We start from the raw sequence: 72,089 nt of genomic DNA, 5'->3' as shown, positions 1-72,089 counted from the left end.
CTTAGACATACACACAGCACCAAAACACTTCGAGTTAAAACGTGTTGTTTAGGGAATAACAAGAGAATTTCGCACTATGTGGGATTTTTTCTCTTCCAGTTTAAGTATTTGTAATAAGTTCGTATTTGTATTTACTCTGCAACACGGTATTTCCTTAAAACGTGGTAGTCTTGCATATTCTTCTGAGAGAAAATTCTCCTGTGCATTTCTTATGGAAGATACAAGCTTAGATATACACGCAGCACCAAAGCACTTCAAGTTACAATTTGTTGTTTAGGAAAAACAAGAGAATTTCGCAGGATGTGGGATTTCTCTTCGTCCAGTTCTTCTAATATGTTCGTATTTTTCTTTTATCTGCAACACTGTATTTCCTTAAAATGTGGTATTCTTACATATTCTTCCAAGAGAAAACTCTCCTGTGCATTCCCTGTGGAAGATACATGCTTAGAAATACACGCAGCACCAAAGCACTTCGAGTTACAACGTGTTGTTCAGGGAAAAACAAGAGAATTTCACAGGATGCGGGATTACTTCTTGTCCAGTTTAAGTATTTCTAATACGTTCATATTTGTCTTTACTCTGCAACACTGTATTTCCTTAAAACGTGGTATTCTTACATATTCTTCTGAGAGAAAACTCTCCTGTGCATTCTTGGTGGGAGATACATGCTTAGACATACACGCAGCACCAAAGCACGTCGAGTTACAACATGTTGTTTAGGGAAAAACATGAGAATTTCGCACAATGAGCTATTTCTTCTCATCCAGTTTAAGAATTCCTAATACGTTCGTGTTTGTCTTTACTCTGCAACACTGTATTTCCTTAAAACGTGGTATTCTTACATATTCTTCCGAGAGAAAACTCTCCTGTGCATTCCCTGTGGAAGATACACGCTTATACACACACGCAGCACCAAAGCACTTCGAGTTACAAGGTGTTGTTTAGGGAAAAAGAAGAGAATTTCACACGATGTGGGATTTCTTCTCATCCAGTTTAAGTATTTCTACTGTGTTCGTATTTGTCTTTACTCTGCAACACTGTATTTCCTTAAAATGTGGTATTCTTACATATTCTTCTGAGAGAAAACTCTCCTGTGCATTCCCTGTGGAGGGTACATGTTTAGAACTACACACAGCACCAAAGCACTTCGAGTTACAACATGTTGTTTAGGGGAAAACAAGAGAATTTCACACTATGCAGGATTTCTTCTCATCCAGTGTAAGTATTTCTAATACGTTCGTATTTGTCTTTACTCTGCAACACTGTATTTCCTTAAAACTTGGTATTCTTACATATTCTTCTGAGAGAAAATTCTCCTGTGCATTCCTTGTGGAAGAAACACGCTTAGACATACACGCAGCAGCAAAGCACTTCAAGTTACAACGTGTTGTTTAGGGAAAAACAAGAGAATTTCGCACAATGAGGGATTTCTTCTCATCCAGTTTAAGAATTACTAATAAGTTCGTATTTGTCTTGACTCTGCATCACTCTATTTCCTTAAAACGTGAAATTCTTACATATTCTTCTGAGAGAAAACTCTCCTGTGCATTCCCTGTGGAAGATACACGCTTAGACATACATGCAGCACCAAAGCACTTCGAGTTACAAGGTGTTGTTTAGGGAAAAACAAGAGAATTTCGCACGATGCGGGATTTCTTCTCGTCCAGTTTAAGTATTTCTAATAAGTTCATATTTGTCTTAACTCTGCAACACTGTATTTCCTTAAAACGTGGTATTCTTACATATTCTTCCAAGAGAAAATTCTCCTGTGCATTCCTTGTGGAAGATACAAGCTTAGACATACACACAGCACCAAAGCACTTCGAGTTACAATGTGTTGTTTAGAAAAAACAAGAGAATTTCGCAGGATGCGGGATTTCTCTTCGTCCAGTTCTTCTAATATGTTCGTATTTTTCTTTTATCTGCAACACTGTATTTCCTTAAAAAGTGTTATTCTTACATATTCTTCCAAGAGAAAACTCTCCTGTGCATTCCCTGTGGAAGATACACGCTTAGAAATACACGCAGCACCAAAGCACTTCGAGTTACAACGTGTTGTTTAGGGAAAAACAAGAGAATTTCGCATGATGCGGGATGTCTTCTCATCCAGTTTAAGTATTTTTAATATGTTCATATTTGTCTTTACTCTGCAACACTGTATTTCCTTTAAACGTGGTATTCTTACATATTCTTCTGAGAGAAAACTCTCCTGTGCCTTCTTGGTGGAAGATACACGCTTAGACATACGTGCAACACCAAAGCACTTCGAGTTACAACGTGTTGTTTAGGGAAAAACAAGAGAATTTGGCAGGATGCGGGATTTCTTCTCGTCCAGTTTTTCTAATATGTTCGTATTTGTCCTTACTCTGCAACATTGTATTTCCTTAAAACGTGGTATTCTTACATATTCTTCTGAGAGAAAACTCTCCTGTGCATTCCCTGTGGAAGATACACGCTTAGACATACACACAGCACCAAAGCACTTCGAGTTACAACATGTTGTTTAGGGAAAAGCAAGAGAAATTTGCAAGTAGCAGGATTTCTTGTTGTGCAGTTTAAGTGTTACTAATATGTTCGTATTTGTCTTTACTCTGCAACACTGTATTTCCTTAAAACTTGGTATTCTTACATATTCTTCCGAGAGAAAATTCTCCTGTGCATTTCTTGTGGAAGATACAAGCTTAGACATACATGCAGCACAAAAGCACTTCGATTTACAATTTGTTTTTTAGGAAAAACAAGAGAATTTCACAGGATGCGTGATTTCTCTTCGTCCAATTCTTCTAATATGTTCGTATTTTTCTTTTATCTGCAACACTGTATTTCCTTAAAATGTGGTATTCTTACATATTCTTCCAAGAGAAAACTCTCCTGTGCATTCCCTGTGGAAGATACATGCTTAGAAATACACGCAGCACCAAAGCACTTCGAGTTACAACGTGTTGTTTAGGGAAAAACAAGAGAATTTCGCAGGATGCGGGATTTCTTCTCGTCCAGTTTAAGTATTTCTAATACGTTCATATTTGTCTTTACTCTGCAACACTGTATTTCCTTAAAACTTGGTATTCTTACATATTCTTCCGAGAGAAAATTCTCCTGTGCATTTCTTGTGGAAGTACAAGCTTAGACATACACGCAGCACCAAAGCACTTCAAGTTACAATTTGTTGTTTAGGAAAAACAAGAGAATTTCGCAGGATGCGGGATTTCTCTTCGTCCAGTTCTTCTAATATGTTCATATTTTTCTTTTATCTGCAACACTGTATTTCCTTAAAACGTGGTATTCTTACATATTCTTCCGAGAGAAAACTCTCCTGTGCATTCCATGTGGAAGATACATGCTTAGAAATACACGCAGCACCAAAGCACTTCGAGTTACAACGTGTTGTTTAGGGAAAAACAAGAGAATTTCGCAGGATGCGGGATTTCTTCTCGTCCAGTTTAAGTATTTCTAATACGTTCATATTTGTCTTTACTCTGCAACACTGTATTTCCTTAAAACATGGTATTCTTACATGTTCTTCTGAGAGAAAACTCTCCTGTGCATTCTTGGTGGGAGATACACGCTTAGACATACGCGCAGCACCAAAGCACTTCGAGTTACAACGTGTTGTTTAGGGAAAATCAAGAGAATTTCGCACATAGTGGGATTTCTTCTCATCCAGTTTCAGTATTTCTAATATGTCCGTATTTGTATTTACTCTGCAACACTGTATTTCCTTAAAAAGTGGTATTCTTACATATTCTTCCGAGAGAAAATTCTCCTGTGCATTCCCTGTGGAAGATACAAGCTTAGACATACACACAAAACCAAAGCACTTTGAGTTACAATGTGTTGTTTAGGAAAAACAAGAGAATTTTGCAGGATGCGGGGTTTCTCTTCGTCCAGTTTTTCTAATAAGTTCATATTTTTCTTTTATCTGCAACACTGTATTTCCTTAAAACGTGGTATTCTTACATATTCTTCCGAGTGAAAACTCTCCTGTGCATTCCCTGTGGCAGATACATGCTTAGAAATACATGGAGCACCAAAGCACTTCGAGTTACAATGTGTTGTTTAGGGAAAAACAAGAGAATTTCGCACGTAGCAGGATTTCTTCTCATCCAGTTTCAGTATTTCTAATATGTCCGTATTTGTCTTTACTCTGCAACACTGTATTTCCTTAAAAAATGGTATTCTTACATATTCTTCCGAGAGAAAATTCTCCTGTGCATTCCCTGTGGAAGATACAAACTTAGACATACACGCAAAACCAAAGCACTTTGAGTTACAATGTGTTGTTTAGGAAAAACAAGAGAATTTCGAAGGATCGGGATTTCTCTTCGTCCAGTTTTTCTAATATGTTCGTATTTTTCTTTTATCTGCAACACTGTATTTCCTTAAAACTTGGTATTCTTACATATTCTTCCAAGTGAAAACTCTCCTGTGCATTCCCTGTGGAAGATACATGCTTAGAAATACACGCAGCACCAAAGCACTTCGAGTTACAAGGTGTTGTTTAGGGAAAAACAAGAGAATTTCGCACAATGAGGGATTTCTTCTCATACAGTTTAAGAATTCCTAATACGTTCGTATTTGTCTTTACTCTGCAACACTGTATTTCCTTAAAACGTGGTATTCTTACATATTCTTCTGAGAGAAAACTCTCCTGTGCATTCCCTGTGGACGATATACGCTTAGACACACACGCAGCACCAAAGCACTTCGAGTTACAAGGTGTTGTTTAGGGAAAAACAAGAGAATTTCGCACGATGTGGGATTTCTTCTCGTCCAGTTTCAGTATTTCTACTATGTTCGTATTTGTCTTTACTCTGCAACACTGTATTTCCTTAAAATGTGGTATTCTTACATATTCTTCTGAGAGAAAACTCTCCTGTGCATTCCCTGTGGAGGATACATGTTTAGAACTACACACAGCACCAAATCACTTCGAGTTACAACATGTTGTTTAGGGGAAAACAAGAGAATTTCGCACTATGCGGGATTTCTTCTCGTCCAGTTTAAGTATTTCTAATACGTTCGTATTTGTCTTTACTCTGCAACACTGTATTTCCTTAAAACTTGTTATTCTTACATATTCTTTTGAGAGAAAACTCTCCTGTGCATTCCTTGTGGAAGAAACACGCTTAGACATACACCCAGCAGCAAAGCATTTTTAGTTACAACGTGTTGTTTAAGGAAAAACAAGAGAATTTCACATGATGCAGGATTTCTTCTCGTACAGTTTAAGTCTTTCTAATACTTTCGTATTTGTCTTTACTCTGCAACACTGTATTTCCTTTAAAAGTGTTATTCTTACATATTCTTCCGAGAGAAAACCCTCCTGGACATTTCCTGTGGAAGATACACGCTTAGACATACATGCAGCACCAAAGCACTTCAAGTTACAATGTGTTGTTTAGGGAAAAACAAGAGAATTTCCCATGATGTGGGATTTCTACCCGTCCAATTTAGGTATTTCGAATACGTTCGTATTTGTCTTTACTCTGCAATACTGTATTTCCTTAAAACGTGGTATTCTTACATATTCTTCCAAGAGAAAACTCTACTGTGTATTCTCTGTGGAAGATACACACTTCGACATACACGCAGCACCAAACACTTCAAGTTACAATGTGTTGTTTTGGGAAAAACAAGAGAATTTCGCAGGATGTGGGATTTCTTCTCGTCCAGTTTAAGTATTTCTACTACGTTCTTATTTGTCTTTACTCTGCAACACTGTATTTCCTTAAAACGTGGTATTCTTACATATTCTTCTGAGAGAAATTCTCCTGTGCATTCCCTGTGGAGGATACATGCTTAGAAATACACACAGCACCAAAGCACTTCGAGTTACAACATGTTGTTTAAGGAAAAACAAGAGAATTTTGCACGATGCGGGATTTCTTCTCGTCCAGTTTTAGTATTTCTAATACGTTCGTATTTGTCTTTACTCTGCAACACTGTATTTCCTTAAAACGTGGTATTCTTACATATTCTTCTGAGAGAAAACTCTCCTGTGCATTTCCTGTGGAAGATACATGCTTAGACACACACACAGCACCAAAGCACTTCGAGTGACAACATGTTGTTTAGGGAAAAACAGGAGAATTTCACACGATGTGGGATTTCTTCTCGTCCAGTTTAAGTATTTCTAATCTGTTCGTATTTGTCTTTACTCTGTAACACTTAAAACGTGTTATTCTTACATATTCTTCCGAGAGAAAACTCTCCTGGGCATACCCTGTGGAAGATACACGCTTAGACATACATGCAGCACCAAAGCACTTCAAGTTACAGTGTGTTGTTTAGGGAAAAGCACAAGAATTTCACACGATGCCAGATTTCTTCTCGTCCAGTTTAAGTATTTCTAATATGTTCGTATTTGTCTTTACTCTGCAACACTGTATTTCCTTAAAACGTGGTATTCTTACATATTCTTCCGAGAGAAAACTCTCCTGGGCATACCCTGTGCAAGATACATGCTTACACATAATGCAGCACCAAAGCACTTCGAATTACAACGTGTTGTTTTTGGAAAAACAAGAGAATTTCGCACGATGAGGGATTTCTTCTCATCCAGTTTACGAATTTCTAATACATTTGTATTTTTCTTTACTCTGCAACACTGTATTTCCTTAAAACGTGGTATTCTTACATATTCTTCTGAGAGAAAACTCTCCTGTGCATTTCCTGTGGAAGATACACGCTTAGACACACACGCAGCACCAAAGCACTTCGAGGGACAACATGTTGTTTAGGGAAAAAACAAGAGAATTTCGCATGATGCAGGATTTCTTCTCGTCCAGTTTAAGTATTTCTAATCTGTTCGTATTTGTCTTTACTCTGCAACACTGTATTTCCTTAAAACGTGTTATTCTTACATACATATTCTTCCGAGAGAAAACTCTCCTGGGCATACCCTGTGGAACATACACGCTTAGACATACATGCAGCACCAAACCACTTCAAGTTACAATGTGTTGTTTAGGGAAAAACACGAGAATTTCGCACGATGCCAGATTTCTTCTCGTCGAGTTTAAGTATTTCTAGTATGTTCGTATTTGTCTTTACTCTGCAACACTGTATTTCCTTAAAACGTGGTATTCTTACATATTCTTCCGAGAGAAAACTCTCCTGTGCATACCCTGTGCAAGATACACACTTACACATAAGCGCAGCACCAAAGCACTTCGAATTACAATGTGTTGTTTTGGGAAAAACAAGAGAATTTCGCACGATGAGGGATTTCTTCTCATCCAGTTTACGAATTTCTAATACATTAGTATTTGTCTTTACTCTGCAACACTGTATTTCCTTAAAACGTGGTATTCTTACATATTCTTCTGAGAGAATACTCTCCTGTGCATTTCCTGTGGAAGATACACGCTTAGACATACATGCAGCACCAAATCACGTTGAGTTACAACGTGTTGTTTAGGGAAAAACAAGAGAATTTCGCACGATGCGGGATTTCTTCTCGTCCAGTTTAAGTGTTTCTAATATGTTCGTATTTGTCTTTATTCTGTAACACTGTATTTCCTTAAAATATGGTATTCTTACATATTCTTCCGAGAGAAAACTCTCCTGTGCATTCCCTGTGGATGATACACGCTTAGACATATGCGCAGCACCAAAGTACTTTGAGTTACAACTTGTTGTTTACGGAAAAATAAGAGAATTTCGCACATAGTGGGATTTCTTCTCGTCCAGTTAAGTATTTCTAGTACGTTCGTATTTGTCTTTACTCTGCAACACTGTATTTCCTTAAAAAGTGTTATTCTTACATATTCTTCCGAGAGAAAACTCTCCTGGGCATTTCCTGTGGAAGATACACGCTTAGACATACATGAAGCACCAAAGCACTTCAAGTTACAATGTGTTGTTTAGGGAAAAACAAGAGAATTTCGCACGATGCGGGATTTCTTCTCGTCCAATTTAAGTATTTCGTATACGTTCGTATTTGTCTTTACTCTGCAATACTGTATTTCCTTAAAACGTGGTATTCTTACATATTGTTCCAAGAGAAAACTCTACTGTGTATTCTCTGTGGAAGATACACGCTTAGACATACACGCAGCACCAAAGCACTTCGAGTTACAATGTGTTGTTTTGGGAAAAACAAGAGAATTTCGCACGATGCTGGATTTCTTGTCCAGTTTAAGTATTTCGAATAAGTTCGTATTTGTCTTTACTCTGTAACACTGTATTTCCTTAAAACGTGGTATTCTTTCATATTCTTCAGAGAGAAAACTCTCCTGTTCATTCACTGTGGAAGATACATGCTTAGACATACACGCAGCACCAAAGCACATAGAGTTACAACGTGTTGTTTAGGAAAAACAAGATAATTTTGCACGATGCGGGATTTCTTCTCGTCCAGTTTAAGTATTTCTAATACGTTCATATTTGTCTTTACTCTGCAACACTGTATTTCCTTACATTGTGTTACTCGCAGATATAGTTGTGCATTAGTGGGAAGAGATCCCCTTGGTCCTGTGAGGGTTAATAGATTCCCAAGTGTAGTGATGTTGGTGGGTGGGTGTGGTTGTATGTAGCTCATGTGGAGGGAATCATCTTGGAGCCAGGACATGGGAGCAGGCTTTGCGGGTTTTCGGAGGAGGTTTTACTGGAAAAGGTTTTGCATTTGAAATGTATATGAAGACTATATTCAATAAAAATATTTACTAAAAAACACTCCCCATGGCTGAGTCAACAATTTATTAATACAATAAAATCAAACTCGCTCTTGTTCCTTGTAGCAACACTTTTTAACAAATAATTCACAGTACCTTGAATTTTGCCTAATTTCAAATAGTCTATCTTTGATTTTCTGGCGCTGTGTTATAGACTGTTGTCGGGGAGGCCACCATCTTGAAGTACATTGTCACATTAGTAGCAGATGTGCAAGGTAATTTTTGTGTGCGATCTGATGCAAATTTGCCTCCATTGAAAAGCAAGAGTGTAAAATAAAAGTCCTTTAAGTGCAGCTCTAATTATAATATTTTGAGAAAACCATGTATTGTGAGATCTGATATCCGGTGTGTGTGTCCATCTGATATGTGGGTCCCTTAGAGCTCTGCTGTGCACCTGGCAATCTGTGTAGTCTCACAGTACTGAGAAATTGTATATTGAATAGAGAAAATTTTATATCCAAAACATCCTAATAAGCAAATGGTCCATAGTACGATTATAGGGATATTGAAGGAAGCAACACAATTTTTTGTTCTAGAATGAGAAGATATTAGTACTCTGCCTTTGATAGACATTAGGAATGTGATGTACATTTGCAGCTTAGTGGTTTTATAATTTTACGGGCAATATCCCCAGACTCACAGTGTGGGAAATCTTTGTAGGAACTGGGAATTCGGACATTTTTCTGTGTGTCCTGGTTCACACTCAGGTGTGTTGTAATTCACTCTTTAGGGGAAATTATGAATGTGATCAGCGTTGCAAAGATGAGAGTTGTTCAAACTTTCTTCAGATCGCTGAGTCGTAAGTGATGAAGAGAAAGCCGGTGGGCAGGGCACCCGCTCCCACCTCTCTTGTTCCTGGCACAGTGATATTCCGGATTTCCTCTCTGCGACACCGTCAGTGTCCGCCTTCTCCTGGGTTGTGGGAAGTGTTACACAATGCTGTTGCTTCTGTCTGGAGAAGCCTCCTGCTTCCCGCTGTTTTCCATCCCGTTTCTGTGCTGCCTCCGTAGTCCAGTTCCTTTACACCGTGATTGTCTTGAGTGTGCTCTATTTGGACTTTTATTAATTTTATACTGTTATCATGAGAGACAACAAATGTTCAGATGCTTAAACCACACAAATCTATTATTTTAACACCTTCAAACCGTAAGTGCTGCATTGCGCCATGGCGACACCAGGGGGCGCCGTTGCCCACTTTTGAGAAGAAGTTGTTCTGGATCCCAGGCAGCTGCTGTGTCCCTGGCTTGGAGAAGCAGGAGCAGTGGCTGAACTCACCAGGTTGTCCGGCGCCATCTTCACCCATCGTGTGTCTTTGCCGTGCTTTTCCGTCTCCTGTATCCACAAAACCCAAGATGATCTGTCCACCCCACGGCCCTCACACTGCTGATGTTTCCTCATGTGCATCCTCCTGCTGCTCTGTTACACGTCTGGGTTGTCGTCTCCAGCTGCACTGCGCAGATCTCACATGGATGCTGATCCTGGACCACACCCAGCCCAACGCCTTCCCCAGGCTCCTGGCACATGTGTGTGTCCGTGTGCTGACGTGCCCTGCCCATCTGGGTGCTCGTAGACTATGTAACTCTCAAGGGCTGAGCCAAGCTCCCGACTTTTAAAACACAGTCTCTGAAAGTCACTTTTCACAGAGACCCCTCATATCTCCCGCCATATGCAGTTTTCAAATTATGTTCAGTAAGAGTACTGATCTTTCAGCTCATTTTGGGTTTAAAAACGTTGAGGTCCACATACTGACCTCTCAGGGTCACATGATCTCCTGCTTCTGCTGCATCTGTCACAACTGCTGGTGCGTCATCACTGACATTGGTTCTGATCGACTAATGGCTGAAGACAGGAAGTGCGTTTAGTTTCACACTTTGTCCAATCACAGATGTTTTGGACATATTGTGAGTTCTGTTTTGTTAACATCCTGAACCCTTTTCTGGTGGTCACGACTGCTTGCATCTCCGGCCCCAGGGCGTCTGATTCCCTGTTCTGGCTTCTGTGGCCCCTTCACTCAAGCACACGACGCGCCCCCCATATTAGTTTCAGTTTAATCTGGAAACATTTCTTCAGCTCCTAGAATCGTTTAAAATTCAGAGTCTTCTGCTGAGAATCACAGTCGGAGAAGAAGAAAAAAAATATGCACTGAAAACATGAGCAAAGAACTGAAGCAACACACTGCGACCTGGCTGTCTTTAAGTGTGCAGTTCAGAGGGTTTGTGTGTGTGTGTGTGTGTGTGTGTGTGTGTGTGTGTTTTATATACTCTGAGTATCATCGTCTAATTTTAGAACACTGTTTATTATTTCAGGATGCACCCCTGCACCAGTTAGCATTCATTTCTCTTTCTGTTCGTCCCTTGGAAGCCACAGTTGTGTGTTGCATCCCTGGTGACGGATCATCGTACATGTGGGGCTCTGTGACTGCTTTTTACCCGTTTGACATGGTGTTTCTATTTCCATCAGTGTTGTTGCATTTTCATTCATTTTTCCCTATCGCGGTGCAGACATGGGATCCCAGGTCCTGCACATGTAAGGCAGGTGCTGTGCTGCTTCGTTCTCAGACATGTTTATTTGAGGGAGGACCTGAGTGTGTAGTGCAGGCTGGCCCTGAGCGTGTAAGGTGGGCCAGGTCACTCTCGAGCTCACTCGCACCTCCTGAGTGCTGGGACTGCGGGCACACAGCGTTCATCTCTTCACATCACTGAATTGTGTTTCACATTACAGAAAACTCTATTTTATTTACGCACTGGTAAGTTCGTGAGCAGCTCAGTTGTCTCCATTTTGTACTGTCTTTAACAATTCTGGTAAATGTGTGCCAGTCCTCGGCGCCTTTCATTGCTTTTACGCAGATTTTACATATGTTTCTTATTATAGAAACCTACACTTTTTTTCTAAAATATGTTCTGTAGACTATTGAAATTAATGTTTATATTTTTCTTTCCCTCTTTGGTTTTAGAAACTCTGGAGATAGCGTCGGTAAACGTAGCTCATTCTGTTAAAAACAACTTCTCATCTCGGTGTATTCCCCAGGGAAGAACAAGTCTTTGCATTTATTCATATTTAATCTTTTGTTCTCAGCATTTTGAAGATCCTGCATTTAAGTCCCCTCTAGTAATTACTCAGTTATTATTTATCTAGTGCTTGGTTTATCAGGTGCTGTCCTGGGATAGGGGAAAAGTCGTCTATGGAAATACACAATGTGGAGCCATCTGGGAGACGCGTCTTCCTTGGGGATGACATCGCAGTGCATTTTGTAATCGATGTAGAGGCTGCGATGGATTAGGGAGAAGGGAAGGGTTTGTTGACGGAGAATAGAGGACGTGAACCTGAAGAGTTAAGGAAAGATCCATGAGGTTTTTAGGGACTGAGACGGGACAGAACTTGTTGAAGGCAGAGCATGATGGGAAAGGTGGGCCAAGGCAGTAAGGGCGGGACAACAGAGAACTCCAGCTTCCCTTCTGAGAGCTCAGCAGGCATCACGGACCCACAATGAACGTTGTACAAAGTCACACTGGGCAAAGTAGGTGCGAAGACTGAGCTTGAACTTGGGCAGGGTCGTGGGTTGTGCTTGTGGTTTTGATGAAGCATTTGTAGTGTTACACGAGGACACAAATCCATGTGGGTCCCCCCTCCCCCCAGAGCTATAAAGTCGACTGAGTCCCTGGGCAGCGATGACCTCACCCAGGAAGTGAACACTGTGAGAGAAAATGAGGGCAAAGATGGGGTCCAGCCGGGGGTCCAGGAGAAGCCTCTGTGGTGGAGACCATGGCTGGGGCGCAGGAAGAACTCGGGTTTCTGTCATCACAGTGCAGACATCGGCCTGAGGGGGAAATTGGCGTCGTTCTCTGTTTGCGGGACATGTGTGAGGCGCCCGTTGGCCCCTTGCGTTGCTCTGAGCACAGCGTCTTTGCTGCAGTATGAATATGAGGTCGGCAATAGCGACATCTTGGAGGTGCAGCTACTTAGAACAACAGACCTTAAACAACACAAAATGAGCAGACATGGCACACCTGAGGACGTCACCGTGGGATCTGAAAGAGGGAATCACTATTGTTCACGTGTCCATCAGTGATGAATTCCTGTCAATCTCGCAGCTCGTTTCTCTCCGTGGGTATCAGGGGCACGGTCAGATTCTCCTTTTAATTTTCCTGCTTCTTGACAACAGTTGTTGGTGGGAGGGAGTGTGCGGCATCCCCCAGCCTCCGTAGCTGGAGGAACGCATGCAAACTTCCACAATGAGAAGGCATCGAGTGTGGACAGATCAGGCTGAGGCCCAGACGCACAGAGAGTTGGTGTGGGATCCAGGGAGACACGGAAGACCCTGGCACAGGCTTGCGATGCCCGCTCCATGGGTTCAGGCCTCGAGCGATCCTGCAGTGTGTTTAGAAACTATTAAAGAGCTAGGAATGTAGGTGAATGTCAGAGTGCTTACCTGGTAGTCACAGAGCCCTAAAGAGCAGAAAGGAGAGGCAAGATACTGGGGCCCATAAGTGGATTTGGTTTGAGACATTGAGAAATGTTCAGATTTTGGACTATTTGGACACACACACACACACACACACACACACACACACACACATTTGTGGCATTATAGCATCCCCAAAATTTCAGCATGGCATATTTAGTGTTTTCAGATTGGGGTGTTCAATCCTGTGACAGTCACAATAGCAGAGAACATCTGTGAGCAGAGAGAGGAGCTATGTTCTTTCCTAGCAAGTTATTTTTTGCTGATCACACAGATGTATCTCTTTTGGGTAACTAGTCTCAAACTCTGTTGCAGGCTGGGAGTATGGAATCACCATTCCTCCTGATAATAAGCCCAAATCCTGGGTCGCAGCAGAGAAGATGTATCACACTCACAGGCAGCAGAGACTTGTCCGAAAACGCAAGAAAGATTTGACACAGACGGCTTCTAGTACCGCAAGGGTAAGAGGGGCGGGAGGAGGGAGCTGGACCCGGTGCTCTGCCTGCTACACTGCGCAGAGTTCTGGCAACAGGGCTGTTTTCTGCAGATCCATTTACAAATCAAGGATATGATCCTGGGTTCTGGAAATGTACCTGGGAAAGTTATAAATCCCTCATTTATTCCTATACTGAGCAACCCTGGGGATGAGAACACGGCAGCACTCTGTGTTCCCACCAGCCCTCCAGAAGATGCCGAGGCAGTCTGGAGGATGAGACTTCTAGATAGAAAAAGATTGTGCTGGCAGAGTAGGACAGAGGTGCTGTTACCTCAGAACCTGGAACAAGATGCAGAATTCAATCCCTGGGAGCAAGTCTTAGAAGAAATATGACCAGAAACAGCCTGGGCAGGAAAGGTTAATGCGTGAGCTCACTCGTCCTGATCACAGTCCATCATGAAGGACGTCTGGACAGGAACTCAAGGCAGGAACCTGGATGCAGGAGCTGGTTCAGAGGCCATGAAGGAATGCTGCTGGCTAACTTGCTCCCTGTGGCTTGCTCAGCCTACTTTCTTAAAGCCCAGAACCACCTGCCCAGAGTTGGCACCACCCACAGTAAGCAGGGCCCTCCCACACCAACCATTTCATTAAGAAAACACCCTCCAGGCTTGCCCATACGCCAACCTGGTAGAGACATTATTTCATTTGAGGTTCTCTTTTCCCAAATGACTCTAACTTGTATGTAGTTGACATAAAACCATCCATAGCCTTATTTCATTTAAAGCGTACAAGGCTTTAAACTGCGTAATAAATTAAGTGGAATAATAATATGGAATCAACAATAAACAATACATGTTATACATCATGTAGAACACTTGGCATCATTCATGAGCTGTAAGGTCTGAGTGTTGTCCATTCCACAGATGAAGTTCATAGGCATGAAATAGATTTGCCTTAGGTCCTATCTCCAGGAAGTAACAGAGATGACCTTGGAACCCAGGTTAGACTGATTCTCAACAGGAACTCTTCCTATTGCTCTAAAGGCTCAATTCTTATTGGAGCTATGAAATTTTACTTAGCAGTTAACTTCCAGAGAGCAAAAATAGAGCGACATCATTTTGGTGTCCCCCATATCATGTTACTAGGACAGTGTGGTAGAATCAATGAATCTTAAACACTACATTGTCTCATCCTGATTGGATGAGACTTTCTAGACTTGCTTTCATTTCTCCTTATACATGAGCACCAACATGACTCTAGAAGAACACAGGGCTACCAGTCGGAAACCCCAGTTCCACCATGAGCCTGGCCGGGACTTCAACCATATTCTCTAGCCTGCTTCATTCTCAGTCACACAAAATATGTCATCATCACTATCCAGACTATCACAAAGGAAGATAGAAGATCACATGAAATGTGTACTTTATGTTTATTTGAAGTGGGAAAAGTTAAAGATCATACATGAATAGCAACTCTACACAAGTCTCTTGTTTCTAGATTAATCAATAGTCGTCAGTATTATTTTCCATTTATTCCATCTGGTTAACTTGTAAGACACTTAGATAAATTTTTGGCCAGTTAAATGTCTAACACATGAAGGCAAAAGCCACACTACCTTTTTGTCCAGCTATACCTCAGCCTCGAAGACAATCTCTGTCGTAAAAAAGAGCATGCGCACAGAAATCATATTTAACTTAAAAGTACTGTACTCAGTGATTAGCTATCACAGAAACAATATGCTCTGAGCTATCACATCATTGCTAATAACAGCAGGTGTTTAGCATAAGCAGAATATCTAAATCTTAGAAGATGTTATCATTTTACCCATATGTAAAATGCAGATGGTAATTCTTTCCAAAAAATGTCACAATCATGTGTTCTCAAAAGCAATCTGACAAAGAACCCACTCTCAGTCACACCTGTGTCTGAATGGTCACAGCAGTTGCCTGGTGCCTCTCTGTATTTCTGTAGTCCCTCAGTTCTGCCAAGTCAGAGATCCCCTCTAGTTCCTTTGCTGTATCCCTGGCTCCTCACCAAGAACTTGACAGAGAGTGGATTTTTGGGGACTAAATATTTGTCCATTGACCAAATGGTCTACTTTATCAATATGAGGAGTATTATTATGCATCATTAAATGGTGTACTTCTATTTTAGGCCAGGGAAGAACTTGAAGATCAGGAGGGCTGGAAATATGCTTCTCTAATAGGCTGGAAATTCCGCTGGAAACAGCGCAGTTCTGACACCTTTCGACGCAGGCGCTGGAGGAGAAAAATGGCTCCTTCTGAGACACACGGCGCGGCTGCCATCTTTAAACTTGAAGGTGCCCAGAAGCTGAAGTGTGATTGATAGTGGTGTAAAGGAAGTGTGTGAGTTAGGTAGAAAGCACAGCCAAGCCCAGAGAGGCTCTGGAACCCCAGTGCCTTCACAGCTGCAAAGAAGTTGGGGGAAAGGTATACAGCCTGAGTGTCCAGTGACTCCCATCTTAGGAAGAAACCACACGAGAGAGGTCCTCAGAACAGCAGTGCAGACACATCTCTTTCTCCCAGCATTTTTTAGTATATCTGCCAGGACCCTGGTTTCAGGAAGCATCTAGTAATTTTGCAGGAACGGATGGCTTGGTTGATTACGAAGATGATATGATGGTGATTGGTGATGATGTTGGTGGTGATGATGATGATGGTGATGATGATGATGATGATGATGATGATGATGATGATAATGGCAACAATGACAAAGACTTCCTCCTGCTTTAGGGTGCAGAAACCACAGAGGATGGAGACGAGAAGAGCCTAGAGAAACAGAAGCACAGCGCCACCACTGTGTTTGGAGCAAACACGCCCATTGTTTCCTGTAATTTTAACAGTAAGTTTTAAGCATGGCTGTGAACTCTGCGTCTGTCACTTTTATCTCTAGAAAACTCTTCAAATCTTCAAATGTTATATAATACAGCTACATAGATGAAGGTAACTTCCTATTACTTCACTTCATGAAGAGTATTCATAAAATGCATTTTAAAAACTATATCATATTTGGGATGAAGAATGACCAAATTACTGGTCTTAATTTCTATTTATAATATACTCACTGTGGCTAGAAAATGATAAATTATTATTTTAATTATGGGCAAAGGGTTAAAATTTTAAGGAAGATCTGATCTCAATGTCAGCCTTCAAGAATTTCAAAATGTTATTAATAGTGGCATATGTTTACATAGGACTTAAAATGTACTAGATATTCAAGCACTCACAGTTCTGAAATTCATGAAGTCAGTCACAATACTTTATTAACCCTCAAATAGTGTGTATCTATGTATCTGTGTATCCGTGTATACATGCATATATCTTCTGTGTACATACATGTGATACAGTGTACGTCAGTGTATGCATTAGTAAGAAGAGTTTGGACATTTTAAAAGTCAGAGAAAGTCTGAGCAGATAACTATCCCAGATATAAATCTCACATAGCACTGAGACCTTGCTCAGTGACTGCTAGAGATCAGGCTCATCTGAAAGTCTGTGATGAACAGCTGTGCACTAAACCCAGGAAGGCCAAAATGGGACTAACGTTCCTCTGATCGCCAGGCTGGCATCAGGATTGTTCTAGCAGTTATTTATTTGGTTTCATTTTCTCTTTGGAGGCGGAGTTTTTATGTGTAATCCAGGCTGCCTTTACTTCTTGCATGCTGGGATTATAGGTGTGCAAGCACCACAGTTGGAATATAGTAGTTAAAGTACACCCCCATTACACTCATCTGCCTCCTATCTGTATAAAATCTACTTTATGACTCCCTGCAAAGCCCACTTTTAAATCATCTAACAGACAGACAGGCATGCATGCATGCATGCATGCATTCATGTGTTGACGCTTAATTTATATTTTAGGCACAGTAACAAATAAAGCATGGCAACTAATGATAAATATTGAAGGTATTAAAATGCACTACAATAAAGTGGCCAGTACCATTGTTCTCGTGCTTTGGGCCTTTATTAAAATAAATCAGAGTTACTTAACACAAGCACTGCAGTGTTATTTACATCAGTCAGCTTGTGAACTGCGAGAAGAAACTACTGAGTGACTCCCAGGCAGGCAGTGATGGATACACCGGACAAACGCATGATCCACGTCCCGAATGAGGAGCAGCTTGGTGCTTGGAGACTGGTCACTCTGTAGCGCTTACAATATGAAACTTGTGCATCATGTATGTCTGGACTGTTCTGTTTGTTGTTTGTGACCTGAGACTGATTACAAGCAACTGAAACAGGAGAACAAAGCCAGGGACGTTTGGACTGTTGTCCTTTTATATGAGAGCACGGTGTGGGGATCATGTGTACTCTCTGCCATGGGGAAATGGGCCGATTGGCCGGTGTGTCTGCAACATGCATCATCCCCAAAGAGCTGAGAAAAATCCAATTAACAGTTTCTTGTTTCTCATCACCTTCCCTTCAGGAGTCTACATCTACCGCCTGTGCTGTTACATTTATCAAGCCAGGAACCTCATGGATTTGAACAAAGACAGCTTTTCAGGTGAAGGGGAAATCCCTAATACTCTCTAACACAACAGGCTAGCTTGAATCTACCGCACACCAACTGGTATCTTGTTTTGTTTTCATTTCTTTCAGTAAAACCCTTTCCATATAAAGATGACTTTGGTATGCTTGAAGAAAACCACCTAGCCATTACTAGAGGAATTACCAATTGCTTTAAGAACTGTTGCTAGGTGCTAGAGATAGCCAGGATACACATGGCCCTAAAACACTAATCATCACTGGTTGAGTGACAAAGTGCCCTGAAGAGCAGCTTCTGGCCTCCCTTTGTGTGCACGTGGAGGCTTTTTGCCTCCTCTGCTGCCTCCCCCCACCCTCCCCCAACCCCTCCCCTGGCTACCTTTCTAGCACTATGTAACTCTGAGGCTTCAACTCTGGTCCTCACATTGGTAGTTCACATGTGTTTCTGTCTATGCTCTGTTGGTGTGAATAGAATAGAGGCTATACTGAACTATTTAGGGACATTCCACTGTGGGACCTGCAAGCCAGTAACATTTCCCTGGTTCTTCTGTGGAAACAGCTCTTAAAGCACTTATCTGACAATATCATGCACAGTGTCCGTTCTTATCCACGTCCCAAGCACTCCTCTTACCCAAGTCTTTGTGAATTATTTTCTTTGCTAATAATATTAGGCCAGATTGTCTAGATCTGGTCTAAAAATTAGATCAAGATTATCCTATTCTGTAGAACAAAACTTCAAAATGTTTTTGAGGACATTTTCAAATACTATCCAACAGGGGGCACTTTCTCACTGTAGATCCAATCAGAATTCTTAGAAAAAAGTCTTCACTGAGGTTTTATACATAAAGATCTAACCATGTTTCTCCCAGTTGGATACAAGATTTATCATTGGGGAAAAAATAAAAAAATAAAAAACTACTGTTTTCATGTTACAAGCTGTTAATCCTCAGAGCAACTAAGCCTTTCTGATTTACTTACCACTATATTCTTGAAACCTGGCACTCAAAAATAAACATTCTGTATAGATAACAGTAGAAGCAAAAGCATAGAATAAACTTTATCAAAACAGAAACAAAAACATAAAAATAACTGGTGTTTATTGGTGACATTGACAATAGGCCCTGTTCTAGGCAGCTCCCCATCTTCACGTCATCCCATTTTCTACCCAATAGGAAAACAGATATTACTTTCATGGCAAAGAGGGAGGAACCAAAGCTTAGGAAGATTGAATCATTTTCTTCCAAGATCATGGGGGCACAGCACATCAGATGTGTTGCCTGGTTGCAAAGATTGCATTCTAGATGATGTATGTGAAAGTTTGTGGATGAACCTTGTTGAGGAGAAGTGCGCGCCAGAGAAGCGATCCTTTGCATATGTCAAGGCCTCCAGTTAGGCGTTTCTCACCAGGATGCCGTCCTCTGTGATGTCCCGCTTTCTGAACTCTTTGTCTTTAAGGGGTGGTGAGAACACAGGACCACTATGTCCAGAAGAAAACTCTTTGGTTGAAACGAGCTGTTGTAGGAATCAGACTTCTCTGAGACTCTACTGTTAATATTTTTTTTTTTTCTGTCCCTAGATCCATACGCTCATGTCTCCTTCCTCCATCGAAGCAAAACCACTGAGATCATCCACTCCACCCAAAATCCCACCTGGGACCAAACCATTATATTTGATGAGGTTGAAATCTTTGGGGAGCCCCCAAACAGTTCTCCAGAGCCCACCCAAAGTTATCATAGAACTTTTTGATAATGACCAAATGGTAGGTAATCTGGAATTTTAAGGTGACTTGGGGACATGACAGTAGTGTGCAGAGCTGTGTGATCAGGAATGTGAGTGTGGTCTCCTTCTCTAGGGCAAAGATGAATTTTTAGGTCGAAGCATTTGCTCTCCACTGGTGAAACTGAACTCAGAAACCGACATCACACCGAAGCTTCTCTGGCATCCCGTTATGAATGGAGACAAGTCCTGTGGGGACATCCTGGTCATGGCAGAGCTGATTCTGAGGAACAAGGTATCGCATTGTTCTTACTCATGGATTCCTTGAGGAGCTGCTTAGAGTGTCTCAGTCATTCTGGGCACTCTTTGCCTTAATGAATGGGAAGTGCTGACAGCCTGTGTTTATTTCACAGGATGGCTCAAACCTTCCCATCCTCCCCTCTTAGAGAGCACCAAACTTGTACATGGTCCCTCAGGGGATCAGACCTGTGGTTCAGCTCACTGCCATTGAGGTATGTGTTCTCTCTGAGTTCTATTTGACCAAACCAAAGGGTGTGGCTAAGAGCAAGGTCCATTAATATAGGGCATGCATCATGCTGAGTGCTTTCTTGCTGTTTCTAACTTCCTATAAAATCTGCTCCTCCCCACACCCCCATAGAAATAGTCATAGAAAATGGAAATCTTAACAAAGCAACAAGAAGCAGTTTTCCGAGATTTCTTTTGGGGGGAAATTCACCAGAGGAAAAAAAGATAACCCAAGGGAAAGTGCTGTGTGAACAAGGAGAAGGTCTGCCAAGGAGGCAGGGGTGGGGGTTGGGGGAGGGAAGCATCTGGACATTGGAGACATGGGAGGTAATTAGGGCAACACAGGCTGGTGGTGATAACCTTGTGGCTAGATAGACGGGATGCTGATAAGGAAGCATTGTTATCCTCTGTCTTGCTGGGCATTCCTGAAAACAGACCCAGGGAGCTTCAAACAGCCGCTCCAGTTTGGAATGCTTGAAGGTCACTTACCATGCAAGAGGTTTACACTTGGTCCTCCAAATTGCCTCACAGTAGATAACATGAGTCCAGTTCACAGATGAGATCTAGAGGTGCTGACTGACTCATCAGCACTGACAGCTGTGATGCTTTGTCTTTAGCTACCTGACAAAAGGGAAGGGCCAGAACCACTTTCTCTGTGTGTCCATGGGCACCTGAACATAATATGCACTGGTATTTTAGACAAATGTGCATCGCTCCATACTAAAGACTGTACTGTGCACTGTGTAACGTGATTGTGATTGGATCTTTCCATATGTGTATGTGTGTGCATGTGTGTGTACAAATGTGTGCATGTGTTTGTGTTCATGTGTGTGTGTGTGTGTGTGTGTGTGTATGTGTGTGTGTAATGTGTCAGGTTTACTTCCCTTCTTTTTAACTTGTTTCCCCAGATCCTAGCTTGGGGCTTAAGAAATATGAAAAACTACCAGATGGCTTCCATCACATCACCCACTCTCGTTGTGGAGTATGGAGGAGAGAGAGAAGAATCGGTGGTGATCAAAAGCCTCAAGAAGACACCCAACTTCCCAAGTTCTGTTCTCTTCATGAAAGTGGTACAGTATCTAGACTGTGCACGAGCCCACGTGGAAAAACCCAGCCTTACAAAAAACGTGTCAGAGACTTCTCCCTCCTTAGAAAAAGCTACAAACAGCCCCAGGGACAGGGAAGTATCTATGAGCAGTGCTTGCTTCTTTTTGGTCGCTGTTATAGGCCCTTAGTGAGCCCCTCAAGGTGAGATTGTTGACAGTACAACTGCACAGGGACCAGAACTTTCCTGCTAGGATCTGGATGTCTAGGGAAAGGGTAGTTGTGGATGACTTCAGTGCAGGCGATGGGGCATGGCTCTAGCAGTCTGTGACTGAGTCCATGCCATAGACCCTTCTTTGACCCTTTGAAGTTTACCTCCTGTTATCAGAATTGTGAGGCGTCAGGTGGGACTCACACAGCTCCACCTGTTATAACTAGAGCAAGTGGAAACCACCCAACTTGTCCATTTTGAAAAATATTAAATTCTTAACTTTCTTAGTTATCCCTGGAGGTCCTGGAATTCATTCTGTAGACCAGGCTAGCCTTAAATTCAGAGATCTGCCTGCCTCTGCTTAGTGAGTGCTACAATTAAAGGCATGCACCCCCACCACCCAGCAATCCTTACTTAACTCTTATAAGTTAAAAAGTTCATCTTTGCATTGCTATATAGAAGATTACAATATGGACATACAAAGATGGAAGACTAAAACTGTCCAATTCCTTTCTATAGCTCATTTCCCTTCATATCCCCAACACACTACCCTTGAACATTGGGGCCAATGTTTAACCTCTCATTTTGCATCTGAGGCAGTTGAGGCCTAGAGAGGAGAAATGGCTTGCCTGTTCTCAGAGCAGGTGCGCACCCTTCTGTACTTGGGGGTCATGGTCTAGTTTCATCTACAGCTCTAGCTCAGTGCTACAACTTCAGCTACAACTCCTTCCTTTGCTATGGAAGAAATGAGAAGGTTAAGTAATGTGTACAGAAGGACACATCAAGTGAGTTGCCGGAGCTTGGACTGGGGTCCTTCCACTCTGTGATTCTGCAGATGGACAACAGTCATATGGACATGTAGAAGCAGAATCCCTAATTAGTCACCACTAAAAACCTGTCCATCCTCATCCACTCTCCCCCGCCTCCCCTTCCCACTTCTAGTCTAGAACCTAGTTTTGGTCAACAGATGTGAGAGGAGGCACTGAGGGAGCACCTCATCCTCTCTCTATTCCAGTGCAAGGCCAGCGACAGACATTGATTAACCCAAACCTCAGCCAAGCTTCCAGGCTAGCCCATGTTCAGGGCAGTGTCTTCAAAGCCCCCACATCCCAGGAGCACTGAAGGCAAAATGGGCATGCCCTTGGCTGTGAGCTTCCAGCACCGAAGGAATTCCAGCTTGCTATTTCCCTTGAAGGTTCATTTATGGCTCCACCATTCCTAAATTCTACTTAAGCCCCAGCTAGTAGATGACCAAAGTTCTATCTGCTCCATGAACTTTCCTACTTGCTTTTGAAGAAGGATCCTTGAAATTGATGTGCTGTTCTCACATCAGCAACAGGGATCAGAGCATCCAGCCTCCAGCAGAGCAGATGGCTATTGAGCATTCATTGAATGGTATCAATTGGTCTAAATGTTGGGGAGATCAAGGGACCAAAATGGTCTTGTCCCTTGAAATTCCCTCTCAGGAAGAAGATTGTAGGAGGGAGATGGGCTCAGTGATAAAAATCTCATTCCACATTATGCCAAGAACAGTCTAAGCGTTTCACATATGAATTCCACAATTCTACTATTAATAATGACGTAACCAGGCACACAGGGTTAGAAAAGTTCCCTAAGGCCATGCACTCCGTGACAGCAGAGGTAGGATTTGATCTTCCAGAGCCAGGCTGAAAGAGGATTTTGTAACCTTTGAGCCAATTACCAAGCACCTCAGTCTGAAATACCTAAGGAAGGTCCCCCTGGACTGTATTTAATGGGCAAAAAGAGTCTGGGCTAGTACCTTGGGGGAACTGACTGGCAAAGCTGTTCCTGTCAGATGTGGAAAAGAGAAATTACATCCGTTTTTGTGATCCCTAGTTCTTGCCGAAGGAAGAATTGTACATGCCTCCACTGGTGATCAAGGTCATTGATCACAGGCAGTTTGGGCGGAAGCCTGTGGTTGGCCAAGGCACCATTGACCACCTGGACCGCTTTTGATGTGACCCGTATGCGGGAAATTAGGATATTGTACCGCAACTAAAAGGTATGTCTGTAGGCAAGGCTATATGTTACATTTTTTAGCTTTTCTTTATGCCTGGTCTGATTGAATCTTTACAAACCATATTCTAGATGCTACAGCAAAAGTAAGGGCTGACTTACAGTGTACGAGGTCATTCTTCCAGGGAAATACTGATAGTCAGTGGTGCCGTCAGCCTGGACTCTTAAGGAACTTTGAGGGTCAGAGTCCAGTGCTTAAGAGGCCACCCTTTGGCATGCCTTACTCTGGCATAAACACAGGATGTCCTTTGAGGTAATGCTGCCTGCTACATGAACTTTCCTATTTGCCTTTGAAGAAGGCTTCTCCAAATTCAGAGGGTGCTCTTCCCACATCAGCAACAGAGATGAAGGCATCCAGCAGGCAGTTGTTGAGCAGTCATAGAATGCCATTCATTGATCTAAATGTTGGGGAGATCAAGGGGCAAAAAGAATCTTGCCCTCAAAGTACCAGAGGCCAGCAAGAAAATGAGTGTGTGTAGATCAGTGGTCTAAATACTCTGGTGTAGAGATTCAGGGCCTACTGTGTATGGAGACAGAGATCCCATCCATAAGCCTTGAAGGAGGAGATTTTCCTTTCTAAATGACAGGCATGTCTTTCGGTTTTGTTTTGTTTTTTGTAGTATAGGATGGCCTTGGATTCTGCTTTCTCCTATGTCTCCCTTTCAAATGCTAGGCTTGTTTTTCCTGGCCGGCTCTAAGGAGGAGATTGCAATACCAAGTTAAGTATGTATGGGCCCACTTGATCTGTATTTAAGAGAGATGTTGTAAGACCATTTGAAAGCCATTCCATTGTTATACATACAGGAAAATGTCAAATGATTTACCTTAGACCATATAGTTATTATATAAGGAGAGAGCAGGCTATACTATTTAACTTGGAGTCTATAATAAATAGCTAATGATGCAGTGTCTCGCTCTTTCTCATTTTATAGACACTTGCTTTTAGTTTACCATATAGTTAACACTGTGATAAGGGCTCAGGGCTCAGTCACTTTAGTGTCCAAGATTCCAGACATGGGGATCTTGATGAGGTTAGACCTCAGTGGAGGACTAGAAAATTCTATTCACCTATCACTGAAAATTCTGTTCAAGCTATGAAGATTGAAATGGATGTCTTCTGTTTAAGCAGGTAAGCCACAAGCCAGTCCTGGTTAAACCACCAGAAGGCTTGGTACTGGTATTACGGAAACTCTAAAAAGCTATATGATGAAGAAAAAATATCAGGCACAGACAGTGTTTTCTGAGCCTATCCTCAGACTTTGCTTATTGGAGCATGGGAAGGGCAATGGAGAACTGTCACTTAGGAATACACTTGCATATGGAGGCATTCACACACCCTTGTCCATCTGACTCTTGAGTCCTGTGTGACTGAAGTGGCCTGCAGTTTCCAATGAGCTTGTCTTGGAAGTGTCTAGGCTACAAATCTATCTGAGGTACCAGGTGAATGCAGACAAAACTCACTTAAAAACAACCAGTGTACCATGGATGCTCAGTAAATGTCAGGTTCCTTCTACCTGAACTGTTTCTCTGTCACTTACTGAGTGCCCACTCATCCCTGGCCTCCGGGGTGATAGATAACAAAGACACTAGAGTCTAACAGATCTAGGCTAGGAACTTACTTCCATCTGAGGCCTAATGGGAAGCAAATGACCTACTTTCTTGCAGCTTCGGTTTATGTCTTTATCTTTTAAATGGAGATTACAGGATAGTAAGGAGTATCAAAGGACTGAATGAGATCATGTAAACAAAGTGCTTAATTAGCCCAATACTTAAAGATAGTAGATACACCTCATCCCAAAAGTACCTTCTTTCCCAGGCTTCCGGTCTTATATGTCCAATGCCTGGGTGGGTTTACAGGAAGGTCTTTTGACTTGATGGTGTTTGTTCTTTCTGCATTCTGACCTAGGACCTCTTGGGATCTTCAATGTTAAAAAAAAAAAAAAGATGTTCTTGTAACCCCACCCCTGCCTGCATCAGGCTGGACCTTGGTACCCACATTTAATTGAGATAAACCCAGGTGACTCCAGAGCCTGTTCCTAAACAGTTGTTGTTACTCCAAAATCCAGAGTTACATCTCTCTGGAAAACTGCGTGTAAGACCAGGGCATGGGCCACCTACCTTTGCATGCTATGAGAGAGCGAGGGATGGATCCACAGCAGCAGCTTCTGACTGCTGAAGGGATTCATCCCTGCTCTCTCCTCTCCCCACTTCTCTCCTCCCCTCCCCTTCCTCTCTCTAATCACCTCTCCCTATCCTGTCTTCCTCCTCTCCTCTTCTGTTTCTCTATCTCATTTCCCAAGAAAATGAGGCTCTTTTAGACACAGATTTGCCATCTCCATGCCTATTCCAACATGATCAGCATGATCTTTTAAATTGTGTGTGTGTGTGTGTGTGTGTGTTGTTGTTGTTGTTGTTGTTGTTGTTGCTATGTGGCAGGTAGAGGGCCACTTGCAGGAATCAGGTCTCTCCTTCCACTGTGTAGGTTCAGAGAATCAGACTCAGGTCATCTAGCATCTTTACCTGAAGAGCCAACTCTCCGGTCCTCAACACAATTCTTTTTCAGGCACTCATTGTGTGTAGGAACTGATTTAACTACCCCAAACCAAGAACCATGGGCCACATAGTTCCCCATAAAATGTCTAAAAGCCTATCCTACTCTGAGAATGTGACACGTGGTTGGGTCATTTTCCCTGTTTAGGAGTAGTCCCTCATTAAAAAGTTTCACCCGGGTTAACTCATCATGCATCCTGAGGCTGCTCAACTTGACCATGGAGTAGAGTGTTCTCCAGTCTGCCATTCGAAGTGTCCTCTTACGAACCTCTTTGCCTTGTAGCATCCCTTATGTCTGCGCCCCCCGTGCTGGGATGTTGTCGTTGAAATAGAAGACACCAAACCATTGCTGACTTCTAAGGTAGGTTGTATTCCAGCTGTCTAAGCAATTGGTGAACTCACACAGACATTCAAGGCCATTAAAATGTTGCCCATCAAACCAATGTACTGATTAGACACAAGATCTGAGTCTGGCATTCATCCACACTTAGCAGTGAAATTGTACCAACCAAAGCTTCTTGAAAGTTTTTCACTTATGACCACTTTCATCTGAGAAAAATTTTTTACAACCTCAGGTGTATAGGTATATAAAACAAGGTGTTCAAATCAAACACACACTGATAATTATATAGCATTTTATGAATAATTCTTTGCTCAACATAATCTTATCATCTGTCTAAAACAAAATCAATTTTGCATTCTAATGAGATGGGCATGCTTGTTCATTGTAGGATTTAAGTCTTAGCTGGATATATAACACTGGGGGACATAAAGCATCATTAATGTTTTTCAGGGTTAACTAATATTTTGATTTTAGAGTCATTGATGCTGAGACTTTGGATAAATGTGTAATACCAATACAAAATGGCAGAAGTATGTTTTGGGCCATTGCAGAGATGGTTGGACACTCTCCTAATTCCAAGCCAAATTTCATTGGTTTTTTAGTGGAGCCCACAATTAAGAGAATTTAAATTATTAAAATACTTTGAATTTTAACAGAAATTGGACCTTTTAAAGGAATTGAATTTTTAATATGTAAAGAGTATAGGACTTGTAAAGTTATTTAGATCTTAGGGATGAATAAGAAAATAAGGGTATAGGATTAATAGTGATATGTTGGTGTGTCAAGTGACAAGAGGTCAAATGTACTGGTTGGATTTGTGTCTCAACTTGGCACAGGCTGGAGTTATCACAGAGAAATGAGCTTAGGTTGGGGAAGTTCCTCCAAGAGATCCAACTCTGGGCCATGTTTTTCAATTAGTGATTAAGAGGGAGGGTCTCTTGTGGATTGGGACCATCCCTAGACTGGTATTCTTAGTTTATATAAGAGAGCAGACTGAGCAAGCCAGGGGAAGCAGTCAGTAAGAAACATCCCTCCATGGCCTCTGCATCAGCTCCTGCTTCCTGATCTGCTTGAGTTCCTGTCCTGACTTCCTTTAGTGATGAACAGCAGCATGGAAGTTTAAGCTGAATAAACCGTTTCCTCCCCAACTTGCTTATTGGTCAAGATGTTTGTGCAGGAATAGAAAACTTGACTAAGACAAGGGTAATGAAAATAAGTAGCAGTTGAGCCTTGCCAGTATGAGAGGCTGGGAAAGATCAGTTGAGAGGCGAAGACCCAGGGGCAGTTGATGATTCAGGACTGTAGAGATTTTGAAATGAAGCTGGGTCTTGCAGAGCTGTAAGTATCTGTGTGTGTGTGTGTGTGTGTGTGTGTGTGTGTGTGTGTGTGTGTGGTGGGTGGGACATGCTACTCCTGATCCAGTTACCCACTTTTGTTTGCTTGTTTGTTTTTTATTGTCTTATTGTGGAGGTTTACCATTTTTTATGTCTGTGTGTATTCTTTTTTTCCATCCCCTAATTGCTTTTGAAGAAACTTGGAAACACAGTTTTGTGATTGGGAAGGCAATGTTAAATCTTATCGGAAAGCAACTTTGTTACTTTCCTTTAAAAACAAGCAAAACAAACCCAACCAAAACTAGACTTGCCTATCTGCTGAGTCTGGAATTAAAAAAATGAAAAAAAACTTTCTATCAGCACTTTATCATCATTATTATTGTTATTTTGGATTTTCAAGATAGTTTTTTTTTTTTTTTTTTTTTTTTTTTTTTTTTTTTTTTTTTTGCATAGCCCTGGCAGTTCTAGAACTTGCTTTGTAGACCAAGCTGGCCTTGAACTTACAAGAGATCTGTCTGCCTCTGCCTACAGAGTGCTGGGACTAAAGGCTTGCACAACCACCACCAGGCTTAAGAGTTCAGGAGAAAGGCATTTCACTTTTTTGGTGACATACTGATCATCATGTTTGGGGAAATTTAATTTACAGTTATGATGAGAATTAAGTATCTGGGTGGTTAAGATCATGTTCATCTACCTGTAGAAAGGAATGTGAGTTGACATCACTTCATAATGGCTTTCCCTGTTGTGCTACCACAGATGACAGACAAAGCAGCTCCCCCAGCATTGCTGATGGAGTCCATGCTGACAGCAACATGGGCTGAGTTGGATCACACGTGTGTGTTAGGCATTAGGGATTCTGTACAGCACCAGTACCCTGTACAGAAATCACTTTGATAACTGTCATGGCTGCTGCTTTTGCCTGGTGTGGCAGAGAGGATGAGAGTTTATATATTAAACAAATGAGATAGTGGAGTTGATGTGTTAAGTAGAGAGCCTGGCATCTAATCAGTTATGGAGTGCTCAGGGCATGGTTATATTGAAAGCTTAGGCTGAGCCTTATTCAAGTATGCATGCATATATTTTAAAAATAGCAACAGTGCATTTAAAATGTTGACAGACCCTAAAATTAAATTTCTTGCAGGAAATAGGACAGATTTTCCTCTTCATTTTGAGAACACAAATAAAATAATAATGAGTGAATGTCGCAGACATCTAGAAAAGATAAAGATGTATAAGCTTTGACATTTTTTCTCCTTAAAGGCCTCCATAGTAGACATGGTATGAATAGGATTTAATTATCAAATTAAAACCTTAAGATATTTTTTATCTGCTCACATGCATGTTTGAGACAGGTGGAACCTTTTGCATGCTAGTCAAGGGTGTTTGTTTGCTTGGCTTTTTTTGTTTTTGTTTTGTTTTTTATTTTTTGTTTTTTTGAGACAGTGTTTCATCATTAGCCCTGGACATCCCTAGATCTTGTTCCGTAGAACAGGCCTGCCACAAACTCACAAGAGATTTGCTTGCCTCTGTCCCCCAAGTGCTGGGATTAAAGGTGTGTACCACCACTGCTTGGCTGTCCAAGTTCTTTTTGAATATGGGAGAACATAGCCTAACTGTGAACTCCACCTGAGACCTGAGACCACATGGCAACTGCTAAACCTGCTCTTGCTGTCCTACTGTTTAGTTGAAGAAGATATACTATAGCGAATACATAGTATACATAGTGTATATATACATATACACTATAGTGAAAGAATGCTATTTGTTGTGCTCTAAAACCTATATTAAGTATACATATACATACATTCAACAATTATTTATCAAGAGAAACCTCACAGAGGCAGGGAAAAGGGGATGTGTGCCCAGCCCTCTCTTCTGTGTGTGAGCTGCTGAGACGGGTAGGGAATTCACAGGCCAATAAACTGAATCTGGTTCCTTAACGTGACAGGCCGGGCTGTGAAATGACTTAGAATTTTTAAAAGATATTGGACATTTTAAAGGGATAGAATTTTTAATATATAAAGCCTGTGGAACTTTTATTCATCTTGGGGATGAATAAGAAAGTAAGGGTTGAGGATTAATAGTGATATGTTGGTGTGTCAGGTTCACGAGGGTTCTGATGTACAGGCTGGTTTTGTGTGTCAACTTGACACAGGCTAGAGTTATCACAGAGAAAGGAGTTTTAGTTAGGGAAGTGCCTCCATGAGATCCAACCTTGGGACTTTTTTTTCAATTAGTGATCAAGAGAGGATAGACTCTTGTGGATTGGGACCATCCATGGTCTGGTATTCTTAGTTTATATAAGAGAGCAGACTGAGCAAGCCAGGGAAAGCAAGCCAGTCAGGGAAATTCCTTCATGGCCTGTGCATTGGCTCCTGCTTCCTGACCTGCTTGAGTTCCAGTCCTGACTTCCTTTTGTGATACACAGCAGCATGGAAGTGTAAGATGAATGAACCCTTTCCTCCGCAACTTGTTTCGTTGTCAAGATGTTTGTGCAGGAATAGAAATCTTGACTAAGACAAGGGTAATGAAAATGAGTATCAGTTGAGCCTTGCCTGTATGAGAGGCCAGGAAAGATTAGAGGAGAGGTGAAGACACAGGGACAGTTGAAGATTCAGGTTTGAAGATATTTTGAAATGAAGCTGGGTCTTGCAGAGCTGTGTGTGTGTGTGTGTTCCTGTGCATGTGCATGCATGTGTGCGTGCATGTGTGAGTGTGCCTGTGTGTGTGTGTGTGTGTGTGTGTGTGTGTGTGTGTGTGTTGGGGGAACATGCTACTCCTGATCCAGTTACCGTTTTTGTTTGCTTGTTTGTTCATTTTCTATTGTCTTATTGTGGAGGTTTACCATTCTGTATGTATTCTTCCTTTCCATCCCCTAATTGCTTTTGGAGAAACTTGGAAACACAGTTTTTTGATTGGAAATGTGATGGTAAATCTTATCGGAAAAGAACTTTGTGTCTTTTGATAATGGGAAATACATAGTTATGAGCTTGGTTATAGGTTCCCATTATCATTTATTTGTTTATCTTGTAGACATTTAGAGTTTGGAAGTTTGGGGTTAATTTTTGTTTGTTTTGGTTCATCTTCAGTGTTTATAAGAGATGTGACAATGAATATCTTTAAACGATCATTTTTACACAATCAGTGAAAGCTGGTGCCCGGAAAAATATCCTTACAACTGTGTGTCAGGTTCTAAATGCATAAAGGCGTTGTGATGATCTTGCCAGATCTCTTTACATAGAACTGGGCATTCCCCATGTGTACAGCCACCTTTATGACTTTTATATAGGAACTAATTTTGTTATTATAACTCTTTGGAGTTTTAATGTAAACCCAAGTAAACATTTAGTGGAAACTTTGCTCAACCTCCCATGATCAGCCTCCAGTAGCACTTTCTGAACTTGAACACATGTATCTTAATGCTTGACCTGGTCTCCACTTTGGTTTGGTTTGGTTTATTTGTTTGTTGGCTTGCTTTTTCTGAATAGATTCTCATAAAGGTAAATGGCACCATTTAATAATATTAAATGAGACCATATGAAATCGATAATGTTTGCCCATTTTAGCTTACAAAAACAAGAATTTCACATGGTTCAATTTAATACTATTCTCTAGTAGTAAAAGCAGAAGATACTGGAGACATATGATTTTATTTTAGCATTAATTGATCTCAAGGATGTATCTACAAAGACACGCAGATTCTTAAGTAAGTATCAGGAAACTTTCCTCACCTTTGGATCTCATTTGAGTCTGTCTGTCTGTCTCTCTATCTGTCTGTCTGTCCCTTAGAATGGAGATAGGGCAGCATCACCCAATGAAATGACTTGCCCTCCAGGTTGGGAGTGGGAAGATGAAGCATGGATCTCTGACATAAACCGCGTAGTGGATGAGAAAGGTAACATATGTCTGCTTGCCTGAGTGAGTCTGCAGAAAGGCCTCAGTCAACCAGAGCAAAGCTTCCTTGGGAGGAAGGGCCCTGGCTCCACCTAGGTCATGTGATGTAATCCATACCTCCTCAAATAGTGCCTGACTCAAACAAACAAATGGACAGATGCTGGGCGAGGAGAAGTCAGGAGTGGAAAATGGAGGTGCCAGGGCCAACCAGCTGGGCTTTGGGTACTTAGAAATCCGAATTAGGAATAGAGATTTAGAGCTTGGGTTTCTCTTCTGAACTACTGAAATAATCAACTTTAGAGGCCCTAGATCTCAGGTAGGAGAGTGGCAAAATGTCTTGCATGTCATCCCGCTGGCGATCGTGTGATCGAAGTTGCCTCTAGGTACAGTATTGTTCACAGTTTCTCTACAGATAATCAGGTCAAATGAACTTACCATTTGGAACTATCAAAAGGAAAAGTAACATTGATTTGTTCCACTAAGATGTGATAATACGTGAGCAGAGCAGGATTGATACATCACTGTCCAAACCGATGTTGAATTGGTTGGGATTATGCTATACAGAACGGCATTTATTGCATTTATTGAGTGATAACTATGTATCAACCACACAGTTGTGTGTCTTTTAACTTCTCCTCTCAGAACACAAGTGTGTTTAGAAACTATTAAAGAGCTAGGGATGTAGGTGAATGGCAGAGTGCTTACCTGGTAGTCACAAAGCCCTAAGGAGCAGAAAGGTGAGGCAAGATACCGAGGCCCATAAGTGGATTTTGGTTTGAGAAATTGAGAAATGTTCAGATTTTGGACTATTTGGACGCACACATACACACACATACACATTTGTGGCATTATGGCATCCCCAAACTTTCGGCATTGCATACTTAGTGTTTTCAGATTGGGGTGCTCAACCCTATGACAGTCACAATAGCAGAGAACATCTGTGAGCAGAGAGAGGAGCGATGTTCTTTCCTAGCAAGTTATTTTTTGTTGATCACACAGATGTATCTCTTTTGGGTAACTAGTCTCAAACTCTGTTGCAGGCTGGGAGTATGGAATCACCATTCCTCCTGATGATAATAAGCCCAAATCCTGGGTCGCAGCAGGTCGATGTATCACACTCACAGGCGGCAGAGACTGGTCCGAAAACGCAAGAAAGATTTGACACAGACGGCTTCTAGTACTGCATGGGTAAGAGGGGCAGGAGGAGGGAGCTGGACCCGGTGCTCTGCCTGCCACACTGCACAGAGTTCTGGCAACAGGGCTGTTTTCTGCAGAGCCATTTACAAATCAAGGATATGATCTTGGGTTCTGGAAATGTACCTGAGAATGTTATAAATCCCTCATTTATTCCTATACTGGGCAACCCTGGGGATGAGAACATGGCAGCACTCTGTGTTCCCACCAGCCCTCCAGAAGAAGCCGAGGCAGTCTGGAGGATGAGACTTCTAGATAGAAAAAGATTGTGCTGGCAGAGTAGGACAGAGGTGCTGTTACCTCAGAACCTGGAACAAGATGCAGAATTCAATCCCTGGGAGCAAGTCTTAGAAGAAATATGACCAGAAACAGCCTGGGCAGGAAGGGTTAATGCGTGAGCTCACTCGTCCTGATCACAGTCCATCATGAAGGACGTCTGGACAGGAACTCAAGGCAGGAACCTGGATGCAAGAGCTGGTGCGGAGGCCATGAAGGAGTGCTGCTGGCTAACTTGCTCCCTGTGGCTTGCTCAGCCTGCTTTCTTATAGCCCAGAACCACCTGCCCAGAGTTGGCACCACCCACGGTAAGCTGGGCCCTCCCACTCCAACCATTTCATTAAGACAACACCTTCCAGGCTTGCCCATAGGTAGAGACATTATGTCATTTGAGGTTCTCTTTTCCCAAATGACTCTAACTTGTATGTAGTTGACATAAAACCATCCATAGCCTTATTTCATTTAAAGCGTACAAGGCTTTAAACTGCATAATAAATTAAGTGGAATAATTATATGAAATCAACAATAAACAATACATGATATACATCATGTAGAACACTTGGCACACACATACATCATTCATGAGCTGTAAGGTCTGAGTGTTGTCCATTCCACAGATGAAGTTCATAGGCATGAAATAGATTGGCCTTAGGTCCTATCTCCAGGAAGTAACAGAGATGACCTTGGAACCCAGGTTAGACTGATTCTCAACAGGAACTCTTCCTATTGCTCTAAAGGCTCAATTCTTATTGGAGCTATGGAATTTTACTTAGCAGTTAACTTCCAGAGAGCAAAAATAGAGCGACATCATTTTGGTGTCCCCCATATCATGTTACTAGGACAGGTGTGGTAGAATCAATGAATCTTAAACACTACATTGTCTCATCCTGATTGGATGAGACTTGCTAGACTTGCTTTCCTTTCTCCTTATACATGAGCACCAACATGACTCTAGAAGAACACAGGGCTACCAGTTGGAAACCCCATTTCCACCCATGAGCCTGGCCGGGACTTCAACCATATTCTCTAGCCTGCTTCATTCTCAGTCACACAAAATATGTCATCATCACTATCCAGACTATCACAAAGGAAGATAGAAGGTCACATGAAATGTGGACTTCATGTTTATATGAAGTGGGAAAAATTAAAGACCATGCATAAATAGCAACCGTACACAAAGCTCTTGTTTCTAGATTAATCAATAGTCGTCAGTATTATTTTCCATTTATTCCATCTGGTTAACTTGAGTGTCAAAGTGCCCTGAAGAGTAGCTTCTGGCCTCCTTTTGTGTGCATGTGGAGGCTTTTTGCCTCCTCTGCTGCCTCCCCCCACCCTCCCCCACCCCTCCCGTGGCTACCTTTCTAGCACTATGTAACTCTGAGGCTTCAACTCTGGTCCTCACATTGGTAGTTCACATGTATTTCTGGCTATGCTCTGTTGGTGTGAATAGAATAGAGGCTATACTGGACTATTTAGGGACATTCCACTGTGAGACCTGCAAGCCAGTAACACTTCCCTGGTTCTTCTTTGGAAACAGCTCTTAAAGCACTTATCTGACAATATCATGCACTTAGTATGGTGGTAGAGTGAGGTGATTGCAGCTTGCTCCCATGATGGAGTCCTCCCATTTCTGGCACCGCTGAGTTGCAGCTCTTCTGAGGTCTAAACTGGAAACATGACTATTTTCTAGATTTTTGATGAAGGAAAATGGCTTCTGTTGTTTCCTTTCAGCCCCCTGGACTTTTGTAGTGCTATGCATTCTTTTCTGCTGCCACTCTTTATTCTGGCATGTGCTTCTCAGGGTCTGTGGTCTCATTGGCAAACATCTTCTGAAAAGATATAAGATCAAATGGTGGGCACACTCCTGATCCTCCCAATTCTTACAGCTATTTACTTAATATATATTTTATGTTTGTCTGGCATCTCTAGTTACATACAGTGAGAAAACTTACCTGAGGCAGTTTACAACACTGTCCAAGGTGAGCATCACACTGTTGGGCTCATGTGAATGAAGAACAGCTTTTCATATGTAGGCATAGCTGTTCTCTGAACTTTGCACATGAGAAGACACAGAATCTCCCCAAGCTTCCTGTCAACCTAGTTTAGTACACACAGAGCTAGCTGTCTCCCTTTGAGAGGCTGGCCTAACTGGACACTGGATGTTCTCACCCAGAATTAAGAGAAAAGTTCCTCATGCACAGCAATAATCCCAGGAAACAGCTTCATCCAAAATCTCAAGTACAGGTTTTTTGGCTGTTGCTTTTAATAATTTTATAAGCTTGAAACATTAGTCAAACCGACTGTTGAAATCAGAGGACTTTTTATACTTTTATTTGCTTATTAGTACCAAGCCTTGAATCACAGAAAAAGATAAGATTTAAATTTCCTAATTTCAATTTCCTTTGTGGGTAACACAATCCTAATAATAAGTTATTTCTCAGTTTAATTTATTAAGAAAAAATAGAGACCAGTTTTTTCAAAGATGATGCATGATATACAGGCATAGTATGCTGCAATTTCTAAGAAATAAATTGGGGAATTTTGGATAATAGTAATCAAAAGAGATGGGAGATGTCTGGGCATATTTAATAGTAAAGTAAAATAGTAATGCTTACAAAAATAGAACCGTGTAAAAAAAAGTACAGTTGGTCCCAGAGTGGCTGTGGGCCTGGGAAGTTTATCAGAAAGGAGATAGACAGATGAATAAATAGACAGACAGACAGACAGACAGACAGACAGACAGACCCTGGCAAAGACAGAAAGCCACAGAAATGCAGCAGTGTACTATCATCAAACAGTCATTTTAAAAGAAACAAGGTGTAGGAGGGAGGAGGCTAAAGGTGCATGCAGCAGTGATGGGTACGGGAGAAATTGAGGCCTCTCCTCTCAGGGACTGAGCATCAGCAAGACATCATTTTAAAAAGATCACTGATATGACAATAGTTCTCTCTCCCTCCCTCCCTCCCTCCCCTCCCATCCTCCTTCTCTCTCCCTCCCTCCATGTCCTCTCCTTCCCTCTCTCCTTCCCTCCTTCCCTCCCTCCCTTCCTGCTTCTCTCTCTGTCTCTGTCTCTGTCTGTCTGTCTCTCTCTCCCTGCTCCCTCTCTCCTGTTATTCTCTTTTGCTCTCCTTCTCCCAATCACCCTGACATGCCAAATGCTTCATGAAGAGATAGGAGTGAGTATGAAGGTACTTCATGCTGGAGACTGGCCAGCAAGAGCCTCTAGAGCAGGGGTTCTCAAGCAGGGGTCATGACACCTTTGTGCAGAGGTTCCCAATCTTCCTAACTTTGTGGCCCTTTAATACAGTTCCTCATGTTGCAGTGACCATGAACCATCCAATGTATTTTGTTGCTAATTCATAAGTATAATTTTGCTACTGTTATGGATCGAAATGTAAAACCTGTGTTTTCCAATTATCTTAGTGAACTCCTGTGAAGGGATCATTGAACCCACAAAAGGGTCACAGCCACTGCCTTTGGGGTGTCCCCAGAGTCAAACTGGAGACCTATCTTTATCTTTCCCTGGCAAATCTTAAATGTCCATCAGGAAGAGATTTGTTTAAAATACCATTCTCTAGGTGAACAGAACCCAGACACCTCCAACAGCCTGATCGGTGAATGTTTGTGATTTCCTACAACCAGAAATATTCCCCTTTTCTTGATTCCTTTTCTTCCAACGAATATTTTTTCTGAGTGTTTGAAGTCTGAGAAAACAAGACATTGTTTTACATATTTGAAAGAAACATGAAAAAACAAAACCACACTGTATGTCAACAGAGGCCATAGAGCTGCATGAAATAATTCTAAGACATTTCTTCTCTCTTGTTTTATATTAAATGTTTCAAACTTCTGTGCATATTTGCATTTATTGTAGTTTTAACATACTTTACAAATGTTTATCTTCTTAAATCATTTGCTTTTCCCAAGTAAGGCCATCTCTTCTTCTAATGAATTGATAGAGTAGTGTATATTAAGCCCTCTGGATGTCTTAATTTCTGGTAACACCTTTCCTTGCCATTTTCTGAAACCTGTCTGCTATCATTCTGCTCTGTCCTTTGTGGTTTTCTTTAACCCAGTCAATACCACAGAAATAATGAAGTTTCATTAGTTCTGGTCTCCAGTCCACCCTCAGAGTACCAAGCACCAAAGTACCAAACTGGCAATGAAGTTCTGCTATTTTAATCTTTCCTTGGTGACAAAAAAAATTTCCTGAATCCACCTCAGTGCTAAGGAAGAGAACCTCACCTTCCAGAGTGGAACGTTTGAAGTTAGGGTCTCATTCTAGTTATTTATTTCACTGTCACAGAGAAGAGTAGAACTTGTAATACAGACAGCTCATGTGCATGCACAACATGGTCCCAGTGAGTAGTTTGAAATAAAATTGTGTGGTTGTTGTGCCTGATACTTGGTGTCCATCGGACAGAAAGTTTTTTTTGGGGGGGGGGGTTGGTTTTGTTTTTGTCTGTCCTCCCACCTTTTAAAAATTCTTTGCACCAATGCTGAACTGTTTTTGCAGAACAGATTTGGTCTTCTTGAACGTTTCTGTCTCTATTGTTGATTGATTTAGTTGTTTCCCTGTGCAATAGGCATCTATGGCTTTATTCATCGATTATTATCCCCAAATCTTTATTATCAACTGCTTCTCCTCTTTCTTAGAAGCAACTGAATTCATATAATCGTGTCTGTAGCTGTTTGGCCCACTGAATAGAATTGTGTTCTACTGTTTGTGGTCTTAAGCCTATCTAAGATATACTATTAAAAATAATGTATTGTCTTTCCCCTTGAGAGGTGATTCATGAGGATGAAAATCCTATAACCATGTAAAATTTAAAAATTAGTTAAACTTGATTTATGTAAATGTGGTAAAAATCCTACAGGATACTTTTAAGAAATCATTTTCTTTCATTTATATATATAATTAAGATAGAAATGAGTTAAGGGCAATTTCCTCTGCTTTTAGGCAATGTATGTCATGTGTTGGAAGAGATCCCTGTGCATCCTTGTCTGCTGTGCCACACAGAGACTCCAGCCCACAGCACCCCAGACTTGTCCATGCTCCGCACGGCCCACCCCAGCCAATGACCTCCTCAAGCTTAAGTGAAGAAAGTAGTGCATAACAAGTATAACAAGTGTGCCTTCAAGAACGATGAGTAGACTTCTTACATAATAACAGTATAAAAAAGTAATGATAAAGAACTCTATAGGATTTACAGTTGAGTGAAAGGAGCTAATATGCTTTCTATGTAAATAACATCATAAGCCAAATACAATAACATGAAAATTCGATCTTAGACATGTACCTAAGCCTCATACACCAAAGAGCTATGGTTCCCATGATTAAAAGATAGAATCATGTGACTTTAAGAATAGTGTATGACTTTAAAGGAAAGTCTTGCATCACTAGCTGAGTGGCTCTTCTGGCTTTTCTGTCTTTGGTGCTCTAATTTAACTATTTCAGAAATCTGTATAAGCTTGCATTTTTAAGTATAAGTTGTATTTACAAATTTTTTATTTTTAATATTTTTTATTTATTTTATTTTTACAGTACTTATTTATTTTTTACAGTAATTATTATTACAGTTCACTGTAGCTGTCTTCAGACACACCAGAAGAGGGCATCGGATCACATTACAGATGGTTCTGAGCCACCATATGGTTGCTGGGAATTGAACTCAGGACCTCTGGAAGTACAGTCAGTGCTCGTAACTGCTCCAGCCTCGTATTCACAAATTTTTATCTTCTTGAATTCATAGGCTTTTTCACAAGACCATGTGCTCCTTACTTATCCATGAAGTTGTGTCTTCTGAGGCCTCTGGGCACCTAAATTTCATATTACAAGCTGAAAATGTCCTTTATCATTGCTGAATCTTGCTGACCATTGTCCTGTTTCCATGCTGGTAAATAGCAGGTTGTGAGCTGCATTGAGACACTGATGTAGGGAAGGACTCCAGCCCTCTTTCAAGGCATTGACCTGCCTGTCCTTAACATGTGTCTCTTTCTGGAGAACACAGATTCATTTAATGACATTAGTATTCATACAATAGCATTTTACTTATTTTATTGTACTGTGGAAAACCAGTAAAGGTCACTATCTCATGTGGGCATTAGATCATGTTATAATCTAACTTGGTGCAGATAGTCTACATACATGCAAGACACTGTCATGAGGTGTAATCTAAAGTACAATTTAGACTTTGTTGTGTCTGCCAGTTGGTGTCCCTTAAAAAAGATGGTCTTGTTTGTTTCTCTTCCCTTTTTAACCTTTTAAAAGTGATTTGTTCCTACCCTGAGCTTTTTATTAGGCTATTTTCTTTCCATTTCTGTCTCCATGGTCATCTAACTTACAGCTTTCTTTCTTTTTTTTTTTTTGGATTTTTTTTTTCTGAGACAGGGTTTCTCTGTATATCCCTGACTGTCCTGGAACTCACTCTTGTAGACCAGGCTGGCCTCGAACTCAGAAATTCGCCTGCCTCTGCCTCCCAGAGTGCTGGGATTACAGGCGTGTGCCACCACCGCCCGGCTAACTTACAGCTTTCTATGTGGTCATTTTCAGTGGCCTTTTTCCTCAACCATTTCCCAAGATTACTGCTGTTTCTTTTAGAAAAAGCAGGATCATTTTTATAGTTTATGATTTGTTAATATCATTTAGCATTATGCCATATAATTATAAACTGCCCTATATAATGTGAAGTAAAATTAAGCATTTTTCTATTTGATCATGTTTAATAATTAAGGTTCTCAATAACTTAGGTTTGCCTACTAGCTATTTACTGACAAACAAAACAAAAAAGGGCTTAAATGTAGTGTTTGGACTAAAAATTTTTAGGTAGGGTAAGGTAATTTCTTTTGCATGAGGAATCCTTTCTGATGGATTTTTTATTATTATTTTTATTCATATGAGTACACTGCAACTGTCATCAGACACACCAGAAGAGGGTGTCATTATGGATGGCACCTTTACAGGTAAGCCACCATGTGCTTGCTGGGAATTGAACTCAGGACCTCTAGAAGAGCAATCAGTGCTCTTAACCACTGAGCCATCTCTCCAGCTCCATCCTTTGTGATATTAAAAGTCACATAATTCTCTCTTTTTTTAAATTTAAAAATATATGGTGGTTGTAATCAGCACTGTAACCAATACTAAGATAAGGATGTTGGTTCACAATCTTCTACTCTAGACAAAAGTAAAATCTTTTCATTTCTTATCTACAGCTAATAATGGATTGAGTAGCAGAGTATACAGGAAGCTATGTATTATTTTAATTGACAAATATTAGGTAGTTGTTTCTTTTTCTTCATCTGTATGCTGAAATATGTAAAGACAGAGTCATTTTGCAAACAAGCATTCCAAACATGAAACATTCCACATTCTCATCTTCAAAAACATCTAAAGAACAAAACTAAAGAAAAAGTATGACAGAAGTTCCTATACCCGGAGCAGCCTGCTGCCAAGACAGCGAAGGAAGTAGACCATGGACACAGTAGACCCAGAACATGCTGTCTTAAGGAAACCATTAAAGATTTCAAAGTGAGAATTTGTATAGTTCTTAGAAAACATGAAAACAATGTTAGTCCCAAGGAAGAATGACTACCTCATATCTCTAAGGGAAAAGAAAGATTGAATGTAACTCCATTTTACAAAACAGTATATTTTCTTTGAGAGAAAAGATGTGCTAGCCCATGTCTGCAGTGCTATAGAGTGGCCAGATAGGGAGATCTTATCAGGACAACTTTGTTCGTGTCCTGGGGCTCATATACAACCTCAGTCCAAACTGCATCCTTCTCTACTGACCATTAAATATGTAAGTGAAAATAAACTACACTATGAATAAACAAACCAGAAAGTAATAAGCCTTGTAAACAAATGAAAATTCTTATAAAATAAACAATAATTATAATAATAAAATGGGATCACGGTAAAAGACTAGCTACAGCTGAAATGAAAGGAACTAACTGCTTGTTATGCAAATGAGTACAACATAAAACACAACATAATTAACTATACATTTGATATTAGACATGTGCCAATGTGTGGTAAATCATAAATGCAGTGGCTCCCATATACAAAGAAATAAATCCTGTGACTATAAAACACCTTGTGATCATACTTGCCAGCATTGGATCCATGAGTCTTCTACCTCTGATGTTTAAAATGAAATATCTCACAATTGTGTAGGTTTGCATTTTAAAGTATATCTTCAAAAATGTTCATATTCTTGAATCCATGTACCTTTTCCTGGTAAGCCCACCTCCCACTACTCTATTTATTTTGATCTGTCTTTCAAGTCATGTAAATCCTCAGATTTCATATGAGAAACTGAAGAAAATGTCCTGACATGTGTCTGGCTATTATTTCACTCTGTCAGGAGTGGGGGACTAATTTTAGGAAAGATTCCTGCTATTTATATGTTTTTCCTGTTATCATTATGCATTTATAATAATCAATAAGTAATAGCACACCCCTTTGGAGCAGATCTCTGCAGATCCACGAAGTCTTATAATGATGCTGTGTAGACAAATAGATGACTTTAGTTTTAATGATGATCTTATAAGAGTTTCTAAAATTATATCTGTGATTATTAAGCTCTTTAATAGTGGAACTTCTATTAGGTCCTTTTCTGATAGTTACAACTAAAATGAGAACTCTGCCTGTCTCCCAAGTGTCACCCGTTAATTGCTCTTAGATGGCAATCAGACTTTCTCCTACTCAGCACATTCCAAGAGGCTGTAAAACAGTTAACCTGCCTGCTGGTGGTGGTGTACACATGCCTGAAATCCCAGCACTTGGGAGGCAGAGGCAGGCAGATTTCTGAGTTCAAGGCTAGCCTGGTCTACAGAGTGAGTCCAGGACATCCAGGTCTACATAGAGAAACCCGGTCTCAAAAAAACAAAACAAAACAAAACAAAAAAACAGTTAACCAAAGGTCATGAAAAGGGAAGTTGGATATATAATAGGTGTTAGAAGATAAAATATTGACTGGGTTTTTCTATACAAAACTTTACTTATAATGTAGAGAAGAGAAATAATAGATGTCTAGCTAGATAATTACTCCTAATGGATATGCAGGTAAATATTCTCTGTTGTAAACTTCTATTTCAATTTATGACGGTATTTTGTGTGAACTTGTGATGAACTTTGTAACATGTGATCATGTATTCTGAAAGATGTTTAAGGGCTGAGGACAAGAGAGTCAGTGCAGAAGAGTTTAGGAGAGGAACAGAGCTGAGAGAAGAACTGAACGAAGGAGAAGTTTTTAGTCAGAAGAGAACAAGATTAGGTGAATGCAGAGTGGAATAACTTAGAAACTATAGATAATGTAAATAACTAAGAGAACAATGTGTAGGATGCAGAGGGAAAGAGGAAAAAAGAAGATGTTGCAGAAAGCAGAAGGAACAGGCAGTCTTCTTACCGTGGGACAGGACAGGTCCCATTAAGAGAAACAAAGCCTTTTTCTTACAAATATGGATTTGATTCATTTAGCATTGAAAAGGTGGAAACTTTTTCTTTCTCGATGTAATAAATACTGGAGTCCATTTTTCATACAGAATGAGTGAGTTCTTTCTGCACTGGTGCTGGTCTTTTGCTCCATATGCATATGTAAGTATGGATGTGTATGTAAGTATGTAATTGTGAGAATGTATGCATGTATAAGTATGAATTGTGAGAATACATGCAAGCTGGGCCCAGATTACTTCATGAAAATATGTATGGAGCTGTATGTATGAATTTCTGTGAGATTATGCATATTCACTTATGTAAAAGTTTTTCTTTCAGCAAGTGTTATTCTCTTCTCCTGGCTCAATAGAAGTTTACTGCTCCTCACTTCACCCTAGACTGACAAGCAAAAGGCATCTGGACAATGGGGAAAAGGCTTTAGCCACTAATCCTTTAATCTCCTGCTGTTTTGGGGTGAAGTGCTAAGTGCCTGAGACTGCAGTCTCTGGCTTCAGAGGAACACAGAGGGCAGATCTACATTAGCAAAGTAACCTAGATAAATAAACCTTTTATTATACAGCACCCCTAAATTTTTGATGCTCTTCCCCCCTCCACTACCTCAAGAAAAAAACCAAGAAGAAAAAAACACCTCTGCTGGGACTGACTCCAGGCTCGCTCTCTCTCTCTCTCCTCTCTCTCTCTCTCTCTCTCTCTCTCTCTCTCTCTCTCTCTCTCTCTCTATCCTTACATTCCAGATGCTTGATTGTTTGATCCCCTGTCTTGAGAGCATGAGAAACCAAAATGACACTGGGTGGTGAGCAGTGAGCAGAGAACCAGAGCCCTCCCCACTAGAGTAGCACACTCTCTCACAAGTTCTAAGCTATTTTTTTATCTGACACTTCTAGACTCCTGGAATCATTTCAGGATCTCTCCTCCTCTTATTATGCTCCCCTGCACATTGATCTCTCCAAGCCAGGAACAAAGGGTCTACAAGGGCAGAAAGAATGTATGTACTCCCATCACCAACAACATCCCAACTGTTCCTTTCACACCACTAGACTTTCTACCTGTTTGCTTTATTCCAAGCAGCCAGAGAGACCTCAATTGAGAATCTGCACGAGGTTCCCAATTTTCTCTCTGACTGCATCTGATGCCTGGCTGACCCTTGGGAGGACCAAAGGAAGAAGGCTGGCTTGCGGATGATGGCATGAGCCTTTGAAGGCAGAGAAGACAAGGTCAGTCCCTCTAACCACTCTGATTATCATCATCACTTCTCTCTAGCTCCCTCTGCCCCCTTCCTCTCCCTCTCTCTCTCCAAGCCAGGCCACCCAGTATTGCCTTACTTTGTTTCTTTACTTGTTTCCTTAATTCAAGGTTAATTATATCTATTTATTTTTCTCTTCATTTCATTAGTTGAGGGTGCTTAGCCCTTGAGACCAGTACCTAGATCAGGCCTGCCTCCAGGTCATAGAGCTCTGCCTGTCTCCATCTTCTGTGTCATGTGATTAAAGACACACAGCACCACACTTTTTTCATTGTACATGTAGTTTAATTTCAAATTTTATGAGAAAGAGAGAGAGAGAGAGAGAGAGAGAGAGAGAGAGAGAGAGAGAGAGAGAGAGAGAGAGAGAGAGAATTGTAGGTTACAGTTCAATTCTTTAGTAACTGTGTGACCACAGGCCATGTTTAACTTTCTGTAAGATAAAGCACAATGGTACTGATTATATAACACTGTGGACTTCCACTAAGCAAGCTGATTTTCACAACTCCTCTCTGTCTTTTAAAAATTTGACTCGACGACAACACCAGGGCTCCAAAGACGTTTGTTTCTTTCATTTTCTTTCTCATTTTCTTCTTCTTGATGTTCTCTTTTTGTTAGAAGTCAGAGTCAAGGTAAAACAGGAAAAAAATGACCCAAAGTGATTAATGTGTCACCCTCTGAGTTCTTTGTCCTTTCTTTTTTGTCTTTGCTGTTCTCTGTGCTTGCTATCCTCTAGATGATAGGGATGTAAATCCAATTTACATGTGGTGACTTGTAAGGAGGCTCTACTGATCTAGAGAGTTCCCTTGAAATAAAATGAGAATCAAAACAAGAACTTGTAATAAAATATATAGACAAAATACAATTTCTATTATTAACCCCCCCCCCCAAAAAAACAGCAACACTTTACTGACTAGACAAGTTCCTTTTCTCCACATCAATTATCTCCCCAATAGTTAGGTAGTGTGCAAGTCTGTCCTAGTTTGACTATCGAGGTTAAGAAAAGTGAACCATCATCAATACTAGTTAGTCTTACATATATTAAAGGACAATGAGTTGTAATATATTCACACTAAAATTATGACTGATTTCATGCTGAAAACTGTCCACTGGAAAGACATAGCTCAGAATTTAAGAGCACTGGCTGCTCTTCTATTCCCAGACCAACTGACACCCTTCTCATAGCCTCTGTGGCCATCAAGCATTCTCAAATAGTTTGCAGACCAACAGACATGGCAACCCCCCTCACACATACAGGGAGATGTAGTTAGGTGTGTGTGGCAGGTATAGGTATTGAGGGTGAATTTAACTAGCTTGAAAAAAATATATAACTGGAAAGTTCATTCTTTAATTTACTTAATTTTATTAAGTGTACAGTGCAAGAAGGAAAATGGGCTGCACCATATTTAGGGTACTACCTGTAGATCAAGAGGAAGGACCATCTTCTCTGAGATTGATCCATCCCTTGGGAAGAAGGACAGTCAGCCCAGATGTGCTGGTATGTATTCCTGGTTCTTTATCAAAAAGACTTTGACTCTGACCTTGCTTCTGATTCCCCAGTGCAGGTTAGGAATCCAGCACAGATAGAAAGCGAAACCACACCAAGGAAGCAAGCATGCAGGAAAAAACTAAGCAGAAAACATGTTATGTTGGACGCAACAAAGCAAGCTCATATTCACAAATCTGTGAGCCTAAGACTCATCCCTGGCTGGAAGGAGAGAACTGAGTGTAGCACACACACAGAGTTGGTCATCTCTGAGTCCATACTCGCCCAGCCCCGATGTTCACTTCACTAGGCCACAGGCTCTAACACCTCACTTTATTACAGATAATCATGGTGGCTCAAGCCTTTAATCTCAGCCATCAGATCCCCACTTTCTGGGTCAGCATGATCTGTGGAGTGAAAAGAAACAGATGGAGAAAAAACTCAATATTTCTTTGTTAGAACAGTTATTGTAAGTTTTAAGGAATATAATAGCTTGACATTCAAAGTCTCTGGTTCACTATCACCTTTCTCACATGTCTAAGCCAATGCTTCCTAATGAGTTCTTCCTTCTCCATGACAGCCCCCCATCCCTGGGTGTTGTGTAGTGAATGTGTGTGTGTGTGTGTGTGTGTGTGTGTGTGTGTGTGTGTGTGTGTCTATGTGTGTGTATGCTGGCACATGCTCACAGGACTACCATCACTGGAGGATTAAATATAAACGAACAAGACAGGAAAGCTGGAGGAACGATAGAAATAGCCGAATATTTTCTTTTTTCTTTTCTTTTTTTTTTAATTTTTTTTATTCGATATAATTTATTTACATTTCAAATGATTTCCCCTTTTCTAGCCCCCCACTCCCCGAAAGTCCTGTAAGCCCCCTTCTCTTCCCCTGTCCTCCCACCCACCCCTTCCCACTTCCCCGTTCTGGTTTTGTCGAATACTGCTTCACTGAGTCTTTCCAGAACCAGGGGCCACTCCTCCTTTCTTCTTGTATCTCATTTGATGTGTGGATTATGTTTTGGGTATTCCAGTTTTCTAGGTTAATATCCACTTATTAGTGAGTGCATACCATGATTCACCTTTTGAGTCTGGGTTACCTCACTTAGTATGATGTTCTCTAGCTCCATCCATTTGCCTAAGAATTTCATGAATTCATTGTTTCTAATGGCTGAATAGTACTCCATTGTGTAGATATACCACATTTTTTGCATCCACTCTTCTGTTGAGGGATACCTGGGTTCTTTCCAGCATCTGGCAATTATAAATAGGGCTGCTATGAACATAGCACAGCATGTATCCTTATTACATGGTGGGGAATCCTCTGGGTATATGCCCAGGAGTGGTATAGCAGGATCTTCTGGAAGTGAGGTGCCCAGTTTTCGGAGGAACCGCCAGATTGCTTTCCAGAGTGGTTGTACCAATTTGCAACCCCACCAGCAGTGGAGGAGTGTTCCTCTTTCTCCACACCCTCTCCAACACCTGCTGTCTCCTGAATTTTTAATCTTAGCCATTCTGACTGGTTTTCATAGGAAGAAAAAGGGAAAAAGAGAGCTGCCACTGCAGCAACATCTGCCACCATCATCTTCACCACCACCATCAACAAAAGATACTTGTCAATCTCCTTTTGTTATAATAATCAAAATTTAATCTTAGCCATTTCTGCAGGTGTTGGAGAGGGTGAGGAGAAAGAGGAACACTCCTCCACTGCTGGTGGGGTTGCAAATTGGTGCAACCACTCTGGAAATCAGTCTGGCGGTTCCTCCGAAAACTGGGCACCTTACTTCCAGAAGATCCTGCTATACCACTCCTGGGCATATACCCAGAAGACTCCCCACCATGTAATAAGGATACAAGTTCTACTATGTTCATAGCAGCCCTATTTGTAATTGCCAGATGCTGGAAAGAACCCAGGTATCCCTCAACAGAAGAGTGGATGCAAAAAATGTCGTATATCTACACAATGGAGTACTATTCAGCCATTAGAAACAATGAATTCATGAAATTCTTAGGCAAATGGATGGAGCTACAGAATATCATACTAAGTGAGGTAACCCAAACTCAAAAGGTGAATCATGGTATGCACTCACTAATAAGTGGATATTAACCTAGAAAACTGGAATACCCAAAACATAATCCACACATCAAATGAGGTACAAGAAGAAAGGAAGAGTGGCCCCTGGTTCTGGAAAGACTCAGTGAAACAGTATTCAGCAAAACCAGAACGGGGAAGTGGGAAGGGGTGGGTGGGAGGACAGGGGAAGGGAAGGGGGCTTGCGGGACTTTTGGGGAGTGGGGGGGCTAGAAAAGGGGAAATCATTTGAAATGTAAATAAATTATATTGAATAATAAAAAAAATAACACAAAAAAAAAGAATTTGAAAAAAAATAATCAAAATTTAAAATTGTGTGTGCTTGTGGGTGATCTATAGCACAATCCTCACGGGAGGATTAAATAAAATTAACCAAGGGATCCAAGGCTACATAATAAAAATGCTAAAACATAGATGATAGACAGACAGATAGATATATAAACAGAGACAGACAGAGATAGACAGATAAAGAAGAGAGGAAAAGGATAGAGCATAAGAAGGCTAACGACTCATAATGGCCCCTCGAAAACAAGGAAGGCTGGAGAGAGAGGTCAACCTCCTTATGTTTATTAAGGCAAAATCAAAAGAAAAAGTGAAATGAAACAAAACAAACCTAGCCGAATATTTTATTTTTCTTCAGATATTAAAAATCTTTTTAAAAAGCACACAATCATCCAAAAGGAAGAGAGAGAGACAGAGACAGAGAGACATAATGAGAGAGAGATGAAAAGATCTATTTTTTTTACCACTTTTTTATTGTAATAAGAAAGTAATGACTTTAAAATTTAAAGCTGGCCCATCTTACTTTAACACTCATTAATACAATTTATTCTGTTGAGTAAGACAGGGATACGTGGTCAACACTACCATAATTTAATAAGGAATTTTAAAAAACCAAGAAAACTGCTTGAATTCATTATGGTTTTTATTATTAAAAAAGAAGGAACAAAATAAAGGTTAATGGTTGTATTTTCTAATTGTTAATAAATAATCATTAAATATTAAAAATCAGTCCACTTTTCTAAAAAAAAAATTGGTCCATCTTATTATTCACTGTTGTATCATGAGTACTGTACTAAAAACAAATTTTGGCTTTAATAAAAAGGACAACTTGTCAACTAGGAATCAAGGTGATACGGAGAACAGAATACCAACTTCACCATTGCCCTAATGCTAGAGACCAAGAGTGATATACACAAAAACCAGGCAACTAGCTGACAATCCTCTTAGGAAAAGAAAAGTTAAGGAAAATGGCCAACTTAAACCTCATTTAAATAAAGAAAAAAAAGTCCAGATTTGACATCTGGTAGACCTGGGGTGGAGGAAATTATGATCCAGATGGGCAGAAATCTGGCCAACATAGTAACATACTGGGCTGGAGAGATGTCTCAAAGGTTAAGAGCACTGACTGTTCTTCTGAAGGTCCTGAGTTCAAATCCCAGGAACCACATGATGGCTCACAACCATCTGTAATGAGATCTGACACCCTCTTCTGGAGCATCTAAGGATAGCTACAGTGTACTTACATATAATAAATAAATGAGTGTTTTAAAAAAATTAAATTAAATTAAATAAATAAATAAAAAACATAGCAAAATACAAGACAGAAGGAGGCAGGGATGGGGGTGGGGAGACCGATTGCCTCTCATTGCCTTTCCCCTACCCAACATGTACCATATTGTCATCACGCTTTGAGGGAATATAGAGAGTGGAGAAAGCGCCTGCTGCCAGAGATCTGCACATCCCATCTAGATGGACACCAAGCCTAGGAAGCTAAGGTTCCCACAATTCTCCAGTGCCCCAGGATGAAACACAGAGATGGGTTGGAGCACAAGAAACACGAGGACCAGGGCCTTCCATGAGCAGACTAGTACCTCTGCCCACAAGACACTGTGTTATTCCCAGCTTGAAGGAACTAGCTATCCATCCCTCCAGGACAAAGAGAAACCTCAAGCGAGGTGTGAGGGCTGGAGACCAGAGAGACATAGGTTTTATCCCTCACCTTCTCCCTTGCCTGCACCTCTGAAAAGATGCTCTTGGCTATGGTAGGATAGGAGTGATAAACGACACTCAGCTCCACCTACAACTTCCCTACCACCGCTAAACTTAAACATGCTTGTACAAGACCAGTGGATAGCAGAAGTGGCAGCCACAGGAAACAGTCCACATGGTTCCTCTGAAGGAGGAGCAGGGGAAGCAGTATTGGTAGCTAGAGAAGACCAGAAAGGGATACCCCATTGCCACCTTGTACAAAGGTATGCTTAAGAAACTAACCATAAACAATGAAGCAAGGCCTAAACAAGTTAAGAAAGTTACCCCATGATCTACTGACAAAAATCACTAAATCTCAAAATATTCTGAAAACAGGTAACAGCTAATAAAAGCCTTAGAAAACTTGAAAAACTCATTATATATATAAAGTATAAATGTGTGCCTACAATTATGTTTCCCAATACACTGTGTAAGCAGATGATTACAATCAAGAAAGACTAATTCCAGAAAAGAAATCCAGATGCCCAGACTCTGTTTTGCCTCATCTGGGTCTTTTATAAAATAATCCCAGTGTTTTATATCTGACAAAACAGGGAACCAAAGTAACTTGGATAAAACCCAACTCTAGATCCTTTCTACTGTGCTATATATCAGTCTTCTGGTAAATGCTTCTCTAAAAGAATGATTTTTTTTTAAAGATTTGTGGTTTTAACAATTTATTCCACAAGGAAACCAATGAGAAAGGATTCCCAATTTCTTTCAAATTGTAATGCAAGGTAATAAAAACACATAAAGGTCTTATGATGTGAAGAGACTAGTTTTCTAAGACAGCTATGAAAATATTCCTTCTAAACAACAAGTTCACTCAAATGAGGCATTTAGATTCTGGTTCCAAAAGAGGTTGTGTCCTTTCTTAAATCAGGGTTTCCCTACTCTGTAGCCTTCCCTTGAAAATACTGTTCTCCTGGTGCTATCTCCCAAAGGCTGGGATTAGGTACCACAGTGTCTACCTTTAAATTCTTAAAAATACTGAAGAACACAAACTTCAGTGTCTTCACTGTGACATAAGCCAAATGGCTAATAACTTATTTAGTTAATACGAAAACAATTCACACCATGCTTTACAATCCCAATCTAAATTTAGACACAGTAGATTGGGTTTCAGGAAAACACCATCATCCAATTCCAGAAAACATAACTATGCACTGGTCATCTGCTCAGATTTAGATTTTGTTGTGATTCAAGTTGTCACTTGTAGAAGTTTGGACCTAGGTCTTCTTCCCAGCCCCATGCTCCCAGAAATAAAACTCAGACTCAAAATATGTATACTTACAAATATCTTGGCCTTATAGCTAGTCTTCTCTGACTAGGCCATAGTGCATTATAACCCACTTACTCAAATCTACTTTCTGACACATGACTACTTACCTGGGCTCAGGTACCATGTGTCAGTCTCGTCACATTTTCCCAGGCAAATATCTCATCCCTGGCTCTATCCCAGAATTCTTTCTGCCTTCTGAATGTCTCATCTTGTATTCTACACTTTCCTATAGGCCATAGTTTTCTTTTAGTACAATACACAAGATATTCTCTCTACAGTCACTAGCATCATTAAAACCTTCAAATTCAAATTCTTAATTATTCTAATTCTACTTGTACTTCTAAGGTACCAACACCACCAGCAATATCCAGAAGCCACCCAGAGGTTACTATGGCTTTTAAACACTCATGTGTACCTGCTTCTCCTTTCAGGATTTTATTTTGGTAATACTGCCACTCCAATTGGATGTTAGCACCACGAAGAAAAGGTGACCTTCCTGTGCCATGGTTGCTGACAGAGCCACTGTTTTTCCTGTGAGAAAAAAAATTGAATTGTTTCTCTAAGTACAAAAGGATGTTAAGGTCATGTAATGGAATTTTTTCATGCAATTTTAATTATATAATATTTGTTCTTTAATCATTTATGCATTAAATCTTAAAAAGCATCACCATATAACATCACCTAATGTTTTTTAAGACAAGGTCTTCTGAAATTCTCTATGTAGACCACGCTGGCCAGGAACTCACTGATGTTCACCTGCTAGGATTAAAAGCATGCACCACGCATGGCTCCAGCAATGTTTCTGTAAACCGACTCAATCTAAAATCAGCAGAGTCAGTTTTCCATGGCTTTTCATTTCTTACAATGAAAAGCAGACAACTCAGATCCCAGGCTCAAATTGTAGGAATAGACAACAAAACAAAAACTATAAACAGACTTTTACAATTCAGATATAAATACGTTTATCCTCCCATTTTATTTTATTTTTTTTTAATTTTATAGCAATAGAAACAAACTGGAGATTCATGCACAGCAATGAAAATCTGATGTTTAACATATAACCAAATGTGAATTTCAGACCCCCCAGATTTTGCTTTGGTTAAGAACATTACTTTAATGTATCATTTCCTTTTATGTATAAAATTACAAGACAACAATAATGTTATAAAACTGATGTGCAAGTAAAACACCACAGGCTTAGAGGGCAGGAGACTCAGAACAAAGAAACACATAACACAGAAAGTCTTCTTGCCTCTCCATATAAACTAGAAAAAAGAACAATTTACTAGAAGGTAAGTTGTCCCAAGGCTAAAACTAATTCTTTCAAATTCAAAATAATACTTTTCAGAGCTAAGTCACAACTACCTAGGACAAAAATAAAGCCTTGTTGGGAATCTAGAATTTTCTAGAATTTTCACATAAGAGAAAAACTGACCTTAAAAAGAAAACACTATTGTAGCTATCTTGTCAAGAAAGAACTAAGGAAAAATCCTAAATAAATGTTTCAATACTAGTAAGTAGTACACACATAAACCTAAAATTTCATTTAAAAAAAAAGCAGACTGCCCAGATTACTCACCTCTAGAGTATAAAATTATCAAAACCCAAAGATTAGTATGTTTACCTACATTCATAGAGGAGAGTTACTTCAACAGAAGAACAGAAAGTCTGAAGACACAGGATAATAGAAATTTTCCCTTAACAAACAATAAAAAGATATGAAAAATATCCAGAAAATATCCTCATCTATTTGAGATAATACAGTCCTCAATTTAAGATACTCTTCTCTGTATATTTCAGCTTACACCAAGCAGTAGTTTTCTAATTTTCCTACACTTGTGAATATAGGCTCCAGCCAATTTGAACAAAGGAATAGTTTTGACTAAGAAAAATCCAAATACTTTCCAAAGAATACATTGTTATCAATTCACACACACACACACACACACACACACACACATTGATATGTATCAACTTTCTTAAAACAAACAAGAATACAGACCTTTGAGATCTGTTATATTTCTTATAGCCCCTGAGACAAAGAAGCAATCAATATCAACATGCCTTACAGAGCTCTGCTGTCTGGGCCAGCTCAATTTGCCTAAAAGGAAAAAAGAACATTCAAACCCAAACTAATACTTATCATTTAAAACAGATTAGAAATCACATTCAAGAAGAATGGTATCATAACATAATATAGAATATACTGTGGACTGTATACCACCTTAATAGATGAATTTCAGTTTCTCTAGTTATCTGATAGAATTTTAAATCACTTCTAACAACACCATGGTATTCTTTCTTATTCTATTTTCTAATTGTCTTCTTTTAAAATTTAATTTTACAAGATAAATTTGATTATTTGTAACAATTTTGGTATGTGTAGTTTCACATACTTACCTTTAATAAGCTCCATTCTGCACAACTCTACAAACTTTATTTAATGAAACAACAATAACAATGGCTACTGCCTCCCAGTGTTCTTGATAAGTATTAAAACAAAGAGGTTTACAGGGGGATAGATTAATTCTCACAGCACTATGGAAAACATTACTACTACCCCCACCTTTTATAGACTAGTAATTTAAGTCCCACAGCTGATGAATGCCCAAATTGCAATTTAACTCCAGTCTGCTTGATTTCCAACTTTTTAGGCTATCATACTACTCTTCTAATTAGACATATTTCAAAAAGTCCACAGAAAAAAACAAAAATCTACATACAAAGGGAATTTTTCTTTCACCATTAGATGTTACTAGTTCTGCAGCACGTTTATTGCATTTATGGAGCTGAAAGTTAATATTATCTCGTAAGGACAATTACTGACTTAGAAAAACCAGAGATTGTTTATAAGGATTATTGTAATCCAACTATTAGGATAATATTACTTTATAATAATTTTATTATAAATACCCCTCATGGTGTTCCAAAATATAATAGTACAGGTCCTAAATCTAAGAATCTAAACTCTAAGAACTTTCTAAGCTTATAAGACGTTCTGATTTCAAAGAATATGCTTGCGTATCAGCTTTAAACAACAAAACAAAACAAAATAAAAAACTTACTCCCGAACAACTGAGCCACTTCACATACTAACTGTGAGGCGATTGTCTAGTCCCACTAGGTGCAAGGCACTAAAACTTTCTCCCTGCTGCTTTTAAGCAGATGTATGCTGGGCATCACTGATTCCTGTCGTTCCTCTTGCAGAGAGGAAATAGGCAAGAAAGGCAAACACCCATGCATGCTCCTGTCGCAGAAAGTGGCAGAGCAAGGACTCAGATCCAGGCTACACTAAATCAAACTCTTGCCATTCTCTATGTAAATTTCACTAATCACGATCTTTCTTTTGTAGAACAAGGCATCAAACTCAGGGCCTTGAATATGTAAGGCAAACAACAATCACAATTCTACTGTTCAAAGTACTATGAAACAGAAGGTAAACAACCTAAAAAATGTTAAATATTTAAGGGGTACAGAAGATTTAAATAAAATGCCTATCACATGGTTTCTTACAACATATAAATTTAAAAATTTACTCCCATTCATTGACCTATCTCATAATAGTATTCTAAAGCTTTCAAGATCAAGTGACCTTTGGTTTAAAAAAACCAAGAAACAAATAACAGATGGCATTATTATGAAATATTCCAAACTACTGGCTAAAAGCCTATTTAGATATACAAACAAATAACATAAGAGCAACAAACATTCACATAGAAAGACCCTGCAACTTTCTAAAACCCCATTAGCATCTCCCTCTTTATGCCTCCCTTTCCACAGTTATAAAGATTACTATCATATAATCTTGAACCTTACTTTTTGCCCACAAAAAAAAAAAAAGAGACCAAAACCTTTGTCAAAATAACTGAACTAGAATCTAGTTTAAGTAACAACTATCACAAAACAGCTTCCTGTTGGATTGGGATGACAAGTGTTAGCCACACACACAAATGAGACAATCTACATAGATGTTAAAACAATCTCCCTAAGTTTACCACATAGTTACAACAGTTCTATTTCAATGTTAATTTTTAAGAGTGCATTATTGAAACAGCCTTCTAGAAAATCTCAATTACCCTTACCAATCAGCATCATTCTCACAGGAGATTAGGAACGGAATATAAAATGTCACGTTTATACAGCTCATAAATTCAGCTGTTTATAAAGTCCCCATGAAGAAGGAAAGCTTGGAATCCCAGTGCATACAGCACTGAAATGACCTGACATTTTGAGGTAGCCACAGTTACGTTTAATGGGAAACATAGTAGCAAAGTTTTCAGTTATAGTTACTGTAACTTATATAACCTAACATTCCTAGAGGATTTTTATATTAAGAAGTTTGGAATCATTAGAATACCAGTAAGAACATCAGAATGAAAGCATCAAATAGAACTGTTTTGAAGAAAACAATTTTAGTACCTACCTGTGTCAGGTACAAGGGAAGACCAGCCTGTTTTTATTTTGTTCCAAATCAGAGGAAGCTTGCCTGTTAAGATAAAGGATTGAGCAGGAAGTGAAGATCCACTTAAATATATTTAAAGTGCAAATTTACTAGGTATCACCAAACACCCAGAAGTCAACAAAATGATGTATTTAAAAAAAAAAACAAGCCAGGTGCAGGACTTAAACCACAGCACTCAGAGACTGAGGGCAGGCAGATCTCTGCGAGTTCGAGGGTAACCTGGTCTACAAAGTGAGTTCCAGGACAGTCAGGGCTATACAGAAAACCCTGACTCAAAACCAAAACAAAATTCTGACAGTTAGCTTTAGTGTTGAACCATTATGACTCTAGATATCAATAGTAGCATATCTGACAAACAAATATGCATGTATTACTGGCAAGAAAATACACTGTTAACAAAACATGTCTATGCTGCTACAGCAGACTAGACAAAGGCATATTTGGAAAACAGCTGTGTAAGAAATATAGTAAAACACACATTTAAATAACTAACACTATTTGGATTTGTATTAAAGAGTCAGACCACACAAGCAGACCATCATGTACTTAGGTGATGCCATGTGAACCTTCTCTCTATTTTAATTGGTCAATCAAAGGTTAGAGTCTATGATTGGGTAGTGGAGGGGAAAGGTGGGATTGGAGGTTCAAAAGGGGGAACAGGTAGAGGAAGAAAAAGAGAGAAGGAAGAGGAGAGGAGGAAGCCACTATGGACCACATGGATGGGAGAAAGCACAAATCTTAGTGATTGGGAAGTAAGTATTTTGCCAATGAAGACATATGACTTATAATTAAAATATTTGGATTATGTGTCATTTATATGGGCTATAAGGGTTGGAAATTTTAGCAACAAATTCGTGCACCTTATATCCAGCTTAGAACTGAACTAAATTGAGAGGAAAATCCAGCCCCCTATATCCTAAACAACCAGAGGTAACACAGCCCTGAGGTGGGCCACAAGGTGGCGCCAATGTCACAGCATAGTTGGGGTTCCCTGAGCCTGAGAAAAATTCAAGGACCCAAAATCAATGCTGCCTGAAAAGCAACATTCACAGCTGAAGATCAGCAATTGAACAACAACAGCTATCTTTCCAAAGCTTTCTTCACAGACACAGCAGACTGATCTAGGCGTTTCAGCCGCAAGCCAACCTTCCCCTGCAGCTTTCGAATTTCCAATATCCCCCCACCACACTTCTAAACAGGGCACAGGACAGACAAACCAGCTCTCCCAAATGCTTACACTGCAGGCTGCCTAATATCAACACACATGCTGAAGGCTATAGGCCAGACAAAAGATCCAGAGGGCTTAAAAACACAAAAGCCAAGGATCTTTGTGCGGTCAGCCCCTCCCTACTAATTAAAGACCAATAATAAATACTAGTAAAGACTAATAAAAAGGCCAATAATAAATACTAATAAAAAACTAATAATAAAAGAACCACAATTTTCTAAATCCAACACCAGAGGGAAACAAACATACCAAATAATAAGACCAAATATTAAGAAATAAATAGTAATTACTGCAATTGTTTTCTCATTCATTTCCTTCCACATGAATAAGGTGCTACAGAGAATTAAGGAGTTTTTTAACTAGTGATTATAAAAAGCAATAATATTTTTAAACAATTTTTTGTTTCTCAGAGTATATGTGACCGAAGTCTAGAAGTTAAATTTGCCAAGGTACATTGAAGAAAATTTTGCATTTTCTAGAGACTAACTCTAAAACCTGTACGAGGATAGACTCTGAAGTAACACTTTACCAGCAAAACTTGTAAGTATAAACAATATGATCTACCCTCATTAAGCATAGCAAATATTTTGATTGATTAGTACTTAGTTTTAACTCAACAAACCTGTCCCTAATAGTTAGTTTCAGTGATCACAGAGACAACAGTACAATACTATACTAATGAAAATGTAGCTCTAGCTTTTGTCTCTATAACAAGGACCTACACTAAGGACTAAAGAGTGCTAATAATCACATACATTAAGATTCATAGCCCAGAGAAACAGATGACACTATGTACTAGATACTTGTGCAATATTCCTAATTCTCAGTATTACCAGCAATGCTGAGATAAACTAAAATACGTTAAATTGTTCTATGCAAAATATCTACTTCCTCAGGACAAAATTCTTGACAGTAAAGTGAACTTTAAGGGTTACAGTTTATGAACACTAAAAACACAGAGTTGGTGTATAAAGTCACATCATACCTGAAACCATATCATAAACTAAAAAGAAAATAATTATCTAGACATGTAACTGTCTTTATTCATTAAACACACCCATTTTCCCAGTCATCATTCTCAGATTGCTTCCTCCAACAGCCCTGCCTCGTGGTGGGTAGAAAAAATTAAGTCAATTTTATATAATAATGTACTCTTCGTTGATATTTATCAAGGGAAATGGGAAATTTAAAAATTCAAATGTCCAATTAACGGAAGACAAAAGATTAATGCCAAGTAAATTTTGTCAAATGCATTATTTTCAGGATGCTTTATCAGTACAATCTGTCCAGAGAACTTCCTCCCTACAGTTTAAGCCTCATATTTAAACACATTTCAACCTTTCAACTGGCTGAGTGAGGTCTATAGAGATTGAATCCATGCCCTCCTGAATAACAACACTTAACATTCACTTTGCATAAAACATCAATAAATCAAATTAACAGTCACTTACATGTTACCACTACTTAGTTAAACAATCTACTAAAATATTCCCTTTGGAATGTTTGTAGAAAGATACAGAGAGGAGGGGATATGTTCTATGGTGATGTGGTGAGGCATGGGAGAATGGGGTGCCTCAGCAGGCTCATGCCAAGGCATCCCTTCCCCCTGAGGACCAGCCACATGATGGTATAGTATAGAATAGAGTTTATTAAGGGCATTGGGAGGGGAGTTAAGAGGGTGGTAGAGGCAGAGAAAGAGACACTAGAGAAGTAGAGTAGAGATGTAGAAGCCAACCATGGCACGTGGAGAGAGAGAGGGGGGAAGGCAATGAGAGAAGAGAAAAAGGGAAGCAGGAAAAGAGCAAGGGAGGAGCAAGAGACCAAGAGGGCAAGAGAGCAAAGAGGGGGCAACCAGGCTCTTTTATAGTGGGTCAGGCCTACCTGGCTATTGCCAGGTAACGATGGGATGGAGTTTGGACAGAATGCTAACATCCTTCATCATCTGACAGAAAATGGCTCTTAAACTATGTCATACTAGCCACTCAAGAAAACACACACAGTATAACACACCTGCCATACAAACTGCACCCCGTGAGAAGTTCATTAAAAGAACACAGCACAAGGGACTGATTATCAGGATAAAATATGTAATACATGAGGCTGAAATATAATACAGCAAGGGGGTATTATTGCACACCCATGCCAAGATATGCTCTTGAGAAATTACTACATGCAAGAGATCAGGTGTGAGGAGGTTTACTGGGAGATAGCAGAGGGGTGAGGACCTTCAGACTGGGTAGAGGCAGACAAGAGCAGAGCCATGAGGGCAGATAAGGGAAGAGGGGGCCAGAGGACAGAAAACACTGGCAGAACTAAACTGTACCATACAACACCAGGATTACCAAACACTGACACGTCTCTAGCTTCAGTCTTAGGGACTAACTAGTAAGCTCATTATTAGAGAAAAAGAGGCAGAAAGTCAAATTTTTCTAGCCACAACTTAGACTATCACTGCATTACATTTCATAAATTAATACAATATTTACACTGCTTTTGGTAATTATGCATGTTTATATAAAAGATTATTATATGAAGCATTAAATACCCTATTAAAGTCAACTTAGCTTTTGTAAGATTTATAAGAATCTTTAACACTTTAAACATATTTTATCCACACACATGACTCTTTAGTTTTTGAAATGACCTTTGATTTGGTTTCTCTTTCTGAAATTTGTATTAATGACATATTATATACATGAAATATGGCTAAAGACACACAGAAGTTGTCAGCTAAGTCATAGGAGTAGAAAAGAAAATTTAAATGTTTTAGGGGCACATGGAAAAGGCCCTGAGAATAAATTACTAATTCTGCGAACAGAAGAGTTTTGCTTTCAGAAGTGGGAAGGGGTGGGTGGGAGGACAGCGGAAGAGAAGGGGGCTTACGGGACTTTCGGGGAGTGGGGGGGGCTAGAAAAGGGGAAATCATTTGAAATGTAAATAAATTATATCGAATAAAAAAAAATAAAAACAGGAAAAAAAAGGAGTTTTGCTTTCAAATTTGCTCCAGGCAGGTGTGAGGGTGTTCAATGGTGTATTCATTACAAGCCCAGAACTGCCATGTGTTTCTCTTAAATTCTCCTTAAGTAGCTTATTTACCAGTCCTGAAGACTTTATCACTTAAGAGTCAGAGAAATTCCTATTAGAAAATTACTGTTTCCAAGAAACTCTGAATCTATACACCTACTTTTAAAAGCAAATGACTTGAGAATTCTGCTAATGTGTATGTCACAGTCATTAATGTAACTGAATAAGAATGTCCCCCACAGACTCAGATATTTGGACACTTAGCTGGTGGTGCTCCTTGGAAGGGATTAACAGATGCGGCCTTGCTGGAGGAAGTGAGTCCCCAGAGGTCAGCTTTGAGAGGTTAAAGACTGTTGCCATATTCAGTCTGCTTTCTCTGCTTCACACTTTGTGCCTGCAGATGTGAGCTCTCTGCATTCTACTCCAGCTGCCATGCCTGCTGCTTGCTGCATTGCTGCCCATCATGATGTCTATTAAACTATAAGCAAAGTTACTTTCTCATGGGAAGGGGAACAGGAAGGTCGCTTCCTCAGGTTTGCAGCTTGCTTGGGAGAACATCAGGTTCTCTGCGTGAGGAAGTGTCTCCTCTGTCTTGGTCGGCTGAGAATGACAAAGACCCTAGGTTGCCTGGAAACTAGCAAGCTGGGAGCAATCTCCTCATGCGATTTCTCTACAGATAATAAAATATATCTTCAAATTTAAAGCCAGGTATGGGGTATTACACCTATAATTTCAGTGTCTGGGAGGTAGAATGAGGAGAATCAGGAGTTCAAGGACAGCTTCATTTGCATAATGAGCTCAGGACCAGGCTAGGCTACAGAAACAGTATCTGTTCTGAATGAATACATACATACATACATACATACATACATACATAAAAAATTAAAAATAGTAATTCATTTGATTGCTCATTTAAGAGCACCTATGCTCACCAAGGTTTCTGCTGTGAAAAGCCAGTGAGAAAATCCTTATTGATGGTGTAATAAGGAGGGTAGACAGGTCTGATACTCAGATAGATGCTTAGACTATAGATATGGATCAGGAGTGCAGTACTTGCCTGTCTTTCAAGAGGCTGTGAGCTTGGTGTCTATATTGAAGGAAAAACAACACCAAGCAAAGCCCACAAGAAACTAAAACTGTTTTCTATACAAAATTGTCCCAACCAAAGACACTTCCCAAGTAATGGAAATTAGTCAAGTATCAGAAGAGAACAAAATTTACAAAGATCTGCCACTTCTCCCCAAATGGGGTTCTTTCCACTCTGAGACCAATCTGTCAACTCCAGAGGAGTGGCTGAAAAGTAGCCATGTTTTTAACAAACACCATACTAAAAGAATGAGGACTGCAATCTACAAATCTTCCAAATATTTTGATCTCTATATAAGGGGTTAGTATCTCAGAAATAAGAACAAACTAGAAGTAAACAAATCAAGTTTTCCAGAAATTAAACCCCACCTCACTTTAGTTTATCTGTAAAGTGGACTGAAGTAACTGGCAAGAAGCAACTGGCAAGACCAACTATATTCCATGTAGCAGCTATCCCTGGTGGTCAACGTGACTATATCTGGAATGAACTCTGACCTGGATCTTGGCTTAGAGATCTTGAGACACAGTGGCTATGAATCCCAGAAGATTTTGACAGTGAAATCTCTAAGTTCAAAGTCATCAGGGAGCAGGGCAGTGGTGGTACACACCTGTAATCCCAGCACTCTGGGAGGCAGAGGCAGGTAGATTTCTGAGTTTGAGGCCAGCCTGGTCTACAGAGTGAGTTCCAGGACAGTCAGCACTATATATAGAAACCCTGTCTCAAACAACCAAAAAAAAAAAAAAAAAAAAAAAAAAAAAGGAAACAAGAGTTGAACCTAACCAACTCTACAGTCTACTATCATTCTATACACTTAAAGAAAACAACACAGACAGATACACACAAACACACCGACAAACACACACACACACACAAATCCCTTCATGGGCTAAAGAAATGTCCCACTGGCTCCACAATTTAGAGTACTGAATGATTGTTTTTTTTTAAAAAAAGGATTTGTATCTAGTACCTTTATAGGGGCTCACAATCACCTGTGACTACATATGAAGAGATACCATAGGCAAAATGCCTACCATATTCTTTAGTTTTACCCTCCCTAGTACAGAGGATCAAATTCCTCTAATCTTTTTTTTTTTTTTTGAATTTTCGAGACAGAGTTTTTCTGTATAGACCTGGCTGTCCTGGAACTCACTCTGTAGACCAGGCTGGCCTCAAACTCAGAAATACGCATGTCTCTGCCTCTCAGAGTGCTAGGACTACAGGTATGTACCACCACTGCCCGGCGAAATCATCTATTCTTAAAGGAAGTTTTGTTAATTCAATATCAAGAACACATTTGTAGAGCCGGGCGGTGGTGGTGCACACCTGTAATCCCAGCACTCTGGGAGGCAGAGGCAGGTGGATTTTTGAGTTCGAGGCCAGCCTGGTCTACAGAGTGAGTTCCAGGAAAGCCAGGACTACACAGAGAAACCCTGCCTCGAAAAAATCAAATCAAAAAAAAAAAAAAAAAAGAACACATTTGTAAAATGTTAATATCTGGGAGTGGTTGGATATGCAGAGAAGGAACATTTGTAATCATTTTAATTTCTTTCTTTCTTTCTTTCTTTCTTTCTTTCTTTCTTTCTTTCTTTCTTTCCTTCCTTCCTTCCTTCCTTCCTTCCTTCCTTCCTTCCTTCCTTCCTTCCTTCCTTGTTTGTTTGTTTGCTTGCCTTCTTGCTTAATTTTTTTTGGATTTTTTGAGACAGGGTTTCTTTGTGTAGCTAGCCCTGACTATCCTGGAATGCACTCTGTAGCCCAGCTATTGTTATGCATTTTGATTAAAAAAAAACTTTTAAAAGGTTTGGTTCATCTGGCACTTAAAAGAAATAGACAAAAAGCAGGAGAAAAACATGTGGCTGTGACTTCTTTCTGGTGGCTTAAGTGAAAAACTCTCTGACTGTGAGTTTGAGGCTAGCCAAGTTGACAGAGCAAGTTCCAGGCCAGGCCTGCAGGGCCTACACAAAGAGAAACACTATTTTGAGGCCAGACAAAGCAAAGCAGAAAAGGTTCTGCTTTTTAATTTACAGACATATGCTTTTTGTTGTTGTTGCTTGGTTGGTTTTTGGGTTTTGGTTCCCCACCCCCACCCCCAAGACTGAGTTTCTCTGTATAGCCCTGGCTGTCCTGGAATTCACTCTGTAGACCAGGCTGGCCTCAAACTCAGAAATCCGCCTGCCTCTGCCTCCCAGAGTGCTGGGATTACAGGTGTGCGCCCACCGCCTGGCCTTTTGTTTTTCTTTTTTTTGGGTTTGACCTATGCTTTTTCTAGTACTATTGACCATAGAATTTTGATCATGAAGGCATGTTGGATTTTGTTTGTTTGTTTGTTTTGTTTTTTTGTTTTTCGAGACAGGGTTTCTCTGTGTAGCTCCAGCTGTCCTGGAACTCACTCTGTAGGCCAGGCTGGCCTCAAACTCAGAAATCCGCCTGCCTCTGTCTTCCAGAGTGCTGGGATTACAGGCATGCACCACCACCGCCTGGCAACAAAACCAACTTTTAATAAACAAGTAGATACCAGGAAATGCTCACAAAAATACTTAGCCTTTATTTCTCTTTCCTATAACAACCAATCAAAGAATGCAGAGACAATAGTAATTTTTAATTTTTATTTTTTCGAAGTAAAAAAAAGGCCTCAGCCGGGCGGTGGTGGTGCATGACTGTAATCCCAACACTCTGGGAGGCAGAGGCAGTCAGATTTCTGAGTTCAAGGCCAGCCTGGTCTACAGAGTGAGTTCCAGGACAGCCAGGGCTACACAGAGAAACCCTGTCTTGAAAAAAACCAAAAACCAAAAAAAAAAAAAACACAAAAAAACAAAAAAGGCCTCAAACCAAGACAACTACAAGATAATTTTATGAACATATATCATAATGAAATCCATTATTTTGAATACTAATGAAAAGGAATAGATTTTAATTGTTCTTACTAAAAAATTAGTGAGGGAATTAATGTATGCCAACTAGATCAAATTTGCTATGGCACAGTATCTAGATATTGTGCAATATCTGGCTTCTCATAACCGTATTTATCCTACATATTTCAAAATAATCCATTATACATAGATTATACAAAATAATCCATTATACATAATAAATTTTTATTTTTATGAAAATGTGGACACAAAGAGATGCATATACGTAGTAAGTTTCATGTTGAGTTTTATTAAGAGAGAATAAAAAGGGTAAAGGATAGAAGGAGCAGTTATTAGGCAAATACCTTACCGCAGCATCTACATTTGGAGGTGAGTCTCCATTAGGATCTGCCAGCATAGAAATGACATTAATCATGATGGTTTCCACAGTATGGATAGGTAACCAGCGTTCCTCTGGCTTCTCATAACCATATTTATCCTCCCCAGGCTCATGAAGAATAGAAATGCAAAACATCACCATTTTTATCAACTGTAAAATTATAGAATAAGAATTGTTTAAATTTGGTTACACATAATATATCACAAATGTGATACTTATGTATATAAAACATTATTTACATGGAGATTTCCTAAATGTAATCTACTAACTTTTAAGAATGTTACAGATTAACTATATTTTACATTCTTTAAAATTACAAGTAATTGCAGACCTCCACTGCTGTCCCTGATTCAAAGGACATGCCGTCTCTTTTCTACTTCTCCAATTCTTTATTCTCAGCATTTACAGTTGTCTTTATCTCAAATTCTAGTTAAGATGGTCCTCAAGGTTCAGCAAATAAAAATTGTAAAGGGGGAGGAGAGTTCACACCCTACAGTCCCAGAGAATCTGACACCCTTTTCTGGCTTCTGTGGATACCAGGCATGCATGTGGTATACAGACATATATATATATATATATATATATATATATATATATATATATATATATATATATATATATATAAGCAAAACATCCACATACTAAAAATAATAAAATAGGGGCTAGAGAGATGTTGCAGTGGTTAATAACACTGGGGCTCTTGCAGAGTACCTAAGTTTAATTCCCAGCTCCCACAAGGCAATTCACAATCATCTGTAATTCTGCTTCCAGGGGAGCCAATCCCTTTGTCCTACATCCATAGGTACATGGTACACATACATATATGCAGACAGAACACTCATAAACATAAATATACACAATAACAAAAGCTTTAAAATAAATAAGTGATACTCATAATCTACTTCACAAACTCATTTTAAATGCAAGTTCCATATAGTAACAGTCAGTGGGGTAGAAATACAGAAATATCCTCAATTTTATAGGGGATAAAGAAAGACACAACTATATCTCACTTTGCACTATTTTATCCAAAAGTAAATATTCTCAAAAAAATCCTACAGTGTTAATCTATAAACATATTCAAATAATTATATCAGCAATTAATAAAAGTAACTTTTCACAGTAAATGTCTTCTGTCAAAAATACTATTATTACTTGAAGAAGTTTACAAAACAAGTAGGAATAAATAAATTTTCTGAGTATAAAAAGATTTCAATCAGTAATAACATATGTATGCTTGTTTGGTTGGCTGTTGTTTTGAAAGAGTTTTAACTGTCCCTGTTAGCAATCTTCCTATCCCAACTCATGGTTAAAGAACACAGGGAGACTGAGGGAATAGGGAGAGACAGAAACAGAAGGAGGGAGGGAGGAAAGGAGGGAGGGTGGGTGTTTGTATGTCAAGGGATATAAAATTAATCAATCCAACAAGTACTTTTGGAAGCCCTACTGTAAAGCAAAATTACTCTTCACATGTAATCAAAAACTCATGTTTTTGCTGATTTATACAGAAACTTTCCTTTAACTGAGGTTTCTCTTCTTAACCCACTCCCATGGCTTGTGAAATCCAACAAAATGGAATTAACAAATAAAAAAGGAACAGTATTAAACATTGTAACATTCAGCCCAAAATGTTGTTTTTGTTTTCCCCTACATTTTACAAAATAAGGAACTGTCTTTGAAAAAATGAGATTGAATAATTGTATATAATTCCATCAGAAGGAATCTACTTAAGATCAAGATTTGGGAGATAGGAACTGAAGGGTATATGTAGCTCAGAGAAAAGAGGACTTGCCCAGAATGCATAGCCTTGGTCCCACATCCAGCATCCTATAAACCAGTCATGACAGCACATATTTATAAGTTCAACACTCAAGAGGTAAACATAAATAGAAAGATTAGTAGTTCAAGGATATCCTTAGCTACAAGATCAAGGCCAGCCTGGAATGCATGAGACCTTGTATCAACCCCCAACCCCCAAATCATTAATGGGTGTGTTAGGATTACTCCATTGTTAAGAGTATTCGCTGTTCTTCCAGAGGACTTGAGTTTGATTCCCAGCAACTATGTGGCAGCACAACCTTATATAATTGTAGTCCTAGGATATACAAAACCCACTTTTGTGATCTTGAGGCACCAGGTACACATATACAAGGACCCACCTACATGCAGGCAAAGCACTCATACACACAGAACAAATTAATAATAATATAGTGTGGTGGCCCATGCCTTTACTCACATAATATATGAGGTGGAAGCAGACAGATTTCTGAGTTCCATGCCAGCCAAGGGTAGATGATAAGACCTGATAGATAAATAGATAAGATAGATAGATAAGATAGGTACAATAGATAAGATAGATAGATAAAATATATAGATAAGACAGATAAGATAGATAGATGATAGATAAGATAGATTAGATAGATAGATAGATAGATAGATAGATAGATACATACATACATACATACAAACATACATACATACATACATACATAGGATAGATAAGATAGATAGATAGGATAGATAGATAGGATAGATAGATGATAGATAGATAATAGATAGATAAGATAGATAGATAGATGATAGATAGATAGATAAGATAGATAATAGATAGATAGACAGATAAGATAGATAGATAGATAGATAGATAGATAGATAGATAGATAGATAGATAGATAGATAGATAGATAGAAAGATAAGATAGATAGATAGATAGATAGATAGATAGATAGATAGATAGATAGATAGATAGATAGATAGATAGATAGATAGATAGGATGGGTGGATACATACATACATATACACATACATACATACATACATAAGCAAACACCACAATAATAATAATAACAATTTTAAAAGAAAATGACTTTTAAAAAGCAAACATTTGGTAGAACAGTAATGGTGAATGTTTTTTGTCCCAGTACTCAAAAGGCAGAGGCAGGAAGATCTCTAAGAGTTAGAGGCCAGTCTAGTTTACAGAGTGAGTTCCAGAACAGCCAGGACTACACAGAGAAACCCTGTCTCAAGAAACAAAAACAATTACTAGTCATTTAAATTTGAATCATTTTCCCCAGTTTCTTTTCTATTAGCTTCAGAGTGTCTGGCTTTATGTGGAGGTCCTTGATCCATTTGGATTTGAGCTTAGTACAAGGAGACAAGGATGGATCAATTCGCACTCTTCTGCATGCTGACCTCCAGTTGAACCAGCACCATTTGTTGAAAAGGCTATCTTTTTTCCATTGGATGTTTTCAGCCTCTTTGTCGAGGATCAAGTGGCCATAGGTGTGTGGGTTCATTTCTGGATCTTCAATCCTGTTCCATTGATCCTCCTGTCTGTCACTGTACCAATACCATGCAGTTTTTAACACTATTGCTCTGTAGTATTGCTTGAGGTCAGGGATACTGATTCCCCCAGATTTTCTTTTGTTGCTGAGAATAGTTTTAGCTATCCTGGGTTTTTTGTTGTTCCAGATGAATTTGATAATTGCTCTTTCTAACTCTGTGAAGAATTGAGTTGGGATTTTGATGGGTATTTCATTGAATCTGTATAGTGCTTTAGGCAAAATGGCCATTTTAACTATATTGATTCTACCAATCCATGAGCATGCGAGGTTTTCCCATTTTTTTTTGAGGTCTTCTTCCATTTCCTTCTTCAGAGTCTTGAAGTTCTTGTCATACATATCTTTCACATGTTTGGTAAGAATCACCCCAAGATACTTTATACTGTTTGAGGCTATTGTGAAGGGGGTCATTTCCCTAATTTCTTTCTCAGCCTGCTTATCCTTTGAGTATAGGAAGGCCACTGATTTGCTTGAGTTGATTTTATAACCTGCCACTTTGCTGAAGTTGTTTATCAGCTGTAGGAGCTCTCTAGTGGAGTTCTTTGGGTCACTTAGGTAGACGATCATGTCGTCTGCAAATAATGATAGTTTGACTTCTTCCTTTCCAATTTGTATCCCTTGGACATCGGTACAGGGAGAAAGTTTCTGAACAGAACACCAATAGCGTATGCTCTAAGAGCAAGAATTGACAAATGGGACCTCATAAAATTACAAAGTTTCTGTAAGGCAAAGGACACCATCAAGAGGACAAATCAGCAACCAACAAATTGGGAAAAGATCTTCACCAATCCTACATCAGATAGAGGGCTAATATCCAATATCTATAAAGAACTCAAGAAGTTAGACTCCAGAAAACCAAACAATCCTATTAAAAAATGGGGTACAGAGTTAAACAAAAAATTCTCACCTGAAGAACTTCGGATGGCGGAGAAGCATCTTAAAAAATGCTCAACTTCATTAGTCATTAGGGAAATGCAAATCAAAACAACGCTAAGATTTCATCTTACACCAGTCAGAATGGCTAAGATTAAAAATTCAGGAGACAGCAGGTGTTGGAGAGGGTGTGGAGAAAGAGGAACACTCCTCCACTGCTGGTGGGGTTGCAAATTGGTACAACCACTCTGGAAATCAGTCTGGCGGTTCCTCCGAAAACTGGGCACCTCACTTCCAGAAGATCCTGCTATACCACTCCTGTGCATATACCCAGAAGACTCCCCACCATGTAATAAGGATACATGTTCTACTATGTTCATAGCAGCCCTATTTATAATTGCCAGATGCTGGAAAGAACCCAGGTATCCCTCAACAGAAGAGTGGATGCAAAAAATGTGGTATATCTACACAATGGAGTACTATTCAGCCATTAGAAACAACGAATTCATGAAATTCTTAGGCAAATGGATGGAGCTAGAGAATATCATACTCAGTGAGGTAACCCAGACTCAAAAGGTGAATCATGGTATGCACTCACTAATAAGTGGATATTAATCTAGAAAACTGGAATACCCAAAACATAATCCACACATCAAATGAGGTACAAGAAGAAAGGAGGAGTGGCCCCTGGTTCTGGAAAGACTCAGTGAAACAGTATTCAGCAAAACCAGAACGGGGAAGTGGGAAGGGGTGGGTGGGAGGACAGGGGAAGAGAAGAGGGCTTACGGGACTTTCGGGGAGTGGGGGGGCTAGAAAAGGGGAAATCATTTGAAATGTAAATAAATTATATCGAATAAAAAAAATTAAAAAAAAAATTTGAATCATTTTAGATTTAAAGCTATAGAATCTTAAAATATTTTAATTTCACACGTCACTTCAAAAATGAGAATATCTATCTTATTAATTAACAGATTAATATCTGTTGACATGAAATTTATTTTTATTGTGCTATATATAGCAAATAAAATTACAATTTTTTCCATTTCTCAGTTAAGAATTAAAAATCACAATGATACACAATTACAACCACTATACATCTTCCTCAAATCAAATTGCCTATACAAATTCTTTACTTTCCCTAAATCTTCAGTATCTAAAATGCCCCGTTCTATTTTAATTAAATATTTCACTGAAGCAGAATCACACAATCAGTTTTGTTCTTTTAAATTTGTCATATTTCAATTATCATGTCTTCAAGATTCATCATTAAATGTTGGTAGAATGCATTCCAAGTTGAATGACCAAAATTAGAATCATGCCGAATCACACTTTTAAAATAAATATGTCATTTATATAGTCATCAGAAATAAACACTGATGCCATTATGGCTGTCTTATTCAAGACAAAAGTTCTTCTATACTGACACTGTTTAAATTCTAGTGATCTCTGATTTAAGCAACATTTCCAAAAGTATGTTGAATGACAACTATGTTCTCTGTGAGATGTTAATTATTAACTCTATAGCTAGCTATACACTTAATATTTACATTTATTTTGCCAAAATGCTCTTCATTCCCCATACAATGTTTTGTCTGTTATTTTTTCCCTTTCATCTCATTGCTCTTTACAAATGGATTTATTTCTAATACTAAATCCACTTGAAAACCCTGTATGAAAGCTAGGCATGACAGTACAAATCTTTAATTCCAGCACATGACAGGCAAAAGCAGGATAATTTCTGAGTTTAATGCCAGCCTGATCTACATACATAATTTCAGGCTAGCCAATGTTACAGTGACAACCCGTCTCAAAAATAAAAGAACCAACCAACCAAACAAACAAACAAAAAAAAAAACTAAACCAAAATGACAAACAAGTAAAAACCAACAACAGAAGAGAGAGAGAGGTCTAAACTGACATACATCTAAGCTACACAAATTACTATTTGCCATGTAGTGTTTTTGGAAATTATTTTATTATTATTATTGTGTGTATCTATGAACACATAGGCCACAGACCATGTGCAGAGGCCAGAGCATAACTTAGTGGAATGCGATCTCTACCTCTATATGGATTCCAGGGATCAAACTCAGATTACTAGGCTTCCATGGCAAGAACTTTAACTCACTGAACAATTTTACCAGCTATCCCCATAATAACTTTAACACCCAACACATTATTCATCTAGTTGAAGCATACAATCCAATTGTTTCTATATAGTACACTTCTCAGTTATACAACCAAAGCACACACACTTTTAGGAACTTTTGTCATCATTACCACCCCCACAAATTCTTTTATAATCTATATTGACCCTTCTCCCCTTCAAGCTGTCCAGCAGTCCTAAACAACCATGAATATACTCTTCAGAGTTGCATATTCTTGAAATTTCATAAGTGGAATTATTAAATGATTGCTTCCATCTGTTTGTTAATTTGAAAAAAATATTTATTTTCCATGTATGAACATATGCCTGTGTATGGCCGTGCATGTGAAGGCAGACACTGACAGATACCAAAGGCATCTGGTTTCACTTTTTTGTTACCAAATCATACCAAACACTTTTATAAATCAAATCACGTTTCATTATATGTATATGCAGTATTTTGCTTTTACTTTCATCAACTGATAGGCACTAGTATTATGGCTAACTTTTAGCCATAACTTTTTAGCTAACATAAATAATTCTGCAATCTATAAGATTTTGGGATACACCTTTACAACTTTCTTTGTTGTATAGCTAGAAGAGTACATGTTTGCATCATCACCACATACATTTTATGCAATGTTGAAGAGCAAATCTAAGATTTTGTGCATGCTAGGTAAACACTCCCAGAGTGTGGTAGCGGCTCTTGCCTGTAAGCCGACCAATTGGCAACTTAAGACACAAAGATTACCAAAAGTTCAAGGCAAACTTTAGCTACATAGTGAGGTCCATGCTGATCTGGAACTCAAGCCTGCTACTCCTCATCTCCAAACAAAGCAGAATACTAAGAAAAAAGAAAGAAAAGGGAAGGAAGGAAAGGAAGGAAGGGAGGGAAGGAAGGAAGGAAGGAAAGAAGGAAGGAAGGAAGGAAGGAAGGAAGGAAGGAAGGAAGGAAGGAAGGAAGGAAGGAAGGAAAGAAACTAAGAACCTTTGTATTTAGAGTCAATTACAAGACCATATGCACAAAAAACCATAAAATCACTTAGCACTTTTACTGAGATAGTTGTGAAATCTTTAGTGACAGATCATTAAACTTGCAAATGTGAAAATAATATTAGAAAACTTACCATTTGGGGGCCAAATCTCTGTAATGAATTTCATTTTAGGAGGCCGGAGGGGATAATCTTTTGGGAAAATGAGATAAGCCTTAAAAACACCACCTTCACTGAAAAAAATAAAAGAAAAACCAGGTTCATGAATTTAAGTTATTCTTTATAAGTACTCAATCAGACAAATAAAAGGGTACAGATGATAAGCCAACAAAAAAGGTAGACAAAAATACTAGTTTCCTAAATACAAATACACAATTTAATCAACTACTATAAGTTCTGCTTTGCTAAACTCTCAGGTAATTAGTAAAACTAAAAGGAACACTTGGAAACAGAGGTGTCCAGATCAGATTATTGGTGATATGGTAAAAGTCTTTTCAGTATATGTCTTCAAATGAAATTCAGGAAGTTTAATCTTGTCTACATGATTCAATTTGCTGAATTTTCTATATTGGTTTCAAATAATCTTTCTTCTATGCTCTGGTCATACCCAGACCTCTTTCTCATCTTAAAGTTTAGGCATATATTTTATGATTTCCCTTTCTGGTATCAGATTGCCATACTTCTATTTATCTCGTTTGTTCATTTCATCATATATTAAAACTTCATTAGAAGGACAGTAATAAATAAAAACGTCTCCCAGAGAGGTTTTATACTACTAACTTTCCAGAATGGAAATGCTGCAATATTGATACTCTGTCTGTACTATCTAATGTAGTACCCAGTAACACTCTGAAAATGGCTTGTGTCTTGGTTAGTTTTTATTATCTACTTGACCCTAGAACCA

The 72,089-nt window shown here is 39.5% G+C and overlaps 1 protein-coding gene and 1 pseudogene across 3 annotated transcripts; one reads left to right on the top strand and one right to left on the bottom strand.

The window, feature by feature from the left end:
* Positions 1–12,673: 12,673 nt before the first annotated feature.
* LOC127679748 (myoferlin-like) lies at positions 12,674–32,894 on the top strand (annotated as a pseudogene).
* Positions 32,895–44,209: 11,315 nt separating this feature from the next.
* LOC127680457 (DNA repair protein REV1-like) lies at positions 44,210–71,413 on the bottom strand. 3 transcript variants are annotated; one of them, XR_007976950.1, is made up of 6 exons: positions 71,321–71,413; positions 63,799–63,983; positions 55,210–55,272; positions 52,789–52,887; positions 51,202–51,317; positions 44,210–44,704 (listed from the first exon to the last, which is right to left on the bottom strand). XR_007976950.1 is itself a non-coding variant. In XM_052175906.1 (5 exons), exons 1-4 carry the CDS (start codon positions 71,352–71,354, stop codon positions 51,214–51,216), a joined length of 300 nt encoding a protein of 99 aa, XP_052031866.1. In that variant the 5' UTR covers positions 71,355–71,413; the 3' UTR covers positions 44,212–44,704; positions 51,202–51,213. The 3 variants fall into 3 exon arrangements, 1 of the variants encoding a protein (XP_052031866.1); XR_007976949.1 differs by having other exon boundaries at positions 63,804–63,983; XM_052175906.1 differs by lacking the exon at positions 63,799–63,983 and having other exon boundaries at positions 44,212–44,704.
* Between the last annotated feature and the right edge of the window lie 676 nt (positions 71,414–72,089).

This window comes from Apodemus sylvaticus, chromosome 3 (genome assembly GCF_947179515.1).
Source record: "Apodemus sylvaticus chromosome 3, mApoSyl1.1, whole genome shotgun sequence".
NCBI lineage: Eukaryota > Metazoa > Chordata > Mammalia > Rodentia > Muridae > Apodemus > Apodemus sylvaticus.
The sequence above is the reverse complement of the archived record's forward strand: the minus strand, read 5'-3'. Positions and strand labels throughout refer to the sequence as shown.

What these genes read in the sequence shown, in the direction of transcription:
- LOC127680457 (XM_052175906.1), bottom strand. Translation starts at nt 71,354, where the DNA reads ATGAAATTCATTACAGAGATTTGGCCCCCAAATG. An exon ending in TTCCCTTGTACCTGACACAG is followed by an intron (nt 52,888 to 55,209) that starts GTAGGTACTAAA and finishes TTTTCCTTTTAG; the next exon opens with GCAAATTGAGCTGGCCCAGA. An exon ending in AAATATAACAGATCTCAAAG is followed by an intron (nt 51,318 to 52,788) that starts GTCTGTATTCTT and finishes TTTTTCTCACAG; the next exon opens with GAAAAACAGTGGCTCTGTCA.